Genomic DNA, 55610 nt, shown 5'->3' on the forward strand with positions numbered 1-55610 from the left:
TCTCAACTGATGAGCAGGTTTTAAGGAGAAGAGTTTCTAGACAGGAAAGAGAAGTAAAACAGGCTCTGAAAAATAAGAGCAGTGTTCCAGTTTCCCACCACTGGCTCTGGCATGTGCAAGCTACCACCCTGCAGACTGCTGGGACAGCATCAGCTCACATCAGCCAGGACTGAATTGCACATAGCTCCTTCAATTGTCCTGAGACCTTGCCCACAGGCTGGTTAGGAGCCTGGGCTGGGAGCCTCTTCCATTCCCTTCATGTGGACTTTGCCCAGAGTGAAATGAAGAGTCCAGTTCTCAAGGTCTGGGCACAGCCCATTTCACCCCACTACAGCTTCTCCCCGATGCTGGCAGTTGACTCTGGGCAGATGCTCTCTGCCTGCCACCTCCCAGGCAAGCCCTTGGCAAGCCTGGCCATGTTCTTCTTTGGAAAAATGCCTCCACACCCACAAATTGCACAAGAAATGGTTAATGTCTACAGAAACAGTGACTACAAGGCAGACTCAGTCACTGTGCGCTGGTGTCATCACTGAAGAGTTCATCCCAAGCTGTCAAAAACAGGATCTCATTTGCTACAAAACACTCAGGAGCCGGGTAAAGCCCCTGCTTTGGTGCCTGCCCTGAAGAACAGGGTCACATTGGAGCTAGCCTTGATACTGCTCCTGCCAGAGAGCCAGAGCAAGGCCGGTGAGTAGAGTACAGAACGGTGTCTCGGTTGCCTTTTGTGAGAGTACGTGTTCAGGAAATCTGGGAAGGGAAACAAATTGGACTCATGCCCTGTTCAGATTCTTTGTGTATGAGAGGCTGGAAGTGTTTTGTTTTCTGCTTTTTCTTACTTAAAAAAAATATCAAACATCAAGTTGTGTTTTGGCAGAGGTCTCCTCAGAAGATCTGGAGAAGTGGAGTGGGAGGTTTTGCAGCTTCTAGTGAAACGGGGAGAGGAGGAGGTGTTGAACTGCAAAGATTTTCTCTTCCAACTGTTGGTTAGGAGTGGAGTTAGATAAATGTTAGCTAAATACAGACTGCTTAAGACATTTTGTAGGAAAAGCAATTCTACTTGAAATTCGTCAGCTTTTACTTGCACTGTCATAATACTATTAGTTCTCCAGTGAAGAAAAAACAAACAGGGTAGACAAGACCTGAATTCCTAATGTAAAAAACAAAAAACAAAACAATTTTTGTACCATCCTCACACAACAAAGAAGTTGAATGAATGCCTATTTCGCCTTAGCTTTGCACATTCTTTGCTACTTCTTCCTCTTACCATAAGTGTAAGAGAAAGAAGCACGTTTAATTACAGTGTGAGATGCCTTACCCTCCTCAGATACCCAGTGCCCAGGACCTGGGGGATTTCTGATCTTGATAGTGACAGGTGTTCTAGGAGATACAAGCATACAGGCAAGGCAAAACTGGTTTCTCAGGTCTAGAAATGGAGGTAAGGTTTGGAGCATCTAGATGGAGAACAAGGTTGACAATGTGGCCTGCCAGAAGATATTTCTCAGATGGAGGAAAGAGGATGCAAATGGCTATTCACATGCCTTGGACCAGTTAGTGATCCTCTACTGACTGGTTCTAAACAAACTGTCTTGACCAGAAGTCAGGACCTTGAAGAGCAGTAGACTTATTACATATAGGTTTCCAGAATTCTCCTACAGAGACGCCAGCTGGAAAATCAGCTTGAGTCATAGGCAAGACGGAGAGAGCAGTGATCTGCTCACAGCATGAGAGAGTGCAGACAGCAAGGAGTAGGTTGCATCAAACTGAAGAACAAGAAAGTGGTGAACCATTGAGGCACCATGACTGGAGGAAGAGGGGACACTGCCCTGCCTCTGAGCAATGCTGTGCAAAAAAGACCAGCAACAGGTACAACACTTGACATGTATTATGCTGTTGAAAATCATCCAACACTCCCCTTAAACAACAAGGGTGCTGTGAAGAAGAAAGAGACAAGTGCTATCACAGAAACACAGAAATGTTTAGGTTGGAAGTGACCTTAAAGATCATCCAGTTCCAAACCCCCTGCCATGGGCAGAGACACCACCCACTGGCTCAGGTCACTAAAAGCCTCATCCAGCCTGACCTTGAACACCTCCAGGGATGGGGCATCCATGACTTCTCTGGGCAACCTGTGCCAGTGCCTCAACCACCCTCACAGGAAAAAATTTCTTCCTAATATCTGATCTAAATTTCCCTCTTTCAGCTTAAAACTACTACCTCTCTTCCTATCCCTGCACTCCTTGATAAAGACTCCCTCCCCAGCTTTCCCTGTAGGGCCCCTTTAAGCACTGAAAGACTGCTCTAAGGTCTCCCTGGTGTCTTCTCTTCTCTAGGCTGAACAAGCCCAACTCTCTCAGCCTGTCCTGTATGGGAGGTGCTCCAGGCCTCAGATCATCCTTGTAGTCTCCTCTGGACTTGCTCTAACAGATCAATGTCCTTCCTGTGTTGAGGACTCCAGAACTGAACACAGAACTCCAGGTGAGTACTGTCATGCCATCAAAGACTATACCAAACATTTCACAGACAAGGTCACTGTGTAAGTAAGGATAGATAAAGATGAACTAACACCAGTGGGTCACAGGGAAATGTTTCATACATTAGAAATAAAGACAGTAACTTTACCAACAAATTGTTGGCAACTTCGAACTTTTCTCCTCTCCCCCCCAAAATTAAATGTGAAACTTATTACCATGTAATTTTTTTTGTACTTACAAAGAGCTCATGTGAGCATACAAGGCAACTCTGAACAATATTGCAAGGAAGCCAAATGCTTCTCCTTGGCACCCCAGGTAATTTTATATAAAGCAAACAAATAAAACTTCTAAGACATACAACAGAACTTGAACATCAGCCCTCAAACAACTTATCCACATGGGATCCAGTTCTCAATAATGTATGCCAGACGTGAATATTGCAGTTTTGTGATTTCCTGAGGACAGGAGGTGAAACGTAAAAATTATGTCAAAATACCATAGGAGAAGTCCTCATGAAAATAAGCAGGCTGCTCTGAGTATCCTCAATATTAATAGACAGGAGAAAAAGACTAATGAAAAATATTTTCCAGACTGATCCTGCAAAAGATCAGCTGGAGAAAAGAGCAAAACGTTATTGACAGGTTTGCCCAGCAGCATGAGGTAGCAAGCACAAAAGGCTGTGCGAGATCCCTCCCAAACCTCAGAGACCTACAAATGAACCAGTTGCAACTAGATTGACCCAATGAAAACCAGCATGGAAATAGCCTAGTCATGAAGGACAAAGAAAACATTAAGTAGACCTTTTTATTCTTTATGTTGAATAGATATTATGAAATTCACCTTTATTAGTATAAAGGTACAATTTGGTATTAATCGCAAGCAAATATCACCTTAGAGGATTTCAAAGCAATTGCCTACAAAGTAAAGATTCACAGAGTAACACACCAGGATAATTCCTGCCATTTTCTCCCAGCAGTTCTGTAAAGAAAGCTTTGAAACAAAGCTACATCTTGTCAGCTGAACCTGCGAAAGGAATCTACCCTTGAGGATGGAAGATAAAAGATGTTCAAAAGTTTCTGAGCAGATTTAAGTTATTGTAACAATCAGGATGGAAACACACTGTTGCCTGTTCCAAGGCAATTCTTCTGCATAACAGCACTAAGAAGAGCTCATAACACTGTCAAGAACAGGCTTCCAAAGCAACTTGGGATTTGTCCTATGCTTGCCTTGACCATATTTTCTACATCATTTAAATGGAAGAATGGCAGTTATCACATGTTCACGTTATACTGTCTTTCAGAAAGTCTTTGTTAGGGCAGACAAAGTCTTTCTCTGGCAGGTATTCTCCAATGAATGCAGACACACTGGGTCACACTAGGTCCATCTAACCCTGCCTCCTGGCTCCAACAGCAGCCAACAAGAGATGATTATGGAAAGAACATGGGTATAGAGCATGCATAAAGTGATCTTCCCCTCAACATCCTCCTCCAGGTGTACTTCCCTTATTTCTCACCCCAAACATCTGTGACTTACGGTCTTATTGAGCTAGGAGACCATCGCTGTATTTAACTGCCTTCAGTGAACTTAGTTTTCCTTGATTACCTAGTCACTTTGTGAATCCTGCCATCTGCAACAGCTACAACATCGCCTTGCAGTGCAATTCACAGCTGAACTGTGTGGCATGGAAAAAATTAACCTTGTTTACATTTTGAGCCAACCTCCTACTAATTACACTTGATGATCTTTAGTTCTTGTACTGACAGAAACAGGATATGATCATCCCACACTCAACTCTTCCACTGCCTCTTATGATTTCATAGACTTCTCTTACAGCCCTCCTGTTTTATTCTTCCAGGCTGAAGTTTTGTGGTCTGCTAGAAATCTTTAGTAACCTGAATCTACAGGAATCATTCAGATACCAAATACGATCTCCATTCATGGGTTAGGATATAGAATCACAGAATCATTGAATGATAGAATCACCAGGTTGGAAGAGACCCACCGGATCATTGAGTCCAACCATTACTATCAAACACTAAACCATGACCCTCAGCACCTCGTCCATCTGTCCCTTAAACCCCTCCAGGGAAGGTGAATCAACCACCTCCCTGGGCAGCCTGTTCCAGTTCCCAATGACTCTTTCTGTGAAGAATTTTTTCCTAATGTCCAGCCTAAACCTCCCCTGGCGGAGCTTGAGGCCATTCCCTCTTGTCCTGTCACTTGGGAGAAGAGGCCAGCACCCTCCTCTCTACAACCTCCTTTCAGATGCTACCACTGTGTAACAACATGAGATCTTTCCCTGTCCCTGAGCTAGGACCAATATTCACTTCTCTAAAGGAACTGGTCTTTTTTTTATGGCAATGACAGCATTGTCGGCAGTCTGGGCTTATTTGACAGCATTTCTCTCCTGAGTAATAAACAGGCACAACAGCATACAGACAGCTGAGTTTGAACCAGTTAGCAGCAAACAAATACTAAAATCAGAAGGAAAAAAAAAGTCCTTGTGTCCTTATAGCATCTCCTAGAAGCAGGATCCATAAGAATTTCTCATATATTTATGTACCTAGGCAGCAGTTTTCCTGAATCTGATAGCTTCATCCGCAGTGGGTTGCACTTCTCCGTGCAGGATAGCATTGGAATTACAGAATCCTCAGCACCAAGCTGAGGCAATATCAGCAATAACACACTAAGCATAGGTCAGAGTCTTAGGAGAGAGTTAAGTCTAGCCAACAGCGGTTAAATAGCTTCTATCATGAATGCCTGCAGCAGATGTGCAGAATAAAATGGCCAGACATAATGAAAAGTGCTGACATCTTACAGTGCATCTGCCCACCCACAGCTCTACAAACAGGACAGGGGAGAATTGTCCTGAGTGTATCCTACAAAAGCTGGGCAACAGTGTCTCTAAACCAAACTGTTATAGGCAAACCACAGAAGGCAACCAGTGCAAGTGATCCTTGCAATATAAACCCAGTTATGACAGTGATTTTATAAGGGAACAGTTTGAGAAAATTAAAAGCATGTCCCTTCCGGGGCTGTCCGGCAGGCGCCTGCTCTGCCTCCTGCACCTGGCAGGTGAATCGTGTGTCACAATGACCAGAGGTTGGTTTGGAGCTTACCAGGAGCATCAGAACCAAATTGATCTCAAATACCATGATCCCTGCTCTGTAAGCAAAGCCCTTACACATGCCTGGTCTTTCTTGCTTGCTAGAACCTCCTTATTATACCTTTCAGATGCCCCAGGCCTCTGTCCCATCTCATGACACTCAGCATAAGTGATGCTGTACTAAAAAGGATCTCAGCTGTTCACGTAGCTTGCCAAAAAGCCAAATTTTGTTTCAAAAGGTGCATTAAATGTAATGTTAAAACCCCACTGTTTAGCCATTGAATTGGTGCATTGATGTTACTTTGATTTGTGTCTCATGGCACAGCATTACCCTTCAGAAAGCAAAGGGAGGCAAGTTTTAAAACACTTCTGTAACCTAACTTCACAAGATAACATTGCTAGACGACTTCATGTAATAGTTTACAGACTTGTAAGTTTTTTAATACCAATCCAAAGTTATTGTCTCCTAATATCGCCTGACTTTGGAGGAGTCTTGCCAGTTTCCATCAGCCAGGAAATCTGTTCTTGGGCTCATTCACAGAACATTTTGAACATCTCTGGCAAGACATTGCCTTGAGCACTAGAGAAAGAAGTTACTCTGAAATAAACTCAAAAGTAACTGTAGAGACCGGAGTGAGCAAAACTCCAGAGCAATTTTATTTTCAGAGGGATGCACGAGCACCAAGATGTCCACAACACGATATTTCAGCATCGTTGTACCCCTATCACAAAGCAAAATAGAAAGTCTCATTTCTCTGCAAATGGTCCCAGAGCTGATTGAGGGACAGTCAACACCACTGGTCTGTTGCAGTGACCCAAAGCACACATAAATCAAAAAAGCTCCAGCACAAAATAAATCAGTTGTTGTTGTTTGTTTGTATGAAGGATAAGACCTTCCTTTAAAATAAGTGCACAGAGCACTTGATGTGGGGTTTCTTCCTAGCAGCAGAATGTAGTTAGAAACCTACTCTGGTCACATGCCATCTGCCACTTCAACAGGTACTTGGTATAGAGGGAAATAATTGCCCAAGACTCGAAAGCAAAAGCTACTTGATGGCAGACCTCAAAGCCTGGTTGTGGAAGCTTGGGGCATCCTTACACGGTCTGACATGAAGGACCCGGCAGACCCATGAGAGAGGCAGCAAAGGCATGTGTCATAGCAGCCACCCCTCCAAACAAGGCATCTACAGCCATCCACCAACTGGGGGATGCAGCTCAGGTCCTGCCAGCACCAAAGCTCTTCTTCAAGGCCCTCTGCTCTGGCTGCGCTGTCACACAAGTGTTTTTAGCAGCTTTGCATACACTCCATACTCAGCTTCAGTTGAACTTCCCTCCAGCTTCCCCTGCCTCTTCAGGAGTTCAGAGGAGCATTACCCACCAGGGAACAGGCAGCATCACAGCTCAACTTACCCTAACGCTATTCCAAAACACAAATTCAAGCATTCCAAGATGCTTCTTGGTTAGTTTGCTTTAGCAATGCTGCACACAGCTGTGGAGAAAACAGCAGCCCCAGCACTGACCCTAGTTAAGAAGATTTGTCAGCTTGCATGCTTCAGCTGGAAATCATCAGCTAATCAGCAATATTTACTTATCATTAACATCAATTAAAATATACCCCTAAGGAGCTATCAGTGAAAAAAAAAAAAAAGTTTGTGAGGGGATTTCATCAGCTTTGTATCATTTTTCACCTTCCAAAAACAATGTGGCTTTAACGACTCCTCTTCAGTGGGGCCCTTGCTGCCTGCTGTTGGTTACACTGCAGCGCGTTACAGATGCCCTATGCAAAAAGAACGATTTCTTGCTGGGATAAAATGAGGTGTGGAGTCCCTCAGCAGGGCTGTTTCATGGGTTACTTGCAGAGCAGATTCTCTGCCAGCACATCTCATCAGCAGCCTGTCTCCATTCTCAAAGGCTGACACCTCTCTCACCCCCTCCCTTGGCAGTGGGCACAGCCAGGTTGTCCATGGCCTCTTCCGTGCCCTGTGCAAGGGAGAAAAAACACCAAACAGTTGAGCTTTCCTTTGTTTGCCTCCTCTGTCATCACTTTGAGTCACCATGTGGAGGGTGTGTGGTGCCTCTGAGTGATGCAGTGACACACAAAGCCCCAGCAACAAAGCCAGGGGCACCAAGAAGGGCTCATGAGTGGCAGGAGGAGGCATCATGACGTACACAAGTCGTGTTTTTTTCCTCACATCACTATATGATCCTCACAAAAAAAACATAAACCACACTCTCCATCTCTCCTTCTCAAGCCCACGTTTTTCTCCAGGAGACCAAGCCCATGCCATCACCCGCTCTGCAGGCAGCACCCTGAGGCAGCTCCCCACTTCCCACGCTGATGCTCCAGCTCAGCACGTGTGACCACTCCTTGGAGGGGTGTTGGTGAGGGACCATGAGACAGGAGCCTCTCACAGACACCTCCAGTGACGAGTCAGGTGCTGGAGGGTTTGAAAACCACGCAAGGCAGCAAACAGAGCCTGATCATCCTGCATTTACAAAGCTTGTCTGGAGGCCTGAAATGACTCTCAGAAAACCCTACTTGCCTCAGACTAGACAAAGCAAGAAAAAAGTTTGCACAGGAGCTGTTTTTGCCTTTTGATTGCCTTGTTTCTCCAGCACAGACAAAAAAAGATAAAGGGAGCTCTATAGGGAAGAGATTTGCACTGAAGAATATTTCTGAGCCACTGATCAGTGAAGGAAATAAAGGGCCTTAGAGCTTCTTTCTCACTTAAAGAAAAAAATCGGATCATTGATTTTATTGGGACTCCCCTAGGCTTCCAGTTACTGAAAGTACAATATATTTTTATTGTGCCACTGGGAACTGGATGCAAACATTTATAAATCTTCATTTTAAGAGGTTATCACTCAGCCATTTTAAATAGCTTTGTGTGATACGGATATCCTTAAACCAGACGCCTCTTGCATTTCAAAGATGCCTGCAAGGAGGCAAGGATTCACATTTGGAGATGCACTGCATGCTTTCGTGGATGAAGCCTCCCTCCCCAGCAGGGGCTGGCTGGAGCCAGCAGCTCCCCACTTCAGATTGACTGGATGCTGGGGCAGGCAGAAACACCATGGCTCAAGACTACTGGAACTAGGTGGGGTAGCTGCTGGGCACTACTAACAGGAACAGAGTTTATTTGCTTAAAACTGCATTTACAACGCTTTCTTCAGGACTGCAAAGCCAGCACCATGTTAGCCAGATGCAGCTGTGCTAAGATAGTGGCAGTCTAAGGTTACAAGAGAGATAAAAAGTGCAGGAAGATCTATTTTTTTCTTATAGCAGCTGATACGTCAGAAGAACCGGACAAACTCTGTCCCAGAAAGGATACCCTGTGACTTGTCTTGTTTGCAATTGGGTTAGTTTATCAAAAAAGGACTGAGTCTGCTGAGGCTGTGGAGACCACAGAGGGCTGATATGCAATCTGTTCGGTGCTGCTTAGCTGCACTGAATTAAAATCAGTGCCACTACAGCAGCATAACACACATTTCAGGCCACACAACAATTAATAGGTGCCTTTGGAAATAGTTTGCTCCTGTACATTGAAGGAAACATTCTCTGTCTCTTCCAGTACAGGAATTAGGGTCAGAAAATGAAGTCTGCTTCAAAACAAGCAAAAGAAAGCAGTTCTTCAGACAGTAAGGGCCATGTGGGACTCCTTGCTGCATGATGTTTTGGATACTAAGAGTTTGCATGAATTCAAGAGGAAGCTGGAGAAGTTCCCAGAAAATGAATCTGTTAAGTACTGCTACACACATGCTGCAAACCACATTTAACCCAGGAAGCCCCTGAGCCGAAAATTATTGGAGTTTGGAGGAGTATCTAATGTATCTGGTTTTTTCTTACTTTTCTCTGCTCACTAGTTTATGATGGCTTTCAAAGACAGCATGCTGAGCTATGGCCAGATCTACTATTTCCAGATTTGTGCTCTTTTAGAACAAGCCACGCTTATCCAAATTGTCTTTACACCAGTATGACAGTGTCTGTTCATTGTGACCAAAATAAACCATGTGGGACCCGTGTAAAGGAAGGGATGAAGGATGTAGGAATCTAAAACAAGAAGTGAGAAGCCAGATCCCAGGAGTAGCTGTGCCACAGAAAACAAAGTTTTCTCTGAATGATGCTTTGGCCCTTCTCTTTCTTCTCTGGGCCTCAATGAGCGTAGCTGCACCTCTCCAACTCCTGGACCAGGGTGGCCACAGTCCCCTCACCAACCCCAGAAAGAGACCTGTCTTCAGGGACATAAAAAAATACAGATAAGAAAGGAGCCTTTTTTGGGCTGGGAGCCCACAGTGCCTGCTGCTCACAGGCAGCCTTGTTTGTTTGCACAGTGTATTTTGTACTTGTTTGTCTTGGAGTAGCAGCCCCAGGTGGAGGAGCAGGGGGTATAGATGCATGTAGTTCAAATGTACAGCTAATCCTCACCCATCAACATGATCAAAATAAAGTATTATATGAGGCTGTTGGGTTTTTTCCCCCCATATTTTGAAAATGGTAACAAAAAGTAGTTTCCACTTCTTCTGTTCCCCATGTTGCCCTTGCTTCCTAAACACTAATCTCGCCCCATGTGAGCACTCCAAGGTAGCAGTGCACATACTGTATTTAGAGGCATAAGCACAGCTTGGCCAGCATCAATCTGAGGTGGTCTGTCCTGTCCAGGGAAGCTCAGCAGGAGTGGTGGAGCCCCTGGCCAGTTCATGTGGGCAGAGAAGGGCTCAGGAGCAGGAGATACTGGGGCTACTGGCTGTTCTGGGCAGCAGCACAATGCCCACAGCATGGGCCCATTAGAGCCAGTTTGCTCAGTTCTGGGGCCTTCTCAGTTTTAAAGATCTTTCAGAAACCCCAAAGAATAAAAGGAATTAAATGTAAACCAGTGCCTGGACAAGATCAAGTAGGCTGGCCTGAAGGATGTAGCAGAGGAAGCCAGCAAATGTGTACCCTAGTGCCAGAGTAGCGCAGGTCTGTCCCTGCACCACGGTCTCACCAAGGCCACCAAGCATGAGAGAAGCACGAAATCCAGTTGGCAATAGGCAGTCAGTCATAGGAAGGCATCTTCCTGGGGGCTGTTGACATTATTATTCTAGATCAAGAACCAAATCCTACATGTTAGTTACTTAGTAGATGAAGTTACCATGCCAACTCATATGCTACCTTTTTATTATTATTATTATTATTGCAAGAGTAGGCAGCACTCCCTTGAGATTTCACAAAAGGGGAGGAAAAATGTCAAAGTGCCAAGAATATAATGGAATTTCTACTCTCAGTCCTCTTCCCAACAGATCTGTTTTTCAGCGTATATCCCTCTCCTTCTCATGGCAGCAGCGAGGCTAAGAGACTCTCTGAACGGTAAGTTAGTGGCCAGCCCACAATATTGTGGTGCTACACTTCACTTATCTACAGCTCTCTGCCCCCACCTTGTACAGTTTTCAGGGGAGCGATGCAAGGAGATGCTGCTAAATGCCTGCACAGCCTTGCCCCAACCTCTCAATGACTTCTCTGTAGTTCTTTTTTTTTGTTCACTGCTTCTCTCCCATTTTCCCATCTGTCTTCTTTTCCTCTCTTGGAATTTATTTCTACCACTCACTCTCCATTTTTTCTTCTATTATCTTTGTTTTCCCTCTCAAAACGTATTACATTCCTGTTTCTTCCCCCACTCAATGCTGCCCCTTCTGTTCTCCATCACCTCTAAGGCCCCCTTGCAGAGCATGGACCCCACAGCGGAGCAGATGTGGGTGCCTCCAGCATGATGCTGGGAGGCAGGGAATTAGCTGTTGGTACCATTTACAATTTCAGATAGGCACTAATTCAGCACCAACACAAGAAAACCTTTGCCAAACAGAGCAGAAGTGGAGCTGTGCCTAACCTTGCTGGAAGCAGAGTCCAATGTAGTGCACTTTGCTTTCTGCCTTGGGATTAAAAGTCACCCAGGTTCAAGAACTGTGAGTGCTGTAGCCTCTCCTGGGGACACATGAAAAGAGAGGGGCTGCAGGAAAGAGACTGGAGGCAGGATGAAACCACCATCTTCCTACACCTCACTGGAAACCTGCAGAAGGCTTGTTTGTTGAGGAACAAGACTCTTGAGAGTCTACAGAAAAAAAGGGTACATCATGTTAAATGCAGCCACTCCTGGCACTGCCTCCTGGCACAGCCATGAGTCCCTGGCACAGCACTGAGTTGGATCAGCGCAGGAGACACTTGTGCCCATGCACCCCATGGTTGTTTGTGTCAATGTTGCTGTTTAATTCGAAGACACTGGTGTCAGAAAGAGGATGCCCAGCAGGGTCTGCATGGCTGCAGGGGAAAGACAGGGACAGTGGGGGTCCCTGGAGCTGCTCACCATGGTGGGGCAAAGAGACTGGGGCAGCTGCTGTTCCTGCAGTAGATGCGGGCAGGGGGACATCAACCGCCACTTTCAGATCGTGGTCCAGATCTTACATCCCTTGTATGAAGACTCTTGAACTCAGCATTTACCTTCACCATCTGGGAGCTAACTGCTGCCTAAGAAGGAAAAGCATAGGTATTTGTGTTAGTTTTATTCTCCATTTTCCTTAAGACCTCCATGTGAACAAAAAAATTAGGCACTGACCTTTGTATCGAGTAAAGGTTCTTTCAGGACTCGCCTTGCATCACTCGCCCTGTCTGTTCACAGCCTGGTAAACTGTGCTAAAGGATGTGATACGGGTCATGACTAAGCAGCTGGCTGCAGCCAGCACCAAACAGGATACATTAATTTGTCCTGGTCAACATCCAAGGCCAAGTCCTGTTTTTTATCTTATTTAATGATCTTGGCTATAGACCATTGTATTCAAACATAGTCAAGCACAGTGAAAACAGGCCATCCAGAGGTGCTCCTTGGTTTTTCATAGACAACACAGCACAAAAATATGAATAATTACTACAGTTTTAATATTATGCAATGTATGCTGATGCCTGGCTTTCTGTGGTCAGGCTTCACACATCTATTTGACTTCTCATGTTACCACTAGACCCAGTAACACATGAACGTCTGACTTTGCAAAGCTTAACAGAGCTCCCCAAAAGTGCCCAGGGGCTACCAGCTCTTCTCCCAACGAGGCTGATGGGCACGAGATAAATCCGCACTGACTCTACACCACCTGTTCCCCCCGAAATATAAGAAATATTCTAGAAATATGAAGCTCAAGCAGAAGATATCCTTAGACTTTGGAGAGGCTGCTTGCAGGGATGAGGACTAACCCCACATATAAGGGCTGATGAAGGGATGGGGAAATTGTAAGCTGTGATTTGAGAAATTACACCAATGCAATTACAGGTTTGCACATAATTACCTGAATCATGGCTTTTGGGGGTCTTATTTTCATCTGAGCACAGTGCTGTAGCTTGGTGGCACGTACAATGCAATGCAGTGTGTAGTAAATTTGAAACCAAATTGCACTTGCACCGAATAACTTAGAACCCGCAATCACGGCTTAAGCAGAGGGTGAACTGCATTGCAGAAGATGTTGAAAAAAAACAAAACCAAACCAACAAAAGCTCAGAGAAGTTTAATAGGGAAATTTTAAAAAGCTTGTTATTTTCTTTCCATCAGATAAAAGTCAATAATGTATTAAAAGAAAGTGTTTAACAGGTCAAAGAACAAGAGATGACTGGAGTTCCTCCGTGATGTGATATGAAGATCATAGAATCAGGATTATAGAATCACCTGTTTGGAAAAGACCTTTGAGACCATCAAGTCCGACCGTAGCTGTCCACTACTAAGCCATATCCCGGAGCACTTCATTTACCTGTCTTTTAAACACCTCCAGGGACAGTGACTCTACCACCTCCCTGGGCAGCCTGTTCCAGTGCTTGATAAGCCTTCTGGTGAAGAACTTTTTCGTAATGTCCAGTATAAACCTCCCCTGGCACAGCTTGAGGCCATTCTGACTGACTCTTCTGCCCTGCTTAGTGTCATCTGTGAACTTGCTAAGGGTACATTCAATCCTTTCATCCAGGTCATTGATAAAGAAGTTGAACAGAACTAGACTCAGAACTGAGCCTTGGGGATCACCACTTGTGACCAGCCTCCAACTGGATTTAACTCTATTTACCATCACTGCAAGGCCAAATATTTTTCAACGTCAGTTTAGCTTATGAAGCCAGAGAGAAAATTAAAATGCAAGAGACAAAATGTGCAATAGTCCCAGAAGCAATACAAATTTTACTTCATTGTTTATCTTTTGATTTTGTAGCAGTCTGGGGAAGACATTTGTGTTTGGATTTAAAATGTGATTTATCAGTCCCATTACTATTTTGCAATCACAGAGAGGGTGGATTTCTACACCTTAGTGTCATCTTCTCTCATCCTCATTCTCCTCTTCCAAGAAAAACTGTCTCAAATGGCTCATGAGAAAAGAAAGAATGTGAAAACAGGAGGAATGTCCTTGGAGTTTTGTTAATTCAAACACTTCTATGTTTGTGCTTTTGGGGAATTGCTAGAAATGGCATAAAATCTAAATTCCTGCATAAGAGAGAACTGAAGCCTGATTCCAAGCAGAGCTGCATGGTTCCAGCATGCTTGCAAGGCACTGCCCCAGAAGGAAAGTGTCAGCCTTGCTTTTGAAACCTGCTCTGCTTTGCACTAGCAACAAAGCAGTCCCTCGTGCGAGCCTGGGCAGCCACCTTTGGCTGGGTGACCTGGTATATATCTAGGTGAGGGTCTGTCTGGCCAAGGTGTGTTTGCATGACAGGGGACCACAAAGAAGAAACCAAGAATCACTTTTGATCATAGAATCATAGAATCCTTTAAGTTGGAAAAGACCTTTAAGATCATCAAGTCCAACCATACACCTAATGCTGCCAAGTTCACCACCAAACCATGTCCGTAAGCACCACATATAAAAAGCACCATATCTCAATATATTTTATTTAAATCTCCAACACTTCCCTGGGTAGCCCACTCAAATGCTTGACAACCCTGTCAGTGAAGAATTTTTTCCTATTATCCAGTCTAAGCCTCCCTTGGCACAATTTGAGACCATTTAATTTTGTCCTATCACTTGTTACTTGGGAGAAGAAACCAGCATTCACCTTGCTACAACCTCCTGCTGAAAGCAAGATGGGGAGGGGGGCAGGAAAGATCAGGAAAGCTTTCATGCAAAACTCTAAAAAGAATCAAACAAAATAAAACTGATGTATTTCAAATTTAGTTGAGTAATTAATTGATTTCTCTTCCCACCCTGCCCCAAAGTGCTGAGCGTGGCTGCTAGCCTGGGAAACCAGGCAAGACGGATGCCCCATGATGTGGCATCAGGCTGCCATTGGTGCTGTGGATCCCTCTGGATCCACCCGCCTCCAAGGTATCCATCTGTGAGGCCATGGCAGAGCTCTGGGACGTGGATTTGAAGCAGCTGGGTGCTGAGGAGGGAGCTGCTGCTTCCCTGCGGGAGAAGGGGAATATTCTCCCTTTGCTCACCTCAGCCATGCGGCAGATTGTTTGGTGCTGCAAAAACCACACAGACATCATTTGAAGGAGTTTTCTGTGAGCTCTTGGCCCCATCTTAGCAATGAGGGGGACAAAGTGTACCAAGCCAGGCTGCTGGGCTTTGCTCTTGAACCATGTGAGGATCAGGACAGCAATAGGGTCTGGTCTGGCAGGACACAGGGACCATGGGGGATGGAGCCCTCTGAGATCATCATCCTGCCCTCTCCTGCTTCTGCAAGCACTGCATTTCATCCCCTTTCAGCAGGGCAGAAAGAAAAGCTGGGTCTTAAGTCTGTTACCATGTTTTACTTCCATTCCTGCAAGATTTACTGGGCAGAGACAGACTGACTTTCCAAACCAGGAGTGTGAGACTTCTCACCAACATAATTCAGAGAGTAAAACAAATAGAAAATATTGTGCTTTAATCCACCTCACCCTGTCAGTGCTAGAGCATTGCAGAAGGAAGGAAGTAGAGAGAAACACTACATGAGAGTGAAATGTGCCTTGCAAGTGTCCGTATGAAGGGAGATGCAATGGCCTGTGGTCCTTTGGTGACCCCTATATATGTTGAACACACCGGGCTATCTATGCCAGCACATGCAGTCAGGTTAAAAATTCAGCGTGCAGTGACGTAATGGCACATGGAGGCAAGTAAATATTCAATAGATCTGTAGCCTTTGTTTTCCAAGTCGGAAGAAAACCAGTTTTGTCTCCCCAGGTCCAACACCGGAGAAGTTTTTTTGTTGCTGAAGCAGATAGAGGCAATTAAGCAGAATTTTAACTTTCTGGTTTTGGCTCCAGTGCAGTGAGACTTCTGCAAGAGCACCTTGGGAGTTGGGGCACCCACGCAGCAATGCCCCTCAGCGGCACAAACGCCACAGCGGAGGGGGGAGTGTGCTGCCAGGTAGCCTTTCCTTGTTTCAGCCTGGATAAATCACAGCTTCCTGCTAACACACACGCAAAGCCAGCCCCAGCACTGCAGAATTACATCTGCTCCACTTGCCTCCTTTTTATTTCCCCTAGGAAAAACTTATATATAGGGTTTCCTTAAAGGGCCACATGGCACATACAAATATCACTCATCTGGGTGTGCACTGCAGCCCCTTTTTGTGTGACAGTCCCAAAATACCACTGATCGGCAGGGGAAATTGCTGCTGCTGCACCACACTAGTTCCCTGTGGCACTGGCAGCCCTGGCTTACTGGAGGATGGCAGGGCTGGAAATGTGGAGCCAGAGGACAGCTGAGTGGTTTGCAGAGTGTTTGCTGACAGGGGCGATGCCAGAGGAACCAGGCTGCTGCCCCAGAAGGAAGAGCAGCGGAGCCTGCGGAGGGTGGCTGGGGAGTGCCAGGCAAGTGGCCATGATCCCCTAGAGCAGCCGGTCCCAGTTCTGCAGCAGGATGGCCCATGTCCCCAAAAAGCTGGTCTTCACAGGGGTGCCTGTACCTCAACAGTGGAGTTCACCTATGCCCCTGTGATCAAGGCTGGGACCGCGGTGGCTGGCAGTCCTAGCTTCTCCAGCAGACACATGTGTCACCATATGATGCTTTTGCACCCATTTCTGCAAAAGCCATAGGAAGGAGGGGCAAAATCTACCAGTGAGTGTCAGTAATTCATTGTGCCCCTGTCACTACTTTAAATCAAATTAAACTCTACAAAAAAAGAAAACAGCGTTTTTACAGTAGCACCCTTTATGCTACTGCAATTAGGGTTCCATTATAGCCCTGAAAGGCTATGCCTGTTGGACTGAAAAAGGAAAAAAATGCCAGTGAAAGGTCTGTTTGGAAAGAGCTGTGAACAAACAGGACTGACGATTGCCTCTAGGGGCTGAGTGCTTTGGGGGTACTCAAATTATACACCTGAGCTGCTTGACTGCAGAGGTGATATTCAGCCAGGGTATGAGCAATAGCCATTCCCACTAACCTCATGGGCAGCTGCACATGCTCCTGCTCCTCCACAGGGGCTCTGAAGCCATTTTCTACTGGTTTCCAGCTTTCCATAGAGACTACACCTTTAATAAATAAGATAAATTCCTAGGACTGGTTTACAACATCATCATTAAATGGACTCCAGTCAGGCAGAAAAGGTGCCCAATATTTTGCAGCAGCATCAAGGGTTTGCAGAACACTCTAATAACTGGTTAGAAGTGACTGCCTTCATCAGCTTAACAACCACCCACAGCTTAACCAGTTCACTATGAACAAGGCGACATCATGATTTCCATACTGGCCAGATGCAGAAGTGCCAGAAAGGTCTGACTACCCCACTATTGCTACACAGAAGTGATGTACAGCTTGCTGCAAATGAGAGGAAAGACTGTGAGGGTCAGCTTGATGGATTGCACATGAAATAGTCTGGGGCAAATCAACCGAAGAGAGTGACCAGGCTCTGATGCTCACTCTGAGCAAGGCTCAGTTATAAAACCTTCAGCTGCCTCACGGGGATGAGGCTCTTCTGCCATTATGGACCACCCTTCCTTACCCCAGCAGCTCGTTAAGTGAATTATCTCCACGCTGATGAGCCCCTGCAGGAATTCATTGGCACAATAGATTAGAACAGTTTCAGCAGATTTATGGATTTAGGGTTTATGGAGTCATTGATACATGAATTAAGCACTGACTGACTGAGACTAACTCTTCAAAAGGAGTCATTATAATCTCTATAGAAATATAATGATTCGAGTGACAACATCTTCAATGAAACTTCAAAAACACTTATTTAAAAAAAAAAGGTACAGACATATATATTTAAATAAAGTGCTAGTTCTCAGCTTTTCCCAGCCTACAGATGTAAGGGAAATTCAGCTTTCCAGAGGTTGGACATTCAGGCTTTGTGTGGGCAGATGTTCAGTAAAAGCTGCTTTCCCCTTCCCTGGGACATTGCTGCGGGCACCACAGCCCACACTTTTGGGCAATACAAAGGCAAGATATATGTGCCCTCTGGCACTGGGAGAAAGCAATTGACTCCTCTTATACAGATAAGAATCAGTCTGTACCTTACCCCTCAGTTAAACTAAGCCTAAGACTAATCTGGAGAAAATTCAGCCAGGAAGATGAGGCCAAAGAGGATTCTTACAACAGTGTGCTGGGTTTTATCAAAGTCCTTGTGCTTGAGAATATCCTGTGACAATGTGGCAAACAAATATTCACCTGGTTTTGGTAAAGTTTTTGAGCACTGTAGACTGGAAATTTTGGTACAGCAAAGCAAATCTCCAAAATGGAAGACTAGCTTCTGCTGACCTCCCCTTCTTCTGCAGCAAAGGCAGCTCTGAGATCTCAGCTCAGTCCTCAGCTTCAAGGACACGTTTGCAACAGCAGACGTCTAGCTGTGGTGATGTGCCCAGCAGGCAGGGTCTTTGCTCCAGAAGTGAGGTCCAGAAGCTCCTGCACAAGCAGGCAGGTGCATTTGCTCTAAGCCACATCATTTAAATAAGAGTGGTTGAAGTTTGCTTGAATTGCTCATAGGCTGCTGGCCACAGGGGAGCTAAGGGGAAACTGTCCTGCTGAGTACAACCATCTCCAGGTGATGGGGCTGGTTACCCCCCTAGTACTGACTAACTTCAGACTCCATCCCACAGAAGACCACAGAGTCTCACCATGGTGAAAAACCATGACATCAGGCTGGTGTTTTGGTAGGGTGTAGGGCAAATTACGAACGGAGGCACAGCCGTGTAGATAAACCACGGTCACTGTCATGCACAAAGTGCTTCTATTCCTTGAGGTCTGGCTTGGCAGCTCCTGTGATGAATGGGATGAGGGTAACCTGCTTGGTAGAACAGCAGCCTTTTTCTGAAGTTAGTGAGCTGTGACACTTCAACCTCAAGCCTGATCCAATAGTTGGGGTGATGGACTCCACTCTGGCCTTGCTGAGGTTCACTGCAAACTAATCCAGCCATTGAGAGCACAACCTGGACAGATAGTTTTTTAATTACCATTCACCCACTCATTGTCTCACCACTAATGAAAAACAAGCAGAAGGAAATGCTCAGCAGATGGCACCACACCGTGTCCCTGACGCACCAGCTGAACACCCCCAGGAGCAGAGCTGCTGCCAAGGTAGAGGGGGGCACATAAGCACAGCAGCGTGGCCCTGACTGCAGCATGAGGTGCCGGGGCTGACAGGGACAGTCCATCCAGTGATGCTGAGAAGTACTTGTAGAGGTGCTGCATTGAGTCGTGAGCACAGGATTGGTAGCTCAAATGGCCAGTAGCAGATGAATGGGGAAGCCTGGCTCTCAGCCACACCGTCCCCATTGGCCTCACATAGAATCACCAGGTTGGAAAAGACCTCTAGGATCAGTGAGTCCAACCTATCTGTCAAAAATTTTTTCCTGGTATCCAGTCTGAACCTCCCCTGGTGCAGCTTGAGGCCATTTTCCCTTGTCTTATCAAAGTGAGCGCTAGCACGCTTCAGCACAGTTCCTGGCATAGCACACAGGGCTTGTGGCTTGCTGAAAGTGTTAAACACTTTCATTACACCAAAAAAGAAGAAAACCAGCTCACACAGGCCTATTTCAGATCTTTCCTTGGAGAAGAGGAAGAAAAACTTTTAAGCTTATCCTTTAAAAACACCTAGGATGAGCTTTTGCCGCAGCAGCAGCTTTCGTAGAAAATCCTCCTGATCTACATTTCTGCTATGAAATGAACACTCATGTTTTTGTTACCCAGTGTAATATTTACCAGTTCCAGTGGTCTCCTTCCACGGCTGCTTGTGGCTACACTTATCCTTGTCTCAGGATCACCCAGGCAACACTCTTCTGCTTTATGGAAATGCATCTTCCATATGCTTCCATGCAAGCCCAAGGGCCAGCATACCCTCTGCAAAAGCCAGTCTCCAAATCACAGCCTGCTAATGGACTCAAGGCTTAGCCGTCCCCCACCTCACCCCTACACAAGGATGGAAAAAATATTGCAGGTATAGCAATATATCTCATTTCACAGCAAACCATGGCTGCATAGGCACAGGCACCCTCTAATCACGCCTTTACTCATCCATCACCAACAATGCTGTTAAAAATATCAGACCACTTTCTCTGCTGCAATAAATCACTGCAGCTCCAGGCTCTCCTCCTCCCACACAGGCTGAGATTTATGCCTCACCGTGAGGTGAACAAAACCTGCAGATAGAGGGTAGGTTACAGCGTACCCTGCTGAGGTCGTGCCAATTGGGAGGCTGAGGCTGGGAATGGGGATCTGGCTTGGCTTTCTGCAATTGCGTTGGAGCAATATTTTCCCACAGATTCAGCAATGGGTTTTTCTCCTTGTACTTGGAGCCAATTAAAACTTTGGGACTCCAAAGCAGTTTGTGGGACCCTCCATGCCACTCCCTCTGCCCTTCTACCCCACCAAGGAGCATTGTGTCTCTGGAGCCTTTCACCACACTCTACAGGAGTTAGATGCAAGAACATAAATAAAGAAGAAGAAAGTAAATAGGAGTAATTAATGCAGAGAAGGGAAGAGTGAGAAAATAATCCTCAAACAAAATATTGAGAAGGGTCAAGAGGCAAAGCAGCATCAGAAAGCCTCACAGATCTTAATCAGTGCAGGTCATTAGGGAGCTGATGACCGGCAACACCCCTGCAGATTTGGGCTGTACATGTCCTTCACACCATGGCTGAGGAAATCAGAATCTCCTGGAAATATTCTCATAGCAAGAGATCAAACACGTTTAATCTATATTGATGGGAATGGTTAGACTCAATGATCCAGTGGGTCCTTTCCAAGTTGGTGATTCTATGATTCTATATGACCCTCCCAAGGGGGGTAAACCAAACACCTGTATTTCACAGGTGGAGAAACTGAGGTCAAGAGCACAGCAACATGCTCCAGGGGTTGTCCTGCTTCAGCTGTTCCCATCAAATCCAGATTAAGCCACAGCAAAGACAAGTTAACCAAACACAAGGACCAGGATCATCTGCGAGCTATACAAATACCCATTGGAAATCATAAACTCATAGAATGGTTTGGTTTCAAAGGGACCTTAAAGATGATCCAGTTCCAGCCCCCCTGTCATGGGCAGGGACACCTTCCACCAGACCAGGTCGCTCAAGGCCCATAAAACTTGACCTTGAATACTCCCAGTTCTTGATCCAGGTAGTAGGTCCAAACGCACAGCACACTATTATTGCGACCTGAATAGCTCTCAGATTTACAGGTATTTGGTGACAAAGGGGTATCTATCAGACATGCGTTAGGGCTCCTAACATGAGTATTTCTGTAACCATCTGCTGGACCTCTCTGTTACGGCAGGAGCAATACTTTCTGCTACACAGTACTCCATCTAGCTCTGGCTGGTTATTCGAAAAGGACAGCGCCCTGTAGGCAGCACTGATCGCGTGTGGCCTGGCCATTGGCCATGAAGGTGATGGTTGAGAACATACAGGTCTTTCAATGATGACCCCAGCAACTGCAGCTACCGCGGTGTAAACCCCTGCCTGCTCCAGCTCCTGGAGCTGGGGGTTTCCCAGCCCAGCAGGTTTTGGAGGGCACAGACAGCCACAGCTTCCAGCCACCACGTCCTGCTGTGGGGCATTGCCTACCCCAACAGCCCTGTGCCTGGTGCTGGCAGCTCCATCGAGCCAAGTCCAGCTGCAAAGCCGGGAATCGTGGCTGAGGCAGGGAAAGGGAATGCCCCGCTCCAGCCACGGCTGGACGAGCCTCCCAAGCCTCACACTGGCCCTGGAGAGGCAGCATCCAGCTAAGGCTTGTAGGGATGGCAGCTGCTGTGGTCACCTCTGTCATAGAATCACAGAATGGTTTGGGTTGGAAGGGACCCTCACTGTGAACAACTTCTTCCTAATGTCTAATCTCCCAGCACCTCTGCATCCCCAGCAGCCTGGCATCTGGACATCAGCAACTCCTCACCATCAGTATCTATCAATAATTCAGCTTACCCTAAAAAGACAGAGTGAAAACACTTCAATGCTACTGCTTGATGAAGTATAGTCATAAAAAGGGAGCAAGGTCACATAGCTAAGGAGCTGAGAACAAGTCTGATTTTCCATTAAAGCCAGACTACAAATTACACATTGAAGGTAGCTCACACAAGTTGGCTGCTGAGTTGCAGCAGCCACTTGCTGCTAGATCCCTGAGCACAGATCTGAAGCACTGGTGCTTTCATCTGGATTTGCTAGGTTTTCACTTACTTGTGACTTCTCAACTCATTTTTGCCTCCTTTTCTGTTTCCTTCTTGCAGGCTGAGTTGTCATGTCGGGAAGGTCCAAGCTTAGCACCGTCCAGCAGCGTGCTACCAGCTCAGGCTGAGAGCATCAATATTCAACCCCCTAGATGATGATTAAGCTGTTCTCAAGCAATTAATTGGGTCTCCCAGAGACCTAAAAGGCAATGAAGCTGGTGCTGCTGGGTGGAAGGTAATTTCACCACGTTCCTCCAGATGGCCATACTTTTCCTTTTTCAGTAAAATGTATTCCCACTGACAGCAGGGCTGAAAAATCCTATGAAGTGCTGGCTGGGGTACAAAGGCTGGCACAGCTGGGATGCTGCATGGCTGTCGCTGCATCAGTGGGTGGATTAGCAAAAGCTGAGCAGAAGACAACCCAAAGCATAGCTGGGAGAAAACTGTTGGAAGGCAGCTACAGCAAGGGTTGGCTTTTCTCCCCAGTTCACTCATCCACTTCAAATAAAGAGCATGAGTGTGAGTTAAGCATCAGAGGACTGTGGAGGAACATCATGGGCTTGCAATACCTGGCAGGACTGGCTTGGGTACCCCCCAGCTCGCTGGAGATAGGCTGGTGCCCATGACACTAAAGACCACACGCTTTTTACTGCAAAGGTCTCTGAACACTCACCAGCTCCACCACGGTACTGCTGAGAAAACATACACCTTATGATACTGCAGGGCTGTTAATGGTGGTGTAGGAGGGAGCAGGGCTTGTTGAAGACTTTTTCTCTCCAGGGGCTACACAGAGTAAGAAGGAATAGAAATACAGCATCACCCAGCTTCACCATTTTATTCAACTTCACCACAATCAGTGTGTGTCTTTCTTTGAAAGTCCCTGTTGGAGTGAGGACACCTTTAGATTTCCTTTCTAAAGCAAATTAACCCTCACAGCTAGCTTGCAAATTATGGCCTTCTAGCAAAATTGAAGGAAAATGGAAAATAACTACACAACGTAGCAAAATTTTAAATTCTTACAAGCTTCTGGGGCCAGACTCCTGGAATCAGCATTGTCCTGGTGGCATTTCCAGGAGCAAGTGCACTCCTTGCAAGCTGCTGCTGGGAGAGAGTGCTGGAAAGAGCTGTGAGGACTGAGGTGACCTACACTGTGAGGTGCAGAGCTCCCCCATGGTTGTGTTTATTAGCATCCCACCAGGCCCTGGTGCTATCTGTGTTTTGGAGTAGCTGACAGCTCCCAGTGAGGTCCAGATCAGACTCCATCCATTTTGGACCTGCCACCTGCTCTGGCTGCTCCCTGGCTGTAGCGAGCCCGTCTGTACAAACCAACACCCAGAAATGACCAGCAGAAAAGACAGTTACCAATAGAGATGGAGAGAGGTTTAGTTGGACTTTGTGTCTGAAAGAGATTTCCACACCTCAGCATGTACCTGAGTAAACAGCTCCCTCTTTTATTCCTGTTGTCATCCTGCCAGAGTGGCAGAAGCATTATCCATTGCAGTTTTCCCCAGCATGGCAGAGCAGTCTCCAGCCTAAATGTGGCTTTGGAGAACCTGAGGACAAAAATCTCAGGTCTGGGTGCTCAGGCTAGCGGAAGCTTCAGGCAGGACTCCCCTGCACTCTCAAGGCAGCCTGGAATGATGCTCTACCCATTCCAGTCTCACCATCAGGACACATTCCCTGCAGCCTGTGCTACTACTTTTCCTTGTTTAGTTAATCACGATTTTTCCTACCCCACGCACTCTCCATCACTCTCCTAGCCTTAGGGAAGTTATGAACCCTTCTGTATGCTTCTATACAGAAAGAAGTTCAAATGCCACAGGACTTCATTTTATTGCATCAGTCCCTCACTAGACCCTTTGATCTCCCTTATCACAGTGACACGTGATGTGCCAGCAGGTTCCTAACGCGAAGAAATGCATTTCCAACGGCACAATGGCACCTACTGATTTACCACTCTTGCTTTACATCAGGGTTTTCAGCTGCCTGGGACTGCTTGGTGTGCCCAGCCAGATAGCCTGGCTTGCTGTTGTCACCACTCAATGACAAGCCAAGTGACTATCCCTGGAGGTGTTCAAGGCCAGGTTGGATGGAGCCTTGGGCAGCCTGATCTAGTAGGACTTGCCCCTGCCCATGGCAGGGGGGTTGAAACTGGATGATCTTCAAGGTCCCTTCCAACCCAAACCATTCTATGATGCTATGATTCTATGATTCTATGATTCTATGATGTCTAACGTAATTTAAACTTTCCAGACATCTTTTTTTTTCTCCTTTGCTTTGAGTTTCCTCTGAGGTGCCCAAATACTCCAGGGATGGAGGGATGCAGGGCCAGTGTCCCTATGGAAATAAGTGCCCTCAAGGCAAAGCGAGGAGTGAGGATGTGAATATATAAAAATATAACTGCAGGACACAGCTCTCCTTGTCACTCACCCACACCTGTTAATCATTACTGGGATTGAGCCACCCGTGACCTCTAGAAATGGGGTAGAAGGGGGTGAAATGTAGCCATTCCCAGTCAGCAGCTCTGGAGCTGCTTTTGAATCCCAACACACAGATGCCAATGGGGCTTCCTCCTACCAGGGAAGAATCAGGTGCTAAAATCCTTCTTCCCTGGCTGCCCAGGGCCAACTCAGCCCAGAAGCTCGCCCCGTTGTCAAGACCCTGGTCTCACCTCAATCTCCATCTGTAGGGTAAATAATTAACCTTGAATGCCGGGAACACTTCTCCCCCCGCCTCTTCCCTTCTTTTAAATGCCCTGACATAATGAAAGTGAAACAGTGCCAGAGTCTTTCCTAGGAAGCAAACAGGTGAAAGTGCTGGAAGTCTTCGGCAGGTAGGGACAGGTATTTTTCTCCCACTTCCAACCACCCTTTTCCAGAGGACGAAGGAGGAGGGAGAGCGGCACCATGTCCAGAGGGAGCCCCTTGGCCAGAATGGGCGTGTGGAATGGTGCTCCAGCCAGCTGAGGTGGGCGAGCTCACTTGGACCTCAGCCCTGCAGAGCTGGCCACCCACCACTGCATCTCCCTGGAACTTCCTGCAGCACGGAGGCACTCTCAGTTTCTGTGGATTACGTCTGCTTTATCCTCACAGGCTACAGAGAGGATCGTTCAGTCAGTACCGAGGTGTGTATCCCTTCTTTTCCCTTGATCATGGGGTCATATCTTATAGTCCTTCTGCCCTCCCTCCACCTCACAGCTCACCCCTTTGATTGCTGCTGTGGCTCCGCTCTGGCCAGAGACCCCCCTGCAGGGTTTAAGCTAGGGATTTGGCCCTCTGCCTACTGAAATCCCTGGAAAATGGGATGCCCTTCTCTCCCTCCCACCCTGCGTATGGGCTGTGATGGAGTGAGCTCCTGAAAAAGGCAATGAAATCCCCCGAGGGAGTGTGACACAGGGTCTCAGCCCCACCATGCAAAGAGTTTAGCAAAACCCCAGGAAGGTACAGTCCCTGCAGTTTATAACCTGTGAAATACCTGTGCACGAGGGAGTGAAAGTTTGTTCTGACTCAGACTGAAGAAGGCTGAGATGTATTTCCAGAGTCCAAACATGTCTGTTCACTATAACTGTATTACAGTCTCAGGCTCCTGTGAGCTGGACGGACCTGAGGAAGGCAGTTCCTGGTGACCTCAAACAATAACTGATTCTAATCTGCTGTTCGTAAACTGTTTGCTGAGCTGTCTTGAGTCTGCTGCCGGGAAATGCAGCATTTTCCGTCCTCAGAGCTCTGCAGCACACAATGTCCCTTTGAGTGGGTTGTGTTAGTCAGTGACCTGGTGAGATGCCTTTGAAAGGGAGGGAAAGAAAGACAAAACCTTTCCCTCTGCCCCCTTCCCAAACACCTGGGCCAGCCCTCAGCTTGGGCAGAGGGGAGCTGAGCTGTCTGCAGCCAAGCAGGAGCTGAGCAAGCGCAGAGGATGTGACTACAGCCCAGGAACACTGACAGGAGAACTTCTGTTGAAATCTGAAATCTCCTGCAGCATCCCCTGCAGTTCATGCAGGGTCTTGTTTGGCCCTTGAGATAACCATTCTTAGCATGTCAGGATGCAGTGCTCTGAGGCAGGATGAGTGATGAGAACCTCATGTACTGTAACCATGATGATTCAGAGGGCAGTGAGCTTGGATAGAAGGGGCTAGAGCACCAACCGTCTGCAATTGGGACCACTCACCTCTGGGACATCTTCCAGCGGTGGCAGGTCAGGGCTTGAGCCAGGCAGAAGCAGCAGCATGACTTAAGGTAGCCATACCCACATCAGAAAGTCGCAACGCCCCAGTAAGACTCAGGAAGCATTATCATTCCTACATGTCTGGAAATCCACCTAGAAGAATGGAAAGTGAAAATATACCTTGTTACCGACAAAATGGTGTGTTTACACAGATTTCAGCATCTCTGACATTTAGTGATTCCTTGGTACTGAAGAAATAGCTGACACTTGCCTGATATAAAGAGTTACATAGAGCCTTCCGGAGCTAAAAGCAGGACAGCTCCTGGTGTCTGTCAGTAGAGAGATCATTTCAGCAGCTACAGGGTAGAACAACTTGCTCTGTCCTTGGATTAAGCACAGGAAAGAGATGGGCCAGTTTTTCAGTTCAGGACTGCCTTCAGAAACACAGCAATACTCTGTTATGAACCTCACATCTAATTCTGCTGTTTTGTGCCTTCCAGCAACTACGGGCAACCTGTTTGGAAAACCCATCATTGAAAGGCAACAACAGAAATAGAAACATGGAGTTAGACTCAAGCTGCGTAACCTCAGAACGAGACTCTCCAATGAAGAGAGCAGTGGAGGAAAAGATGGAAGTTGCTTCCGAACTAAGCAGGGAAACTTTGCATAGTGGGGGAAACAGGTTCTTTGAAAGAGGCGTTAAAACAATAATAAGCTTCCGGAAACCAAAACAAAGTCTGTACAAAGAGAAAGGAAAGGAAGGCACTGGTACTTGGAAAGGAATACGACTTTCTTTGCGATCCTACAAGACCTGCGAGGAGACCAAAACCACTATCTGTAACGGTGTGGAGGAGATTAGTGAGAAGATAGCAGCAGAGCCCATTCAAGGAAAACCTCTTTCAGGTAAGAAGTGAAACCACCAGTGTAATTTCCTTGACAGGAAATATTTACCCTCAAGCAATTTACACTTTGCAAGTCTTGGACCCAACAGAGATACTGAAGAGGCAGGCATCCCACTACAGGGCAGAGGCAACAGTCACCGCTTGCACAGACTTACTAGGATGTTACCTGGTCCAGCTTGGGCTGGTTCTCCTGTCACTGAACAGGTGGCTCTGCGGCCTCCACCACATTAGTTTAACCATATCCACAAGATATGGTCTTAAAGAGGAAAAAAGAGGATGTGATCTACTTTGGCAGTTCCACCTTAGTTCATAATCTCAGAGACAGAGGCCTTTATTCTCTTACACTGGCTTTCCATATATTATTCTCACAACAGCAGTGCTGCAAGTGTTTATTTGGTATGGTTTCCCCAGGCTGCTTATTCTCATGCATTTTGTAAGCATTATATAGTTAAGTCTTAGTCAAATTATAATAAATAACTTCAGCATAGCTCTCGCCTTTCCCCAAGCGTGGGCAGACTGCAATGAGTTTTATCTTGGTTTGAGCACTGTTCTCCTCCACCCTCTCAAGGCATAGGTACTACAATGCATCCTCCAGGAGACAGACTGAGGTGGGTTGACATTGCTTGACCTTTCCTCAGCCTAAATTTCTAGAAAGAAATTCTTTATCTACTGCATAGGATATCACGGGGATCAGATAGAAGGGCTGACATTACCTCACTGCTATAACGTGCTCTGCTGTGCCAGGAAGTCATTTACTGCTTTGCACTGACACTTTGTGAGGTTGGTAAGCTGCATCTGAGCCCATAAACTTTGCTAGTCCATTCACAAAGGGTCATAGATGAGGAGAGACAAGAAATGTTACCATAAGCCCTTTTCGTCTCCTGCAATAAACAAGCTGAGGAATTGCACAAACAAGGCCCATCCTGTGCCAAATAACTCATGATTGGCCTTGACTGGAGAAGCTCTGTCAGAAACGCTTCCCATCCTGAGATAAATATGGCAAGCGGTGGAGATTCCACCATGTGTGCCATTAAGCTGCATAATGGTTAATTGCCTTTCAATTGTCTTCCTTCGACTACCAGCTGGTTGATCTTGTATTTCTAAAGATCCATTTAGCACCTAACATCACCTCCCTGAATAATTATCCTAGATAGTGATTAAATGATGTTTTCTCACTTTGTTAAACAGAACAGAATGTATTCCTTTAGTCTCTTCCTGCAAGCACTTGCACAAACACAGGTTTTATATGAATTTATCTAGAAGAGACTAAGTTAATTGGCATAAACTCCCTCCCTTCTGAGTGCAGAAGCAACTGTAGATCCATACAGGCACTCAACGCTCTATGCCTTGTACTCTGTAACAGTAGTTGGGTTATTTGGCATATTTCTGTCTTTACACAGATTTACTTGCTCCACACAGATTATTTGATGTGCATAGTATAAAACCTGCGTGCAAATAAGACCAAGGTTATAAGTTATGGGTTATGAAACAGTCCTTTGTGTCTTCTTTGAGCGCTCTCCAGTCTTCCTGTACTATTTTATACATGTATTTCCCATAAGTAGTGGCCACACATGCCTAAATAATGCTCTTTCCCTTCTCCACTTTAATGTTTAACTTATGCCCAGTATCACAGTGAGATCTCCTGTCCAGAGCCTCTGTTATGAAGCTGGAGATGGTGAGAGCTTCATGGGTCCTCTTCAAAAGTTAACAGTGCTCTTGAATCTCCCCAACCTATGACAAATACTTCTCATATTACTGGCAAATAGCAGTGGTTCTTGCACCAGCAAGACTTCGAAAAAGAATTTGGAAACTCAGTGCACCTCAGCCACTTTGAGGGTAGCAGGCTTTGATGTCTTTCCCCCAGTCTCAGCCAACACTAGCCAGTACTGGTAGTGGGTGCTGAAAGCAAAGGAGATGGGGAAAACAGAACCACAGAATCACGGAATCAGAGAATAATTGCAGAGCTGAGAAGATGAGGCATCTGGTCCTCCAGAAGTCCCTCTTTTTGATTGAGAAAAGGCTGAGGACCACAAGCATTCACAGAACATCTCCTGAATGTCTGGAACAGGTAAGATGCATCTTTCAGAGGCCATTTGCCTGGTAGGCACAGGCTGGAAAGGGTGGCCAGCCACTGACAGGACAGTGTCTGATTTGCTGCCTCAGTCCCTGCATCTCAAGGAGTCCTCATCATGCAAATCACCAGCAACAATCTCTGCAATTTGTGTTAGTATTTTGGTAGGTCCTCAGAAATGTAGGATGTAGTTTAACCAAGACATTAGCCAGGAAAGTGTCTTAGGAAAACTTGATAATGCACAAAATTAGGACAGGAGAAAAGACTAGGATTTGCTCAGGGTTACATCTGAACAAGTAATATTCCCAAAAAACGTAGTAGGAACATCGCCAAGCCAGTGTCCCCCAGGAGGACATCCTGGTGAGTAGGCTGGGGATAGACACAACCCTCTAGTGGGATGTCTGACCCAGGAGCTCAGAGGGACCAAGAGGGTCTGTCCCACTGTGCTGCCTCTACCCATCCAGCTAGACCCCTGGGCACCCTCCATGCCTTCTCAGGCAACACGCTGACATGCCCTTTCAGCCAGAGTTGCTGTGGCTGCAGCAGCAGCAGAGCTGTGCTGAGCACACTGGTGTGCTGGGAGACAAGGGCATCCCTGCTAAAGGAAATCTTGCGGGAAGGGTGCATCATAAACTGTTCCTGCTGCCAGTCCTACTTCAGCTCCACACTAACAGGGGGGCAGAGCCTTTATGCAGCCTGACACCCCAGTGTCCTATGCAGCCTCATTAACCATTGCTGGAGGTTTTTCTGCAGGCAATAATCAGATTTTTGGATATTTCCTACCTCTGAAACCAGCAGTTTAGAGATGTGGTTCAATTTGCAGTGAGTTCATTTCCACTACTTTCCTCTCCTGTTTCAAATGGTCTCAGGAGCACTGCTGGGACCTGGTTACTGAGTGCAGCCCTGCAAGCCTCCTTGCAGGGCATCTTGTCCTGTTACAATTTGTCAATCACCTAATGCCTGCTTTGTGCCGACTCCTTCCCCTTCTCTTTCTGCAGTCATGGAAATCAATGAACTTATACAGAAAAGGCAACTTTTGGAAGCATTTGCAAGTATTAAGTACTTGGAAGATGAGACGATAGCTGAGCGAGATGCTGAGAAATACAAAGATAACCCGCAGGAGTTTGTGAGGAAATCCAGGGATGTGGATTTGCTTTATAACTCCATCACAAATGCAATCCAGTCCATTGTGGTGGGAACACTGGAGCATCCCACTGTAGAGGATACCATGCTGACCTCCCTGGTGACTTTAATTGCCCGTGAAGAAGCAGCTCATCCTAATACAGGCAATAATACTGCTCCTGGATCAGACTTGCTTGGCACACCCAGAAAGTGGAGGGAGGAGTGGAGGGAAGCTATCAAGGAGAGTGCTAGAAAGAGAGTCCAGAGCATACCCATGGCATCAAAAGAAGAACAGAGTTCTTGGCTTGATCTCCACTTAGATGTCCTCCAGAAACATCTGAGGGAAGATTTACTGAAAATCAAGTTATCAGTAAGAAAGTGCTATCCAGAGGAGTACCAGGTGTGTGACGTGTATGTGGAGGCTTTTCACAAGGCCATTGCCTCACACTTGCACGACCTCTCCCAGAGACTGCTGGACTTCAGTGAGCTCTACACCTTGCTCGACTGGGTGGCCAACACCTACCGCAGGTAAGATGCTGCACTTGCCACACTGCTTCAACGTCCTTTGGAGAGCAGCAGGGCCTCAGGGTGCTTCAAAAGCACCGAGCTGTTTTCAGTTTCCTGAGTAAGCAAGAGAGACACAGTAACTTCTACAGTAGAGCCAGATAGCTAATCTATTAAAAGATGAGGACAAAGGTTTGTGGATAAAACACTTGCTGCTTTTCACAGATCTAAATTACCTTGTTTTCCCCTCCCTCTCCCAGTTACTGTTCTTACGTGCTGGGAAGCTCCTCCTTTGCAGTTCTGATAAACCTGCTCTTTCTGCAGATATTTCCCGAGGTCCAGCAGCTGCTTGGTGACTTTTCCAGGCACAAGGAGGGACTTCTGGGGGAGCTCTGCCTTCTTCCTGTTTAATTAAAACTGTGATGCATTTGGAAACAGGCCACATTACCCGCTGTGTTCGAGGGTCAGAGTCATCTGGAGGAGATGCCAAGACATCATCCTGTGGAATTAGCCATATTAAAATAGAGGCTCTGTCTCATACATGTCCACTAGAATGGGTGGTCCATTTTTTTTAGGACCTCTTGAATCACTCTGAAATTTAGGGGTGACTAAAACATTCTAGAAGTTGCATAGCTTGGGGTAGCTTTTGGCTCAGGGACATTTGGACCACGGGTGGTCATTGCTTTGAACAGCCATCAACAGTTTCATTCTATGAACTCGCCCAGTTACTCCTAAAACCCCCATTTACAGTGTGGTGACCATGATGACATGTGTAACTCCCTCAGCATCGTGATGCTGGCAGCACTGCTATGGAGATGACACTCCCACCCACTGCCCCTGTCCCTCACTTGTCCCTGTGAATCTCATCTGGAGGTACATTCCTGCATGTCCCCAGCCCCTGGCAACAATACTGCACAACAGTTTTGCTGAAAAGAGGGGAAGAAACAAGCTTTGGCATCCAGATTCTGCACCAAAGAAAAGTGTCCCAAATATATTTCTCTAACTTGCTGTGAAAGAGCTTATTGAGAGCTTGCAGCAGTTTTGGGCACGGCTTGCAGTCACTTTGCTGGGTTTGGAAGTTTCCATTTGATTTTCCCATTCTAAATGAACTTCATCTCTGCCTAGAACCCACCCCAAAAAGAAGTTCCCTGACTCAAACTCATTATTGAAGCTACAATTCAAACAAATGGACAAAAAGTAAGAGAGGGAAGTAAGCTCCTCGAGTATACATTTGAGACAATCCCTTCAGTGATGGTGCAGAGGTTGTATTTAGATCTGTGGTGTCCTTTTAAATGAGCAGCAGCCACCTGCAACAGCTGGGCAGTGGAATGCTCCACATGTGCAGATGTGCCTCTCTGGGAAATCTGAACCATGACTGTGGGACCATTGATTCCAGGACACCATCAGCAGGCTGATTCTTTTTCTGCTGAGCAGCCACTCTGCACCAGCCTGACTTTGTACAGTGCAATCCTCATGTGGATCCAAACCTAATCGTGTGCTCAGCGCTGTTTTGGTGATGGGAACCCTTCGCAGTTGTGGAACAGGCTGCGTGTAGCACATTGAAGCTGTTTTCCTTGCTAACCAGCTGTTGGTTTGCAACCTGTTCAAGTGCCTGAATATTTTCTTCTTTCCCTTCTCCACCTTCATCGCCCTGAAAGATGCAGTACCTCCTTGGTCCATGGCAGACTGCAGGGGTAGCACATTCGATTGTACAGGCTAATAACGGGTTTCCCATGCCAGAGGGAGAAACACAAGCACTCCCTCTCTTTTCCTGCCTCCCAACTAACAAGTTTGCCTAACCACATGGCAATCCAGAGGAAAGTGAGTGGCAAAGTAGTGTGCCAGCTGAGTGCACTTTGGAGTCAAACTCAGCAGCTGCACGTCTGCTCACCACATCCATTCTATGGAATCATAGAATCAAAGAATCACCAGGTTGGAAGAGACCCACTGGATCATGAAGTCCAACCATTCCTATCAAACACTAAACCACGTCCCTCAGCATCTCATCCACCTGTGCCTAAACCACCTCCCTGGGCAGCCTGTTCCAGTGCCCAATGACACTTTCCGTGAAAAATTTTTTCCTAGTGTTCAGCCTAAATCTCCCCTGGCGGAGCTTGAGGCCATTCCCTCTCATCCTGTCCCCTGCCACTTGGGAGAAGAGGCCAGGTCCCTGCTCTCCACAACCTCCTTTCAGGGAGTTGCAGAGAGCAATGAGGTCTCCCCTCAGCCTCCTCTTCTCCAGGCTAAACAACCCCAGCTCTCTCAGCCGTTCCTCATAAGGCCTGTTCTCCAGCCCCTTCACCAGCTTTGTTGCTTTTCTTTGGACTCGCTCCAGAGCCTCATCATCCTTCTTGTGGTGAGGGGCCCAGAACTGAACTCGGTATTCGAGGAGCAGTCTCACCAGTGCCGAGTACAGAGGGAGAATAACCTCCCTGGACCTGCTGGTCACACTGTTTCTGATCCAAGCCAAGATGCCATTGGCCTTCTTGGCCACCTGGGCACACTGCTGGCTCATGTTCAGTCAGCTGTCAACCAACACCCCCAGGTCCCTCTCCTCCAGGCAGCTTTCCAGCCAGATTTCTCCTAGTCTGTAGCTGCACAGGGTTGTTGTGCCCCAAGTTCCGGACCCGGCATTAGGCCAAAGAATTGTGTGCTGCCATGGCCAGTGTCCCAAGTATGGAAGTGCCTTCCAGAAGCTGCTCCATGCAAGATCTGCCTTGCCACCTCCCCTTGCTAGGGATAATGCACAGGGAGAAATAACAGGCTGTCATTGGCCATGTCATTACGGTTGGACTCGGTGATCCGGTGGGTCTCTTCCAACCTGGTTATTCTGTGTGATTCTGTGAAGTGACTCTGGAGATGAGCTGGGGGGATCTGCTAACTCCAAAGCAGCACGCTGCTACAGGAATTACCGTGAAAGGCATTTCACAGGCTTGTAGTCAAATGAATCAGCTTCAGGTTGTTTATTTTAAAAAAGTAAATTCTCATAGCACTTTTCATGTCCAAACAACTCAGAAGTCTCATGATTTCTAAGGTGGGCTGGAACCTTAGATCATTCTGATTCTGAATAATTAGGATTTTGAATAGTGAGGAAAGATTTTCTTGTTAAAGCTTGAAAACAAGCATTGCAATTTAAGCTTTAAGTATATTTCTCACGGCTTAATAATTATGTAGCTCATGCCACATGAATATTCCATCAGTTTACTCACACATAATTTGTTCATTTGAATCTTTCCAGTGAACTCTTTCTGGGTCACCCTGATCTCAAACCAGAAGTTAAAACAGAAAACCTGTCCCTGCTGTTAACACCAGATGACTGGGATAAACTGAAGAACAACTACATCATTTCTGCAAAGGTGAGAGTTTCAACCTTATCCCCATGTGTCCCTAGGGAGGGTATGGGAGCGCCCAGCCTCCCAAATAAGAGGTCTCACGTGGCTGGATCATGTTTTGTAGCTCCACCAGGTGATGAGTCTTCACAGCACCATGCAGAATGGCCTGTAATGAAAAGCAAAAAGGTCCTGAGCACCAGTTCTGGGACTGAAGTAGGCCATGAACTTGAACATGGATGATCATAGAGCCAAATGGATAGTACCACACTCCATACATGGCAGATGCTCATGGCAGAGTTCAGAGCTGGGATTCATCAGATTGAATGCGTGGCCAAGTTAGGTGTAAAGGCATTTTAACTGCTACTTGCACAACATAGAATCATAGAATCATAGAATCATAGAATAACCACGTTGGAAGAGACCCACTGGATCATCGAGTCCAACCATTCCTATCAAACACTAAACCATGCCCCTTAGCACCTCGTCCACCTGCGTGAGCTCCTCCAGCACTTCTAAGTTTTGCTGTAGGCAGACAGCTTTGGGCATGTCCCCAACACAGGACCTCCCCATGGTTCAGCTCCTCCTAGGAAGCCCCTTCTGCAGATGTTTTTTTCTGTTCTTGTCTGTGACCTTGTGTAAGGCAATTTCTGGCTCTTTGCTGGGCTCAGACATTTTCTTGCAAACCAATTCTGAAACAGGGCACTGCTCAAGGTGAGCTCAAGGTACCCAGCTGAATAAAATCAGTGTTACTCCATCATGCTGGTGAAGGATCATTTTGTTTCACTGGCAACAAGATTGATTTATCAGCCAGGACTGAAGAGTGGTGCAACTTACTCGGGCGCCTGTACTGCCAGAAAGGACCAGTTTGATCTTTAATCCTCCACACACTGGAGGACTTTGTGATGAAGCAGTCAAACAGCTGACACAATATTTCTCTGCCAGGAGAATAATTATCCTTTGATTTGTGAGTACCTTGCCCCGACATAGCACAGCTCCTGATTTTTCACACAATCCTGTGGAGATTAATGGGGTCTGGACCAAGATCTTTGATTCTGCTTACCTTGCTGCACTGCATACATGAGCCTTACACACACGCCGACAGAGCAAAACACTGTGAGCCACTTTACTCATGCTTGCTTCATTATTCTGAGCTGTGTGTTTCCTTCCTACATTTAACATTTAGGGGAAAATCAAAAGCTATTTTGGAAACATTCTGAGACTGGAGGTCACGGAGAAGTGGCAGAAAGAAGTTCATCCAGAAGTGAAGGAAAATCTCTACCACTCCTCGCTCTCCTTTGATATTCAAACGGTATTTAATTAGCTGGGGCAAAGTGTGGGGGGCTCTGTGGCTCTAGCAGAACTGGATTGTTGCATTCTGGGGTGGAGGTACTGCCTCCTGTGATAATGTATGTTAGTCACGCACTACCAGAATACATTAGAGCAGAAAATGCCATTTATTACAACTTTTAGCTCTCCCGCTTGCCTTCTAGCTGCAAATTAAACCTGCTGTCAATTGTGTCAGCAACATAATAGGCAACTGATTTTAAAGTCCTTAAATCTCTTTGATTAGAAAGACGAAAGAGAAAGGGAAAGGGAAAAAAACGCAGAAAGAAAAGGTTTGTTAGAAAAAACCCTTGGCTGAAAGAGTGACTTTGTCCTGGGGCTGCTGCAGCCATGGAAAGCCTGTAGGCAGTGACAGCCACTCCAATTTAAATGGTATAAAAAACAAAAGCTCCTACTCACTTTAGGGTAATAAATCCAGGAGGGGTATGGATTCATTCTCCTCACTCAAAAGGTTGAGTCATTGCAATTAAATAATACCAAAAAGAAGAGAAGGAGAGAGAAAGAAAGAAAATCAAAGAGTATTTCCTGTTGCCATGACTTTTTTCCATAGAGGAATATTGCACGTTGTGTGACCACGGGGAAGGCAGGTCTGAATTGAATTAGCAGATGGGTAGAATGCCTCAGGAAGCATCAGAGGAGGATTGCAGCCTGCCACGCTCCAGAGAGGGAGCTGAGGTTGTGGGAGTGGGAATTAAGGAGGAGCTCCAGTGCAAGCAAGAATTCAAGGTGATGCCTGATGCTCTGTGCAGCCCTCGTGTCACTCCTGGGCTTGCAAGGATGGTGCTTAGAGCCACCCTTAGTATGAGGATGGGGGGACAGCTCAACTTCCTTTGGATATTGGATTGGGGACTGAACCCTCCCGCAAATCCCTCAAAAAGAGGAGGACAGCACAAGGGTGATTCGGGGGCCTCAGTCATCACTATGTCTAACTCAGATGAATGAGTATGTCACAAATCAGCCTGTGCCTCTTGGCCCATTCTAGATTATTATTTTTAAAAGTGCTAGGGAGTAATGAAAATTGCCTGGCAAGGAGTCATCTTTTTTCCCCTTTGGTAGGCAAGTCATTTTTATTAACCAAAGCTGCATGAGATCCTCATGAAGGATGTTTAGCCTATGTTTGTCACATTCACCAGTCTTTTCATGCCCTTTTCTAGATCATTGGGGAGCATATGAAGATATCTGGAGCAATCAGCAGAAGCCTGGAAAAGAAAATGCTTGAGCTGAGCCTGGTAGAGCTGCATGAATTCATACCAAGGTCATTACTGCTTCAAGCAGCACATTCCTTCCAAATGAGTCCTACATTGGTAAAAAAAGCAGGGGAAAGGTCCATGCACTGGGCCACATGCTGGCACTGAGCAGGCATGTGCCTGTTCCTGCGAGAATTAGAGGTCACAATGAGCCCAGTAATTAGCAAGCTGCAAAATAACTTGGAGGGAGTCATAAACAGACCTAGATGAGACTCTTGCGAGTTCCAGAATCTGAGGTCAGAGCTCCGGGAAGGAGCTGCTGTCTGGAAAGAGATGAGACCACTGCAGTCCCATCAATCTGAGACCTTTGTGGCATTGAGTGCTGGTTGCTTGCAGCTGCAGCCAAGAAAAAACAGCAGTTATGGAGGCCCAGACCCAGAGCCTGCTTGCCCAGAACATCATCTAGGTGTCCTGGATGAGTCCTCTTGAGATCATTTTCACCTGCATCCCATAGCTATGGACATAGAAATGGCCGATGGGACCTTCTCTATTACAGCTGGGAAAGACATACAGCTGAGCTTCCTTCTGAGTCTTTTAAAAATTCATCCAATGTCCAAAGGACACAGGACCCTGTACCTCTGCTGAAATAATATTTTTCTGCTTTGTAGTTCCCAAGTTATGGCCTCAGATCTTATTTCCCTCGCAGAGGGTCACGGCACAGCAAGGTACTGTCCCTCCCCATCAACGTGGCTGTATTTCAGGTCATCACAGACTCATAGAATCACAGAATAACCAGGTTGGAAGAGACCCACCGGATCATTGAGTCCCAACCATTCCTATCAAACACTAAACCATATCCCTCAGCACAGCCACTCACCGGAGCCACAGTCCACAGAGGAGAAAGGCTATTCGGCATTATTCAACTTCCAGTACAACTAAAAATAATTTCATGTTAACCTTTGAAGTTTCCCATCTCTGGCAGGCACTGAGTGGGAAGTTTGCTAATAGATATTTTGCAGGACTGAGGGTGGGAAGGCTGAGTGCTGCTTTCACAGATCGTGAACCCCAGGCACAGCAGGCATCCAAAGTGTCCGAAAAGCAATGCTTTCCTTCCTAAACCCTCATCTCTAATAGCCCAGCGATGTGCACTTGTTTTCAATAACCTGAGTGAGCAGGGTAGTTCAAGCCAGCTATTTGACTTTGAAGTCTGCCTGGATTTTTAAGGAGAAATGTAGTACTGATATTCCATTCTTTTTTTTCTCTTTTTTTCTTTTTTTTTCTTTGTTTATTTTTAATTTGTTCTCTTCTTAAAATTATTTTTACTTTTTTTTTCCCTTTTCTTTTCGTTTAAACAAAATTGGTGTAAAATACAAGCCAGGCCAGCAAAGGCTCCCAGATGAAAAGGTCACCGAAACTTAAGCTTTTTCTTAAACACGCTCTGAAGCCAACCCAAGCAGCTTCCTCTACCTTGACAAAGAATGGAACCACCAGGCAGAACCTGCCTGAGCAGCATAATCCTGCCAGCAGTGCAAACCCGACTGCAAAACAGCTGTAATGGTAAAAGCTGTGCTACACAGAAGACAGCTACCTAACACACCACACTGAGGTTACAGGGGGGAAATGTGGGTGTGCTGCCCTGTTCCCATTCTCCTTCTGTTGTAAATTCAGCCCTGAGGTAAAACCCTTCCTTGTGTGCTTAAGAGGTCAAATGTTATATCACCCCAAAAGCCAGAGAAATGAAGGACCAGACTGATAAACCTGAGTACCATGGCTGCAACTAATCCCTTAGCATGAAGAAAAGTCAGAGATTCGGCATGCTGAGATCTCTGGCATCTCTCCAAAAGTGCTGTGTACTGGCTCGGGCAAGCGCACCCTGAACCTGTAATTATCTGGCATCAATTCCCCTCCAATGCACACGCATGTTATGACAACAGAGGGGTTGGGTTGGGCCAGCTACCAGTGTCTCCCAACACCGCAGTGTGCATAGAAGATGAGCCATCCTCCATCTCCTCACAGTTAGCATTACCTGTGTGTCTTCTCCTGCAGGTTTGGGGAGGAGTTTGTGGCTTGGAGCACTGCCCAGGACAGCTCTGTCTTTGCACCTTATTTTGCTGCCTACATCAACAGCTTCTACGACCTGGTGTAAGTCTGCTCCCTCTGAGCCAAGCTGCCACGTTGCTGGGGTCTGGGAGGTTGGCGGCATCCAGAAAGGAAAGACCAAGTTCTCCTGGAGCGCCCAGTAAGCGCTCCCTTCTGTACCTCATGAGAGGGATGTTCCCCAAGAGATGCAGTAAAAAGTCACTTCACTGGGTCAAAAGGGTGAAAAGACAGAGGTGGGGATGGATCTGTTGTGGGAATGGACCCGGTGCTTGCACGAAAGCGTTGAACTAATTTTTCACAGAACCGTAGAATCATAGAATCACCAGGTTGGCGACTTGTAACTTAGCCCATCTTTTTCAGCCTCAGAGAAGGCTGTTTTTTTTTTTGTTCTGGAGGATAGCAGAAGAAACCCAGCAACACAGTCTGACAGCTGCTTTTGGTGATGGGCTGGAGGAAACTCTATGGAAGCACTCAACCTGCAAATAAACCCCTACCACAGCTGCTGGCAGGAGGAACTTCTAGAGCTTTGCATGTGTTAATTAGTTATTTAAAGCCATGCATTGGAAAGGCTCCTGATAAGCAGGTATGCCCACCAGCTCTAACTACGAAAGTACCTTCAGCAGAGGGGCACTCCCCCCATGCAGCAGGGATGCTATATGCCGAGGATTATTCAGTGGATGCAGAGTATTTCATGTTGTAGTGTCTCACAGTAGCTGACAGCTCCAGCCGCAGTGAGCTCTACAGGTCTCTAGATGGCATGGTCTCTCCAGCGATGCTAACCACGCAGAAGAGGTGGCTTCCTCTCCCTCCTCCTGCCCCTGCGGAATATTGCTCCCCACTTCCCTGCAGGCGGCTGGAGAGATGGTGAGGGGAGAAGCCAGACCCAGACAGGGAGCTGGCAGGGATTTGAGTGGTGGATTGGCTCCACTGGGTTTATTTCTGCATTGAGGTAAATATTTGCCATCCTGGGGTGATGAGTTGCTAAGCAGAGGTAGGTGCCCTGGTGCGTGATTTTGTGGATGCAGGATGCAGACTTCAGGTGTTCAGCAGGAATTATGGACCTGACCTGCAGGCTGGGGTGGAAGGGATGCTGCTCCTGGGCAGCCCTGGAGATCTAAACTAGCTCTCGGGCAGTGGCAGGAACCCCCCACACTTCCCAACCAGGGAAGTTCTAGACCATTAGCATTTTGGCAGTGCTGCCTCAGTTCCCCCCCAAGGTAGGGATGGAAAGTGAGAAGAAAGCCAGGAGCTTTCAATGCCCCAAAGCCCACACATTGATTTCATTAGCCTCTCAGAAGCTGTGTTTTCTTCCTTGCCAGCATGAAACTTTGCAGAAGTACACACTGTCCACTGGAAATTCCACAAGTTTCCATAGTTCACTGTCCTAGTGATGCAGATAGATGCTGTGTGGAGTGAGTCAGTTGGGCTTTGGGGGACACAGGATCAACAGCTTTCCCTTCTCTGGCGCCTTGGTGCTTTCTCAGGTACCTGCAAATTATTTAGCAGAAGTGTTGCTCAAGTGAAAAGGTAACCAGCCTACGCGATTGCTACACATCAATTTAACCATCCCACCTGATAAGGAAATAGGTGTTTTTTTAAGCACAGTTACTCTGTTGTGATTAATTTTCATTCAGTAAGATTGTGCAAAAAGACTCACTATTTTGACCGATAAAGTGTTTCCAGAAGGAAGCATGGGGCATGAATTTATTTCAAAATAGTGCTCAAGATGTCAATCTGACCAAAATGCTTAGGGAAGCGTAAGAGTTTACATTTTAATATGAAACCACTGGTGGTATCTCTCTCTTTCTCTAGGTCAGGGTTAGAAACAGTATTTAAAGTCAACACTGACGACCTACAGAAGATTTTGGCAGCTGTGACAAGGAACTTCACAAATATATTTTTAAGCAAATTAAGAACAAAAGCACAGGTAAGAGGATCTTGACAACATTATTCCTTACATGTAAGGGGCATGTGCAGGAACACTGAAGAAGCTGGAGACCATTTCCCTTTCCCCATCTCACCACCTAGACCTCATTTTGCGATGGTCTCTCCGAAATGCATCATGCCTAATATTGGTACAAATAATCCTTAACTTAAAGTGCTAACTCCCAGCATCCTCGGAGTTTTCACTATAAACAATGATATATTTGTCAAGCCATTTATTTTAGTGCAATGGCAACCAAAATAAAAGGGCATGTAGTGGCTTCTAACATCTTGGGCAAAGCGGTGTGTGGAAGGAATCCTCATCTGTAGTGAAGCCCCAAGGAAGCCATCTGGGCATCACCAATGGAACATTTTTCCTTCGATCAAAACATTTGTATTTTTCAGGACTTTGATTTTCTCTTACCTATTCATAGATCTGCCATCGTGGTCTGTAATCAACTTTTTTTCAGACAGGACAGAATTCCTTCTGGTAGAGGCGATGTTTCCAGGCTGTTTCCATGGTGAAGAAAGACTGATTCTTTCAGCCTGAGGATAATAAATTTCTGGTACTGGCTGATAAAGCTCTGGTACCAGCTTAACTTCTGTTAAGAGGCCTAGAAGGCAATGTGCTGCAATGCAGTTTGTGCTTCCCATGTGCTGTAGATGGGGGCTTTCTGCTCACAGTTTGATTGGGTCCACTAACTATACTTGGTATAACATGAGAGATGGGGAAAATTAATCCTTTGATCCCACCCCTTTTCACTTAACGTCATTCACTTTCTAAATCACCGATCATAACCTTCAGAATCAAGAGAGTCACGCAACTGCTCCAATCTAAGCCAAGCTTGCCTGGCCAAGGGGACTTTCCAGTGACTGCAGAGCTTGTCTCGGAGGCTAAGGGGAAGGCGAGGAAGGAATCAAGCCAAGGAATTGAGCAAGAGAGATGAAATGCCGTGAGAACTGAGAGTGGCTGAGGCAAAGCATTTCTAAACACCCCTCCAGCAGGCTGGGAGCTCAGTAGGAGAACACAAGTAGGGGAAAAAAATGGGAAGGATATTGCCAGGAATCTAAAGAGTGAGATCCTGAGAGCTAAGAGAAGTTCAAAGAGGATGTGCCGTAGAAAGGATATTTTGAACATGGCCCTTAGGGGAGTCTCTTCCAGGTGCTGTCAGGAGCTTTTAGCAAATATTGCTGTGTTTCTATTACACGTGGAGGCACATTATCTCTAGGGACCTGGCAAGGGAACTAACCTACTGGAGAGATTTGGTCAGAACCCCCTGTACCCAGGGCAGGTGGGAAACAGGGGCATCACTCCTATGCCATCACTGACCACTGGGCATCAAGTCTGGGATGCTCCCAATTGCTATTCCTCTGCCACCACACCAGAGCAATGAGCAGAAAGAAAACCTCAGGTCTGAATTTCCTGGGGTGGAGAGAGAAACACTGCTGGCTCTGCACTCCTGGTGCCTAACTCCTGATGTGCATTCACACACAGCAGATGCACCATCAGCGCTCTGTGCTTTCTGTTCAAGCCTCCCAAGCAGGCAGTCAGCTGGGTGCTTTCAGCTAGCCTGAATATTACTGGTGCCATCAGTGAGTTGGTCTTTTTTCAGCCACTCCTTAAGAAAATCCTGACCAAGGACTGGATTTTGGCGACGGAAAGGCCGGACTCGCTGGCGCTGGCAGTCTCACAGTTCTCCAAGCACCTGCAGCACATGAGGGATCCCACGGGGCAGGTAGGCAGCTGGTCCCACACCCAGGCACGGTGATGCTAGGGGTTCCCACTGTCATTTGCAGGCTGTGGGCTGGACTTCTCTATAGTTGCGGTGTCTGTTTATAAATGTGGGGACTGCTGAGGTCTGGGAGTTCAGGTATTGGTGTACTTTCATGTGAGAATAAGCAACAATTTTCCTTTCTGCTTAAAATACAGCTTAAATACAGGAACTGATTTCTTTAAAGAGGAACAAAAAGCTTCCGTGAACATTACCACTGAACATTGTAATTCCGCATGTCACAGTCTTACATGTTCCTTTCACATCTATGGCGTTGTGAAATAACTGGGTTATCATTACAACTGACAACAACTCAATATTTTAAAACCGCAAACACCATCAAAACCTACTTTTAAAACAACCCTAAATATCCCCTTTTGCTACCAAGGAGCCAAACTGCCAACACAAAATCATGGACTATTTCAAGACGAGGAGTGTTTCCATGGCATTGGGCAGGTACAGTTGGAATTTATGAACTTAAAGGTCTTTTCCAACCTAATGATTCTAGGATTCTATTACCCCGGGCACTGCCACTGCTCTGTGCTGGAGCAAGAGTCTATGAGCCACCGATTCCCTTCAGCATAGCTGACCAGGGCAGCACGTGTTGGTAGTTTGCTGCCTTCATGTATCACCTCCTGTATGCCCTTGCCTGATGCTAAAGAACCCAGGGCTTTCCCTGCCCTCTCTCACTGCTGTGGACTTGCATAAGAACCACAGAAAAAAACATGAGGTTTTCTTTTTTTTTTTTAATCAGGAGCTTCTGCGTGATATTCATAAGTACATGGTGAAGCAATACATCACGCAGGTCATCAAAACCAGACGGCAAATGAATGGGGAGACACGGCAGCAAGTGAGTGAAAAGATGAACCAGGAAGCCAGAATCCTTAATAATACACTCATTGATCAGGTATGTGAGTTCCTTCCTGGCATTCCCTAGGTGCCCCATTCCCAGAAGTGCAATATCCCTGCTTGGCTTCCTGCGAACTGAGGCAGCAGGTTTTTCAAGGAGGGCAAGCCTGAAGAAATTTGATAGTGCTTAAGAGAGCAAGCAAGGTGGTTACTGCAGGTTCATGGCATGGCCTTCCAGCCCTGTGGCTACTCTGCAGTCGTGACTTGTGTGCCCTCAGCTAGTGGCTCCCCAGTTGCAGCACCTGGTGTTGTAACACACTCCCAGATGCACAGGCACTTTGCACAGGGTGGCTCATGTTCTGTAGGATCCCACTCATCCCATGGCAACTTCTTCCTGGGCCTGGTCCCTTGGGCCATGGGATTCACCTTGTCTCCCAAGAATCCCTGCCCTAGGAACACGTCATGGAGATGAGTCCATTGAGAAGGTTCATCCAGGCACATGGTCTGCTTGAGTGATGGTGAGCAAATTGTGGCTGTTTGCATTTTTTTGTCACTAGGCAACATCAGCCTGGAATTTTCAGGGAAGCCAAGGTTGAATTGTTTGGATTTTGCAGAAAGTCAGGCACTAAATCCCACTCCAGCATATTCTTCTCAGAGATGAGGCGCACAAAACTTATTAGACCATAGGGGGTGAAGTCACTGGTAGGCACTCTGGTCTGCTGCTGTGCCAGATCACAGTCATAACGCCCTGCCCAGGGTCCAGCTGGCTGGGGTGCTTGTGAGCATTGGGGAGTGCAGAGTCAGGTCTCAGCAGAGCTCCCAGAGATGCCTTGCTATTGCCACCCAGTGCTACCTTGACCAGCACCCTGCTGAGCCCCTGCCTGCACGCTGCTTGCCCAAGGGCAGCCTGTCCTGCCTGCAGCAGTACTTTCTTACACCAGTGAAAACAACCAGCTGTCATGCTCTGTGATGCAAGTAAAAAGCATTTTGCAGATGCTCCACTCCCCCTGACGTCCTCGTATATCCTTGTTCTCAGGGCTCTGACTCCGACTGGCTGCTTCCTGCCATACATCACATTGCCAACATTATTGGCGAGAAGAAAAAAGACAAGATCAAGGAGTATGTCAAGGAGCTGTGTCAGGATTATCCAGATATCAGGTACATGAAACAGCAGACACCAGAACTGCTGGGCTCCATCCCAAACAGCATGAACTCATCCCATGGCTTGGTCAAGCTTTTCAGCTTCTCTTCTCTGTTGTTAGCCACATGTTAGTGGTCAAGATGCCAACAACAGGGGGAATATCACCTTATTTTCTCCCTTTATGGCAGCATCCTTTCTATTTTTTTCCCCTTGTCTGCTGGATCTTATAATGTACACAAGTTACTTTGAAAGCCTTTATAGACGAGACAAGACTAGACTAGACTAGACTAGACTAGGATAGACTAGACTAGACTAGACTAGACTAGACTAGACTAGACTAGACTAGACTAGAATAGAATAGAATAGAATAGAATAGAATAGAATAGAATAGAATAGAATAGAATAGAATAGAATAGAATAGAATAGAATAGAATATTTTGGTTGGAAAGGACCACTTCAGGGCTGACAAAAAGTTAAAGCATGTTATTAAGGGCATTGTCCAAATGCCTTTTAAACATTGACAAGCTGGGGGGGCATCGACTACCTCTCTAGAAAGCCTGTTCCAGTGTTTGACCACCTTCTCAGTAAACAAATTATTCATTAAGTCTATACATCCCTTGACACGGCTTTGAACTATTCCCATGTGCCCTATTACTGGATGACATTTTATTGCTCCAAATGAATCTTGTTTCTCTGTAAAACTCCACGTAGCTTTTTAGTGCATGACCAGTATTAGCCCAGCTTGCCAATTTGCAGGCTCCAGCTTTGGAGCAAATAGTTTGTCTCCTGTTCTTATACTCAGATGTCAAAGTGCAGTAGATGTTGACTATATTTTGGAATAGATTACAAATTCTTTCTTTTGTACTTTCCATTTGCTGTTCCAAAGCAGCATCTGCAAAATTTAAGGCTACTAGGAAAGTAAACAAACAAAGCGATGAGCAGCTGCATATCACAAGTTAACTCCTCTCTATATCTCTTCTAACAACCAGTGAGAAGGACTATCAGTACTACAGCTTGCAAAAGATTCCATGTCATTAGAGTAATTTCAGAAAAAGATCTAAGGTCTTTGCACTGGGTTACAAAGTACCTGCTGGATGACATTTATACAAATTTAATAGATTGCTCAGAACACTGACATGAGCCCTCAAATATTAAGAAAAGAATGACATTAAGTATATTTTCTTCTCCCAAAAACTGAGGTTCTACATTTTACACAAGCATATATAACTTGAGTGAGTCAGATATGCTTCAGTTTGGGCTTGTCTGTACAGGGAAATTCAAGACACAGACATGAAAAAGAATTATTGTTCCTGAGCAATTTCCTGGGTGAACACATCTATCCTAAAAAAAACTGAAAACCAAAAACCATAATCCCACTGCCCAGCCTAAGCTGACAAAGGAGGCAGTGCCTGTTCTGGGAAGGATGTCAGAAGTAAACGATGGTTAGTCAGCTATTTGAAAATTATTTTCCAAGCAGAAAAGTCATTTACAAGGCTATGATTTGTGATACTTTTCCATCAGTAGCCTTAGACTCAAGCCAGGTTTTAAGGCTCATCCTCTTGGTTGACCTATTTCCTGACTTTCCGTTATTGAATAATATTTTTCACAATTAAGTTTGGAAAACAAGGCGGAACCTCCTGGACCTGCATGGCTTCCTGTTCAGGTCTCTGTTAATTCTTCCCCTGAGCTCTCAGAGACATTACTGAGTTTGTATATATCAAGATTACTGGAACCAGGGTAAGTTTCCAAGTTGGCTTTCCTATCTCTAATCTAATTAGTGTCTGTCAGCTTCCTAAATATTAGGACTTCCATTACTCAACTCAAAGTAATCATTAAATAAAAGGTCTGCAACCCGTCAGGCAAACTTGCAAAAGAAGTTATGTGTGTATGGAGATAGAGGAGGAAACTCCCAAAGCACCAGCAGCAGCAGACTGTCCCACCTGCACAGGATGGTGGGAGCTGATGCTTGCTGGCTCCAAAACTTGAAGACTCCCATCCTGGCAGCTCCGTGGGAGCTGGTGCTCTTTGATTTCAAAGGCTGCAGACTCCCATCTTGGTGGCTCCTTCCACATTCCCAGGTGCTTTGCTATAGCCTTGTTCTATCTCCAAAGTGGTTGTTGCTTTCTTATCTCAGGCTTGGTTTTGCTTCCCAGAACTGAGCCAGGTCTTGTTTGGTTTCTGCAGGAAGGAGCACATCCAGGTGATCCTCACGCTCCGGGGGCTAGGGCGCACCAGGAGAGCGGCAATTCTTCGGCAAGGTTACCGGGTGCTGGACAGCCCAGATAGCAGGGATGGCAGCACACTCTTCGCTGACATAGATGTCCCTGTGATCATCAGCTGCTTCTGAAACACAACTAAACCAGCAGGCAGCATCGTTCCTCTTCCTATGCCACCTCTAGAGCATGATCCAAAACCTGCTACCCTATCTTGCTCCTCTACAAACACAACTGACTGCTGTGGGAAACGAAGTTATTTTCTGAACTTGCTACCCTGGTTCAGAAACCAAAGGCGATGCACATGCCAAGACACTGACCTCCAGCAACAGCCCCTGAGCAGCAACTCCAGCCCAAATGCTGCATTCGCCCCGAACTCAAAATACAGCTTTTATTGCCTGGAGGCTGCTCTGTTGTTTAGTCCAAGACTGAATCTCTACTCAGAGAACAGGAGAAAACCGAAAGGAGTTCACTCAGAGCTATATTAAGCCTTGGGCTGTGTGTTGCATAATTATACAGCAGGAGAGCAAAAGCCTCCTTCATCAGTGTCCCTGAGCAACTGTGGGGGCAGAGCTTCAGCAGGGATGTGGTAATGCCCAAGATTTATTTCCTCCCTGGTGAACCTGCTGTCATCACACAAGGACATTGTGACCTGATGCCACAGACCACTGCCTGGGTGGGGAGGAAAACCTTGGAAGGTAACCAAACCCCACAGCCAGGATATGCAGTGCACGGACCACTCTGGACTCCAGGATGGGCACCGTGGCCCTTGTCCTTTCTAATGTTCCAGGAGATTTTCCTCACACATGGGCTGCCTTGTAAAACTCATGCTGGACTGAAGATGTTTGGTATCATCACACCCTCTCAGTGTGAGCAGAAATGTCTGGAACAGAGATGCCATGGGGAAGGAGGCTCCAAGTCCTCCTTGCCCCAGGAAAAAGGGCCACCACGTGCCTAGTCCATTTTCTTGTTTGTTAAAATGTCTTTGAACAAATCTGGTAAAATCTGACCGCAGTATGCTAATGCGAGGTGGACAGACATAGTGCTGTGGATTAGATCCTTATCTGGTGTAAAAAAAGTATGACCCCATTGGCATGAAGCACCACTGGTTTAACTGTCTGAGGGATCCAAAGCATTACATCCAGCATCTGCAGGGGAGACTAAAAGAGACATCAAGCAACCTACAGACGTACAAATCTAATTGTATTTCATCTAATCTGTCCTTTAGGTTGCCCTCTGCAGGAATGAATCCAAGACTCTGTACAGAGACATGTTTACTATCTATCAATTAATGTGATAGATGTGGACATGGCATGGCCTTGAACACAGATTGCACCTTTAATTCACATTCATCATATGAAAATTTTTTTAAGGTGGGCTTGCTAACTCCACAGTCAAGATAAGGTGATTTTCTAAAGATGGCTTTGAAATATAGGGTATAAATGCAAACTCTGAGGCCGGAAGCCCTGGGATAAATTTTCTGCCCTGCATCTTTCTTCAATACAACACATGACAATTCCTGCAAAACCTCGTCTTTGTGACTCTCTGTATTTGCTATGCAGAAGGAGAAGTAAAATATCATCTGCAACTTCCATTAAGTGTGCAGAGCTCAGGAACACCTGGGAGCTCCTCTTCCACATCTTGGTGCAAGGAGGTAGACCTGGATTACATCCCTCCACGGGTGTGTGAGCTACAGCCCCCAGCTCAGTAGAGGGACAGGGTATCAGCACTGAGAGAGTTACATTTCATGTCAAAAGCATTGACTTCAGAAAAGAAATGAGAAGGGGGATTTCAGCTCTGGCATCCTCAATCTAAGATATGTAAGACTGGATTTTCAGAGAAGCACAGGATTTGAGGCATACCACAAAGCCAGCGGGAGTTTTGGTCCATCAGAAATTTCCCTCTGCGTGTTAGCACCTTTTATCCAAGCACCTGACGCAAGGTGTCTCTGGCACAGGGATTTTCCCAAGTGCATTAAATGTATACTTGGTTTTCAGTCTTATTATTTTACTGGCATTCTCTCCACAAAGCAGCTGCCTTACCTCACGTTCTGGCTGACTGGCCCTGGGATTAGATAAGGCTTCTGTTTTCTAATATAAGCAAGCTGCTACCCTGAAGTCAGGGAGGAGAGCTGGGCACAATGACTTGCCCTTTGTCACAGACTCTCGTGGGACACTCAAATCCTGCAGCCTGGTATCCTGTGAGCTGGCAGCAGGAGCACAGCTTGCTTCCTCTGGGAACTGCTGTACTTCTGCTGCTTGCTCTGGAGCAAACCACAAACCAGTTTAAGGTTACACCTATAAGGTAGAGACTACAATTCAGTCTCCATCCTATCCCAGTAGCCATGCAAGTGGAGAGGGAGAACCAGGGCAGGGAAGCAGGGTTGCCCCCCAAGTCAGGGCTGCAAGAGCAGTTGCCAGAGACACAGGAGCAAGGAGAGAGGGAAGGTTATACACCCCAAAATGAGCTGCCGCTGTCCAGCTGTCTTCTGTGAGGCATCCAGTGTTGATTAGGACCACGTTCTACATTCCAATAAAATAGAAAAAAAGGCCTCCCAGAGCTTTTATTGTGAAATATGTTGCTCTTGCAGGAAAGTGCCAAGGAGCTCACTTATTACCCTGTTAACTACCTTGGTTTGCTGTTTCCCTGTGGTTTCCTCCATCACCCCTATTCCTCCCCTCACACAGAGCTACATTCCCCACCAGGAGACACAGCTCACTCTCACCCTGGAGATCCCAAACTACCAAGTACAGATATATCCTCTGGTGAACAAGGCTTTCTCAAAAGTATTCAAGCAACTGGAAAAGCCAAATTCACTCCAGATTTAGCTTCTCTGGGGTGAATGCTGAGTTTTAGGGGAGGAGCGGTGAGGGGAAGATCTGGCATCGCTCACAGCACTGTGTGGGTGGTGACAGATTTTTATTTTTTTTCTTTTGTTTCAGAGGTCTCTGCTGTTTCACAATATTGTTTGTTTCTGGTTTGGGGTGAAAATTAGTGCTTCCAGTACTCTCTGTTCAAAGGAACTGCGTCTGCAGCCAGGACAGACTATGGGCTGGGGTTTGCCATGCGCGACCAGCCTTCAGGTACCATAGTTTAAGCAATTTCTCTTGGTAAAATTGTCTTTTCCTGAAAGCAAATTATCACTCTTTTCATCACCATTACGGATGGAAAAGCACCAAACTGCCCGTGAGAGCATTGCCAGCCTGCAGTGATCCCTCCACAGGGAAGGACTGGGAAGGGGTTATGAGGAGAGGCACCAGCTTCAGCTCCTGGCTCCTCTCCAGGCTCTGCCAGTGCAGATGCCCATGCAGGAGCTTGGCTGCATGGGCTGGCACTCATCGTGGGCATCAGCTCTGGACGCAAAAGGGAAAGCAGGAGTTGGGCTAACAGTCACTAACTGCTTCAGTCCATGCCCCCACCACAAGCAGAGGTGCTTAGTCTGCTGTGCAGATGCTAGCTTAGGCAAAATTTAAGTTTCAGGCCCTTACACTCAACTGTTAATTATTTTGCAGGGCAAGTGAAGAACTATGCTGCTTTAAGATGTGGAAAACAGGTTCTGTCCAAGAAACAAAGGAACAATACTAAGACATTGCAGTGAAAGCACAGGAGACTGTCCCTGAGCTGAGGAGGCTAATCAATCAGTGAAAATATTTCAGAAAAAGCCTTTCAGTGCAGTAGCACTAAAACATTTATCTCCCTACTGTGTTACCTTTCAGCAAAGAGCTCTCAATTGGATTAAAATATTAAGGATGTTCAGTGAGAAATGGATTACAATATTATATCCACTTTACAAGCTGGGCTATGTGTCCTGCCATCACCCAGCAAACATGACTGGGATGGAAAAAAAGCACCAAGATGTTATTATCTCAGACGTGGCAGAAAAGTAAAGCTACATTAGTTTTCGGCTTGACTACTTTGGTAATGACACATCAGAGTTCTCCTAAGCACTGGTGTTCAGCAAACATTTATCTTCTGTATTTTGTAAATTTCTCTGGGAAATCTTGACAAGGTTGGATTTACAACCCCATGGCTGGTCATTTCATTTTCCTAGGCGGATACAGGAGTGCTCTGCTTAGCATCACAGTGCACTTCCACCCACTAAGGACATTTTAATGTGATACTACTAATGATGACACAACATTAGCATTGGGACTGGCCCACCTCTCCCATAAAACCTATCAAAGAGATCAGTCAGATTACCGGAGCATTTATTGGATATAGCATGCTTAAACTATTTGCTATTACTATCACAATAATAAAAGCATATTGGGAAAACCTAAAGGCTGTTGTCAATTAATGTGTGTCAAAAGTGGATTAATATTAACTTTCAAAGTACTGCAAGAACTTTCTCTACTCCCACAGCCACACAACTGGTCCCACAGGACACTGAGCATATGTGAACTTTGCCTCCTTGTATTCATCCCAGTCACATACAGCAGGGCAAAATAGCCTCTAATATTCTTCCTATGTAGCACTCTCCATTTATATTTATAAAATCATACCAAATCTTTCAAATATATTATTCCAGAAAAGGAGTAAAGCAAGCAGAGAAACCTCTAGGAAAAGGCTCTTGTAGTTTTTTTTGCAGTCTTGATACTAAGTGATGACTCTCAAAATGCCTGTGTAAGGCTGTTAGCTGCACAGAGATTGGACCCCTTGCTAAATGAGGCAGAAAAAGTGGCAGATCAAAGATGAGCACCTAAGTCCCAGTATACCTGACTAGGCATAGCTTACATTTAGCCATGAATGAAATTGTGCCTGGCAACACAAGCAGGTCTGTAGCCTGAGCTCTGTAATGAATGTGGGGCGGGGGAGCTACCATGAGCTGCATTACATGATGGAAGATTGTGCCTTCAGTCCCAGGTCTATGATGTGACCAGCATCAAGAGAGACAGAACCACTTTTTTTGTGAACAGTATTACAAGTACAAAAAAGGAGAAGTAGTACAAGTACAAGTACAAGTACAAGTACAAGTACAAGTACAACGAAGGCAGAAAGGAGTGATTATACCACTTTCCAAGCCATCCCCTAGATGCACTCAGAACTGGTAAACAGCAGTTGGGAGAAAGAAGGCGATATTCAGAAGAAAGCCTAGAAAACAGGAATGATCCCACAAACTGCATCCACAGAAAAAGAGAGGTGTGCTTAACACTTGTCAGTGCAGAGCAGTGGCCTTCAGCTTATTTCTGTCTATGGACTAAAAAAGTACTTTCAGGGAAGGCACACACCACAGACACGATAATCATCTTCCAGTCATTTAAAACATGGCTGCTAAAGGGAAGGAATAAGCTCCTCTGGTCAGGTGCAGAGAAACAAGCTGCTGCTGCAGCTTAGTTAGATGCAAGTTAGAGGCAGCAAGACTGCTGCTTGTGCTAACAGGTCTGAAGCACTGAGGTCCTGCTCTGTGATGAGGACAGATGTGCTCAGTACCTTTCAGTAGCACTTCATGATCACACAGACACAGAAGAAGTGCATCGGTGACCTGAGCCACAAGGCTTATAACGTATGCTGACACCAACACTGCAGCTCTCTAGGGCTGCAGTGATGCAAGGGACCACAGGGGCATAACCAGCCCTAGGGGCTCTTTTACCTTCAGATGTCAACCTACAACAAGGAGCTGCACCTTCAGTGGCCCACAGGGCCAGCAGCAAGGGGAAGATCCAGGACATTCTCTCACTTTCACATGCACATATCAAACAGTGCTTTCTGCTGACATTCATCCCGGAACTGACATTAAAAAAAAAAATCAAGGTAATTGTAAGAGCGTGGCATCCTGAACAAGACAAAAACTGGAGGGGATCATTTCCTGAGAGAGGGAAAGCACCACTTTACAATACTTTTTCCAGAAGGTGGGAAAAAAAATATTTCCTGGAGGAATTGTGCTATGAACAGAAGCCCATTGAGTAGATATGAGTCAATCATGGAATTAATCATCAGGGACTCATTAGGAGGAGCAAGGCCAAAAAAGCTGGTGCTTTTATCTCCGAAAGCACGTCACTTGCACACGTGGACCATCGTCTTCCCCTCAAATCACTGATTAGAGCGCAAGAATGCAATGCACACGCTTTCATCTCGAGAGCTCTTTAAATGAATGGGCCTTGAGTCCTCCAAAGCACTAGAAAGCCCACAGAGCCTCTGTCCCTCAGTGATGTCAAGGCTGAATCCACCCTGCATGTGTTCTCGCTAAGCAGCTGTTAGTCACCCTCTGAAACAAAGACTCCAGGATAACATGCTGTCTTTAAGGAGACACGTGTAGAGAAATAACAACCCAAAGGGCCAGGCCAGGCCAGGCTCACTTTGCCCATGGTAAGAAGTTCTCCCAGCAAGCTCAGGGAGGATCTTTTATTTGGAAGCAATAGTGCTTATGACTGCTGAAGGATGCCCAAGATACAAGGATCAGGACATCTTCTTCTGGCTCTGGTAAACTGGGTCCTGGTGGCAAAAGGAGAAGGGCAAAGAGCTGACAGCAGCGTGCATGGAGGGGAAGCATTGATAAATAGTTTGTGCCACCCATCCCACACGTTTCCTGCCATGTCATAGCCTGCAGCCCAGCCCTCTACCTGCCTCTGCCCAGCAGCAGATGATGGCCCTAAAAACAGAGGTACCTACACAGCTCTGGTCCTGCACCCTGCCTAGCTCAGGAGTGCCTCCGGCCCTAAGAGTAGATGTGCAACCTTGAGGCATCACATGTAAAATGCTTCTCTGCAGTTCCATTTTATGTGAAAAAAATATCTCTTTTTTCCTCTTTTGTTAATCATATGACTTTTGCACAAAACCAAATTCAGCCTTGGCACAAGAAAATAAAATAGATCCGTGGGACTGTATCAAGTTGTGGTCTAAATCTCAACCTGATTATGCAAGGAAAAAAGCCAACCTCGAGAGGATCCTGTGCTTGCAGCGCTAGCCAGGATCTCGGAGCAGCTGCAGCACCCTCCCAGGCTGGGCATGCCTTTGGTATGGCAGCACCCAGCTCTGCGGCAAAGGCTACATATGCCATGGCAAGAGAGCATTCCCAGGAGCGCCCACGGTGGAGTCTCACACATGACATTTCCGTGCTGCCCATGAGTAGGGGGCTGACGCTGAACATACCATTTCCTCTGGTTCTGGACCCAACCCTCAGGTATCTTTTGCAAGTGATTAAATACTGGAACAGCTCAAGGTTGTCTCTTCTGAGTGAATTAATTAAAAAAAAAACCCAAGAATTCATTTGGCTTGCAGCAAGGCAGGAATACTTGAATGGATGCCTACTTTTGCTCTATTAAACATCCAGAGCAGGAGAAAATCTTGAGTTAACAAAACTGCCTACAGACAGGCAGCAAAACTCACAGCAATAATATTCAATTTCCCCAAGTTATTTGCAATTCATTGCAAACAACAACTGCTATGTCTCCAGAAGCAGTTAACCTTGGGCCCTTGTGTGTGGATTTAGATACCATTGTTTTAGTCATGAGATGAAAAAAGAATTGCCTTGTTGCTGTTACAGCTCTGTTTCCGGGAAAATGCTTGTATAGAATGTACCAAACAGAGTCCTCAAATGACTATTATTTTCCACAGTTAAAAAAAAAGCTAAACTTTAGCACTATGTGTAATAGCCTTTTCAAGCTTTTATAGGTGAAGCTGCTTTTTCCTAATGCAGAGGGACAGGAGCCTGAAGGAGTTAAAACTACACACATGAGGCTTCCCTTCAAATACTGCATCCAAATACTGCCTTTACATTGTGATTGCATTGTGATATTTGTTTTCATATCCATCATTCATCTTCAGTTGCTTTAGAGCTTTTCCTCTGCTCTATGAAGAGGAACACTAAAACAACCTTATCTCACGCTAGAATGGTTTAGGAAGGATCTGTGTCTGGCCACTGCCCGATTGAGACAACTCCCAGGAGAGCAAATATGTACAAATCACCTTTCCCAGCCCAGCAGCACAGGCACTGCCAAGGCATGGGGAGGCAAAGGAAAAGGTTATCATCCTGAAGAGCCTGCAGAATTCCTTAGATGTTTGTTAGGGAAAGAGGAATATTTTATTGCAAGGTTAGTGGGAATTCCAGTTCTTAGGAGATCTGTAAATTTCATTCAGGAATATGCCACTATTTATTAATAGATAAAGAGCCTCTCTTTACTGCCAGTAAATTTGATAGCAACAACACAGTTGATTTCAACAGTGCAAGATAAGAAATCAGTTCCTTACTGAGTCAGAGAGTTTGATACACAGGCTATTGAGTTCTTGCTTCCACTTGGATTTCCCCTGGAAACTTCCCTCTGTGCCACTCACCAAGCCTGAATTTGCTTGGACATATGAGCATAACCAAGCAGGCGAAAGCCCAGGAAGAGCAATGGGCAAACCCTGAGGACCCAGAAGGAAGTTTAAAATAGAACTTCTTGGTGTCTTGCTTTCAAGATCTCAAAAGGAGTACTGCTTTTGCAGTTTCCCACATGTTTTCCCCCAGTACTTTCCACCACGTGGTGATGGGGAGTTTCTGGACAGTCTTTCCTGTTGGGCAAAAAGAGACACCCCAAGACAGCAAAGGCCAGGGCAGGGAAAGTGCTTGGGCTGGAGGAAAACAACTGCAATGAAAAGACTTCATGATCAGACCCACCAGGTCTGAACACAATGCTGCTACCATACTGAGGGCCAGCTCGGATTTGGTCCCATCCAGTGACCTTTGGGATCACTATTGCATTCCCTGATCTAAAATTAGCCCTCTAACCCCCTGCACATAAGCTGTGTGCCAGCCCAAGCACAACCATCAGCATCTGCGGAGGACCCATGAGCTAAGAACAGAGGAGGACAGGCATGCCCCAGCTTTTAAACACTGATGGGCACATTTCTCCCA

At 46.2% G+C, this 55610-nt stretch overlaps 1 protein-coding gene across 1 annotated transcript; it reads left to right on the plus strand.

Moving 5' to 3' along the window:
• The first annotated feature begins 24701 nt into the window (after positions 1 to 24701).
• Positions 24702 to 49245, plus strand: EXOC3L4 (exocyst complex component 3 like 4). The gene is made up of 12 exons (XM_069858872.1): positions 24702 to 25277; positions 26818 to 27220; positions 30289 to 30940; positions 34155 to 34272; positions 35432 to 35557; positions 36747 to 36847; positions 38826 to 38921; positions 40692 to 40806; positions 42416 to 42538; positions 43329 to 43481; positions 44460 to 44581; positions 46749 to 49245. Exons 2-12 carry the CDS (start codon positions 26878 to 26880, stop codon positions 46909 to 46911), a joined length of 2112 nt encoding a protein of 703 aa, XP_069714973.1. The 5' UTR covers positions 24702 to 25277; positions 26818 to 26877; the 3' UTR covers positions 46912 to 49245.
• The last annotated feature ends 6365 nt before the right edge of the window (positions 49246 to 55610 follow it).

The sequence above is a fragment of the Phaenicophaeus curvirostris genome, chromosome 5 (genome assembly GCF_032191515.1).
Source record: "Phaenicophaeus curvirostris isolate KB17595 chromosome 5, BPBGC_Pcur_1.0, whole genome shotgun sequence".
Classification (NCBI taxonomy): Eukaryota; Metazoa; Chordata; class Aves; order Cuculiformes; family Cuculidae; genus Phaenicophaeus; species Phaenicophaeus curvirostris.

Coding starts and splice junctions, on each gene's coding strand:
- EXOC3L4 (XM_069858872.1), top strand. CDS start 26,878: ATGGAGTTAGACTCAAGCTGCGTAACCTCAGAACGAGACTCTCCAATG. Junction 27,221..30,288: donor TCAAGGAAAACCTCTTTCAG/GTAAGAAGTGAA, acceptor CTCTTTCTGCAG/TCATGGAAATCAATGAACTT. Junction 42,539..43,328: donor TGAGGGATCCCACGGGGCAG/GTAGGCAGCTGG, acceptor TTTTTTAATCAG/GAGCTTCTGCGTGATATTCA.